Raw genomic sequence first — 72089 nt, 5'->3', positions numbered from 1 at the left:
AACTCCCTTTTCCGTTTCATTTGCTTTAGCCTATACAAATAAAAACAAGTCTTCATCTTCAACATCCTCCTCTGCTTCAACATCTAAAGCTCAAACGCCTTCATTGGCGGATATACAACGAGCTGCAGAATTGCAGCGACAATATTTATTAGAGATGATACCACCGCCAGCACCAGGACCTAGTAATAGTCGTCAGAATAATTGGAAAACATAAGTTTTTTTACGGGCAAAAAACAAACTCACACACAGCAATAGAATCCAGACGTACACACACTCACACATATATACATATAAATGAAAGGCGGTGCGCCATCATGCATGCTACGTAACTATTTGTTTTGCTTGGCAAAATATTTTTGGAAATCATTAACATTAAACTGGAACAGTTCGAGCTATACAAACAACATACAACAATTTATATAAATACCGATATAAAAGAATGATATGACTTATGTGGAACTCTTACTTTAATATACATATTTTTTATTTGATTAATTAAAGAAGACTTCTCTTTTTGAGCGCAAAAGAAAATCACACAGCTAAGCTTGCTCGATTATTTTTAATTTTTAGGACAGAATTGCATGTTTCAAATGCATGTTTATTGTTTAATACGATTTTTTTAATTTCAACAATAAAAATTGAAAATAACAAATAAAACAATTTTATTTATCATTGTGTATAGTATAAATAAAATAATTATTTTACTTTTTGCTTAGATTTTAAATATACTCTATACCACTTTGGCGACATATTAATAATAATAATTATTTTAGATATAGATATGTATAAACTACCTTTCTTTTTGCGATTCATTAGACCATTCAAATAAATTTTATAATTGAATTGTTCATCTTAATTATTTTTATTATTAATTATTATTGTGCGAAAAAATCCTATTAAGGTTTTATTAAGGACACATAAATACTATATATAAATACATGTTTTGAGTATTTTTTATTATGAAAATAAAAAAAAATGTTTGTATGATTTTTTTAATATCACATTTGAGTGGAATTTGTTCGGTTTATATATTTAATTACCTAGATTTATATTTGTAATTACCTAGAACCTTGCCCATAGGGTCATGAGCGATTCCAAAAACTGCATTAAATGGACTACTGCAAAAGCTTATTAAAAGCATATTATAATTGAGAATGTATCACGATTTGATATAAGTTCTTATGGAGTAGCAAGCAGTGCGAGGGATATTATACGGGAAATATATGTATAGTGCCGGTCACCTAATTAGCACACACTTAATGGTAAAAGTGATTAAAATCATCACAGATTGAGTATTGTGCAGATATTTTTCATAAAAATATTCTATACTTATATTTTTGTAGTCTTAGTCTCCCTTTAAATTGATAATCCAGAATAACTAATTTTTCCCCCAAAGCAAAATTTTCCGTTTTGGAACTTGATTTAAAATAAGGAAAAAATGAAAATGCGAAAAAATTCACTGTGAAATATTGTTCAGAATAAGCCGAAGGGGAAGAGCGATTAATTTCACGTGGAATCGACATCCAGATTACGACTGAAAATGTCATCACATTCACCCATTCCCTGTAATCTAGAATAACTAATTTTTCCCCAAAGCGGATTTTCTAAGCTTTGGAAATTGATTCAGAAAAAGGGGAAAGTGAAAATGCGAAAAAATCGCTGCGAGTTCTGATTCAAATTGATGTCCAGAATAAGGATGATTTCTAAATGTTTTAGTAAATTCCGTAACTACTGTCCACTTATCATTTTAGAATTTATAAAGAATTAATACATTATCTAGTTTCCAGCGGTAAAGGAACGTTGTTTTGAAGTGCAGCTCCTATGTTCCGGTCCTATAGAACCGAAACACATATCCACTCTTTAGAGGTCTTCTGAGTAGACCAGCATTGACTGGGTCAGCCATATGCAAATGAATGGATGGATAAACTACAGTCTTTACGAAATAACTCTCAGGGACAATGATGGACAAGGTACACCACTCTTTCACATGAAGAAATCCTGTTAAACCACAGCATAAAGGTCAGAGAATATCGAACTTACAATAGCAATATAGAATCACAAATAAAAATACGAAGCGGCCTTCGCAGATTTAAACTTACTGCAAAAATATAAAAATAATCTGAGGGACGACACAAACTATAATGAAGTGTATAAAATCATAACGAATTTCTCAGTAACACGGTCCTCAAATCATTTCCGGGCCACAAAGGAATTACAGGCAATGAGTAATTGCATCTACCCGTCATGAGTGCTACTGACCTAAATAAAATAATGGCAAACCAAATCGAAAGACGAAAGAGACTCACAAAATTCATTGGAATTGGAAAGTAAACCAAACTGATATAGGCAGACACAAATTATTCCCACAGGCCATATCTCATATTGCGGAAAAGATAACAATACGTTGCAAAATTTTCTATGCCACAGAGCAATGGTAAGTAAAATGAGTTGTTGAGGCTGAGGTTAACAGTCATTGGCGGCGGGTAAGTTTTTTGGATCGTATGCCCTAGAGTCGCGTAAACGAGGTGTAAAGAGTGCAACTAATTACTTCAGATGGAATGCATGAAGAATGCGAGCATGCCTCTATATATTCGTGAAAATTAAAAAAAGATGATTAATGCCATGCACCCTTGGCTTTTTATTTATTTTCCATATCTATAACTTTTTATTAATATTGAAATTAATAAAAAAAGAATGGAAACCAGTGGTATAGAGTAGTGATGTAAAAAAAGAGTTTAATGTAAAAAATACACATTACCTGTGTATTTACACTCGAACTCTTTCATGCCAAGAACCACCATTGTTCCGAAAAAAGACTTTGACTGATGGGACTGCTACACTCACTACATGTGCTTCGGCATATGTAGGTAAACATGCAAACAAACAAATTGAACGTACTTTGTTTTTATTTTTTCTTTCACGTTATTTATGAACTTGCATATATTTTTTATTTACTGATTGTCTAATAAACAAAGAAATAGAAATAAAAAAATTAAATTGAAACTAATGCCTCTAAATTGTTTAGCATTACAAATCAAACCATTTGCCGTAATCCATAAATCACTCTATACATAAATAAAACCATAATACATTTCTCCATACAATAAAAAAATAAAATAAAACAAATCCCTAATATTAATTATGAAAAAGAACAACAGCAAACACATAAATAGTTCAATAATGTTCATTATATTAATTAATTATTATATTTTAGATTTATTGTAATTCTAAACGTTAAGTGTTATGTTTTACACTTTTCCAAAAAAACTAAGCAAAAAATGCATAATAATTAAACACAATAGCAAACATTTTTCGTTAATTAATAAAAAATATATACTTGGAAAATTAATTATTTAATTCTTTCTCATATGCCAGTTATAAAAATAAATGAAAACTGAAGTTTTATGAAGGAATAGAGATATATATTTATTTTTTATCTGCTGGCCAAAACTTTCTTTTCGTAGTATAATTCATTTTTTTAATGTCTTAATTTGTAGTTCTTGTTTTTTAATATTTTTTAATTGTTTGCAATTTTTTATACGGATATTTTCTTTTGCGTATATACATATAAAACAATAACAGCCTTAGCAATAGAAAACAAATATTTATTTTTGTAGTTACATTCTAATTATTATTTTAATTTCTAATCTTAAAGTTATGACAAATAAAATATATTAAATAAAATACTTTATTGCTAATATTTCTGACAAGATTTACAGTACGTTTACATTTAACCGGATTTCAAGATTTATTTCCTTTGCATATATGTCACATTTTTATATTTTGTTTATTTCAATAGAGAGGTGGGTTTTAAGTTGAAACTATTGTCATGTGCGTGCATGCCTTCTTTTAAATCTGGACACAAAAATTAATTTAGCTCCACCTTTTTTTTTTAAAAAATCCAAAAACGGGAAAATAACCATTTTGCCTTATTCTGGACATCAATTAACCGTGAATTTGTTCGTTATTCCCTTTAAAGTTATTCTGAATCCGAACTCGCCGGGATTTTTTCTCAATTTCACTTTCTTCTTATTCTGAATCAAATTCGAAAGCGAAAAAAGCCGCATTGGGAAGAAATTAGTTATTATCGATTGCAGGGACTGGGAGAATATGGTGACATTTTGTGTGTGTATGCATATTTTTAAATAAAAAATGGAATGATTAGCCGCACAACAGTGAAAAACTCAAATACAAATTATAAAGCACAACAATAAAGCTACAAAAAAATTTTTTCTTTCAATTTGTAGTGAAATAATAAAATTGCGAATTAATTTAATCGCAAAATGTTACAAAATTAAATTACATTGGGGCAACACACATTACAACTTAAATTACAACATCGCAACACGAATCTTTTTTCAATCACCATTTTCGAGAATTCGAATCCGTATCTCGCATTTGTTGTTTCTCCCTATTCATTCAGAATAAGACGAGAATGTGAAATCGAGAAATTTTTCACAGGCGAGATCACTCCCTAACGAATATCCAGAATAATCTCTAAAGCACATTATTACATTGCTGTATATACACCTAAGTCTGTTTTTACACGGTCTTTTTTACACGGTTTAAAAATTGAGTATTTTTAATTCTTTTACAGGATTTTATTCCATTTAGCACGATTTGAAATTTTATGTACTTAATTTTTTTGTCAAATTTAATTTTTGCGAAGTATGTTCATATCACAAAAAAATATTTATGAAAGAAAAAAGTCTGGAACCATCGATAGTATCGATAGTTTGCGAACACTAGCTTAAATATTTAAGTGAATTCCACTTTAGCGCGTACAAACTTTTACTGGTCAAAGCAAATGTGAGTAGCACTAATTTAGGGGAATTCCCTTTTTTTACACGGCTTCTTCTGGAACCAATCTACCGTGTAAAAACAGACTTAGGTGTACTTCTATACTCTCCATCATTCCAATACAAAATCTTCTTCAAAATATTTGATTATTATTAAATAAATATTTAGGTTTTAAAATTACAAAATCGATTTTGAAGAAAAATCTCTGGCGTAATCTGCGTTATATGTGTCACAGCTATTGTATCCTAAAATTTTATGACAAATTATGCCTCTCTTTGGAAATTGTTTGTGATTAAGTTTAGAAATCATTAAAAATCCAAGACATTACTACTCCTAGTATGACAGGTATTAAAAACGGATTGTCTTTATTTTCAACATATTTTTAGCACTTCTCTTGAACTGGTTGGCCATGATTTTCAACAGAATTTAGATTTTCGCGAATATTTGCTTTAATCTAGAGCCTACAATTGCCTATTTTTAGATTTTCTCGTTAAATTTTTGGACAGTTTTGACTGTTTTTTACCAGAGTTAGCAAATTGTTTTATTTCTAATAGTTAAGCTGAGTGTAATTTGTAGCTACTTAACTATTCTCAGAAATTAATAATATCTCAATTTAAATTTTCACAGTAATAATAATATTTGTTTGCTGTTAAACAAAAATATTCAGTTTTGCCTTAATATTATTAAAATAATAAATAACTGTATATATTATTTATTTTATGTATATTTCTTTATTAATTTCAAGTGATTTTTTGTTTAATTTATAATCATTAGTATATAGTAAAATAAAACAAAACAAAAAATAAGTACATAAATTCTTAATTTATATAAAAATATTCATGGCTACAATAACATTTATATTATTTTTCATATTTTCATTTTTTTTTTCAATTAAAAACGCACACACAAAATAATAATTATAGTTAAATATAGCAAAATTATCATATTATTCTTCCAACAAAAAATATATAATTCAGTGTATTATTATCAATTTAATTGATGTAAATATATATAAACAAATTTCAAATTTATTAAGGTAAAGTAAATTAAACATATTTTTTTAAATTTATTTACCATGGCATAAATATACAAGGTAGTCTCATGCAGTCATATGTTACCAATTTTTCCATAAATTTGCTTTTGGCAACATTCAGCTTTCAAAATTTAAACGAAAATATTTCCTTCGAAATGTGCGCAAATCTTGTGTCCAGTGGCAACAATTTTTGAATCATTTATATTTAAGTTCCCTGCCAATAAAACCAATAAATACAAATTTCAAAATTTTTAGTTAAATCTTGAGAACGATGTGGAGCTTTAGAAAAAATATTTTCATTAATTTTTTTTGCCAATTTTTAATTTGCCAATTGCCATGCGTAACATTTTATGGAATTTATTTTTCATTTTATTTGAAATTCATATTATGAATTCCATATTAAGAATGATTGTCATTATCGATTTCTCAAATGAGAATACATTGTATAGTTATGCCATGTTTATTTACATTTTTAATTTTATAAAATAATTTTTATGCAGCTAGACACCAAAGTTGTAATGCTGAAATGTGTTATCGTGTATAAATTACTCGGTAACGAAATGTGTGGTAAACTTGTCAAATAACTTTTAATCAGTTGTAACCAGCTACATATTGAGAACTTACTCAATATTTCTTCAGTCTTATTCTTGATATTCGCTAGGGAGATATCTCGCATGTAAAAAAAATTTCGCTTTTTTTCTGGAGAGAAATTTCATTAAACTCGTCTTAAATATTCCTTATTGCCCTTTATACATTCCATGGCAATATGTAGTTTAGCAGCTTCGTTATTTATTTAAAAAAAATGCAATATGAAGCCTCAAAGGCCGATTTTAATTAAATTGCAAACCATACTACTCCATATAATAATTAAATCTTAATGACTATATAGGATAATGAACTTATAGGATAGGAATTTCAATGCTTCTGAGATAGTCTCAATTTAGATTGGGCGTTTACTTCATCTTATTTGCATTTGGGGAATTTAAAAAAAATTGCCCATACAATATTTTTGAGACCGAATTGCCTTGTATAGACGCATGAAGCAAGTTGAAAAGAGAAAGATAAGAATTGCCGAAAGTAAACTCTCCTAATCTAAATCAGGGCTTAAAATATGCATTCAAACATTTATAATAGTCATAGAATATTTATTGTGTACATATTTTTCATAAAAATATTTAATACTTATATTTTTGTAGTCAGCTGTCTTTGAATTTATTAGCGAAAAATTTCGCACAAAATGTCTTCACATTCTCCCACTCCCTGTAATCCAGAATAACTTATTTTTCCCCAAAGTGGATTTTTTCGCTTTCGAATTTGATTCAGAATAATGGAAAAGCGAAAATGAGAAAAAACTCTCTGCAAGTTCTGGTTCAGAATACATTTAAAGGGAAAAGTAAAAAAATCACGCTGAATTTCTTCCAGAATAAGGCTGATTATAGTAGCATTCGCTGTTTATGGCCAAATATGAAATTTTGTTGAAAAAAAAATTACTGAAAATTTAATATTATTACAATTCATTTAGATTTGTTTAGCCATATATACCACATCCATGTACCACATCATACAATTAAAAAACAAAAATAGAATAATTATTTTTTTTTCGAAGCAGCCTTGACAGCTATCTCAAGTGCTTTCAAATTCTTACTAGAATAATAGTCCTTTTACCATTATACCGGATTTAGTTAACCCAGTGGGTTTCAATTATCAATTCCATTGTATACATGTCAAATAAATCCTCATAGAGTAGGTTAACCCGGTAAACAGTTCTAATGTAAATGTCATTTATGTTACTCAGAAATAGTTTAAACATTTATTTTCAGTTTGATTTTGTATGCCTTAAGGGGAAGATTTTAAGAATGTGACATTATTAAATGAATATATATATATATATTTGTCTGGCCAAATATAAAGTTATTTTTTTTATACCCTCTTGATTTGTCATAACTTATTTTTTTAAATTTTTAACATAACCTAACAAAATATTTCAGTTTTGTCTCAAAAAGAAATTATTTCATAATTTATATAACACCTCCAAAATTAGACATCGAAACTTACTTAGCCCATACATCATATATATTCTATATACTACTAAAAAAATATATGTTAATATTTTAATGTATATATTTACAAAATAATAACAATAATAATAAAATATGTTTTTATAACGAAAACTTTATTTATTTAAAAATGACTGATTTAATATGAAAGAAAATATTAAGGAGAAAAAGTAAAAAAACATAATTTAATTCTTTGACGATACAAAAGTATTTTTGGCAAATTTTTAAATTAATTTATACAAATAACAACAAGAAAAAAAAACAATATTTTCAAAATTATAGTTAAAAAAAGAGAAACAAATTTAGGAAAGACAAACATATTTTTGGATACAAACACAAAATTTTGGCATAAAATCGGGGAAGAAAATTAGACAAAAAATGGAACCAGGAAAACGTAAATTTAATTCCAATATTTTTAAGATAAGCCAGTCAAAGAAATCAAATTGTGATCAAAACGGAAATTATATTTAACGTAAAAAACAAAAAAAAAAAAACTTATACATTTTAGGCAAAACATAAGTGAACAAAAAAATTAAATACAGCAACAAACAAATTGAGTTTATGTAAGTTTATATTATGTAATGTTTAATTTTTTATTTCAATATTTAATTTCAATAAATAAATGTGCTGCAAAAAATGGTAACTATTTAAATATTAGTAATAATAACAATACAAAAATAAGTAGTAATAATAACAATATACTCCAAAACAATTAAAATCTCCGTGTGCTACTTTTACTTCAGTAATATTAAAATAAAAAAACAAATATCTACACAACATAAAAATTCATTTTTAAAAGTGAAGGAAATAACCAACAATATTTATATAAACTGAAATAAAAAACATCATACACAGAAATAATAGATATTTACTAAACTAATAAAACAACCAGAACAAGATGAATAAAAATCCAATCTCTAAACTCTAAGTAAATGTTTACATTTTTTGCTAAAACTATTTCCAGACATGATCGTCATCAAAATTTGGTCATATTATAAAGCAAACAAAAAAGAAAATAGTACCATAATCATCAAACATCAATAACAACTAAAATTATTTTCATGTATGAAATAAACAGGTGACAAAAATAAATGAAAAAACATTCATGTTATTTAAATTGAATTTTATTTATTTTTTTTTTCATTTTTTAATTAATAAAAAAATAACAAAAAATACAATGATTTTGTAGTTCTTAATATTTTGAATTTATTCGCTCTTCCCTTTAAAGTTATTCTGAACCAGAACTCGCAGCGATTTTTTTCGCATTTTTACTCTGAATCAAGTTTGAAAGCGAAAAAATCCGCTTTGGGGGAAATTAGTTATTCTGGATTACAGGGAGTGGGAGAATGTGATGACATTTTGTGCGAAATTTGTCGCTAATAAATTCAAAGGCAGCTGACTACTAAAAATATAAGTATTAAATATTTTTATGAAAAATATCTACACAATACTTATTCTACGACGATTTTGAATATTATAAATGGTTGTATGCATATTTTTAACCGAAGCTTTGTTTTACATACGTGTGGATCGATTGAAATCGAATTTTAATTTATAAATTGCAATAGCCTACCTTTAAGAATTGTATCATGGTGGAGGTTATAAAATTTCGATTATCAGTTCTCTTATAGCCTCTTCAAAATAGTTTACTCTTTGTACAAACAAATTTGTGTAGTTCCAAAAACTTATTTATTTATTTATATTTAAATAAATAATTACCAGTTTTTGTGTACAGAAACATACATTTTGCATATTCCCATTAATTACTACAAATGGTAGGCCAGCGTTTAAAATAAATGTCCAATTAATAGAAAAAAAACAACTTTAAATCGTTTTATTCTAGATTTATTTTATAAAACATAATGCTACATACGTACATCCAAGCATACATCTATTCGAATATATTACATTACAAAAATAACAAGACTCTTGAAAATTAACACAAAAGAGTTCACAAAGTTTATCACAACAAAAATGAACACACATACATACATCTACTTTAAAGAAAACATAATATTGGACAATGATTTCTTTAAACCGAAAACCAATTCCATTTCTTCCCTTATGTAAAAGTTACACGCACACCCAGTCTCCAATCAGTGCCCGGACCTTAAGAGATCAAAATTATTTACGTTTCCTATAGTCATGATGTATGTGAATAGATCCCGAATAACGACTATTACCATTTTGTAAAGAATTTGAACGATGTAGAACTTTCGCCGAACCATCGATTTGTGTGCGTCCATCAGAGCTGCGATATAAATTAGCAATTGCCTCCAGGGCCAATTCCGTTTCATCTTCTTTTTCGTCGTGCTCCGCCGATAAGGTTAAATCTATTTGACGTTTTGCCCGTAAGGATCTTGTAATAGATTTATGGTGTAATGGCGTAGCATGAATCAGATATAGCATGACCGTCAGTAGTAGAAATATTTGAAAAATTGAAAATCTCGACGTGATAAGCATTTTTGTTTTTATGAATAGGCGAACGGCGAAACGATGATGTTTAATGTTTGAGTATTTTATTAAGACTAAATAAGTATTGTTGTGAACATAATATAGAAACGGTATTGTTTTTTTCATTTATGTAATACAAGGCCTATAAGACCATATTTAATATTACGTAGTTAACAACAAACCCGAGCTTATAAAAACTAATATTCATTATAAAATACTAAAATTTAAATTTTTAATTATTCTAATTATTCTTGGCTCCCCAGCCATAAAATACAAACAATAATAAGAAAAGAGATGAGATTATGTCCAGTAAACCAGTAGTAAAAAGAAGAATAATAAATTTCAAAACCACCAATCATTGCAGTAAACCAAAATATAGATGAAGTTTTCTTTTAAACACATTATTAGAATGGGAGAATATTCTTAGATCATATGGCAATAAATTCCAACATAGTGCTACCCTAACTACAAATGATCTTGCATAAATGGATTTATAAATTCTTGGTATCACCACTTGAGGGTTTCTCGAAGAATGTGAAAAAGAAAACGTGCTGGTTAATGGTTTAGGCTCGCCAGTTTTTATTATATTATAAAATGTCAGTATATTTCGATAAGAAATGAAATTAAAAAAAGAACAACCTAAAAAGCGTTTTACATATTCAGATATAGGTCTTCTGACTGGAACATTATATATAAAACGCACAACAGCATTCAAAGTCCTACGTAACCGAGCAAGATTTATACCAATACAACCTGATACAATTTCAATACCATACAGGATATTTGACAACAGTATAGCATGAGCTACTTTCTTCTTAATATTGATAGGCATATATATATATTTGATGCATAAATTTGTCTTAGTGATCCCCAAATTCTACCAGATAAAGTATCTACATGGTGCCGAAACGATAGTTCATTATCAAGAACTACGCCCAATAGTCTATGGTGGGTTACAAAGTCAATTTTATTATTACAAATTTTAATATTTGGATCAGGAAAGACGTTTTTAAACATACCAAACATCATTGCTTTCGTTTTAGACGAGTTTACTGTGAGACAATTTATAGATGCCCAACACAAAAATTGCTGAAGACATGCATTTATTGTACTCTCAAAAAATAATATATTATCATTGTACCCAGTAAATATCAGAAATATATCATCGGCAAACTGGTATGTTTTGCAAGTTTCCGACTCCACATACTCGTGTAAATCATTTACATACAGTATAAACAGTAGAGGACCTAATACGGAACCTTGTGGAATACCATTGTAAAGTGGAACCGTTTCAGACCAAAAACCTTTAACATCAACAAATTGAAATCTCCCTGTAAGATATGAGTGGATTAGTCGACATGCGGTTACTGAAAAGTTGAATTTTTCCCTTAGTTTAGTAATCATATGTTCAACATTTACTGAGTTAAAAGCTTTTGAAATGTCAAGAGATACCAATACATTTACTTTGCCCTCATTAATATTTTGCCGAATAAAATCCGTGGCCTTCAAAAGCAAATGTGTAGCACTGTGACCCTTTCTGAAAGCATATTGATTATCTGTTATTAATCTTGATGTTTGCTCTAAAATTTGATTTTTTATAACGATTTCCACTACTTTGGACAATGCTGGTAGTATTGAGATGGGACGAAGATCATCTGGGCTATTAATATTCTTCAATTTCGGAATGGGCACCACCCGAGCTATTTTCCATGCCTGAGGAAAAACTGAACTCGTCAGTATATTATTCACTAACTGTGAAATATAGTTCGATATATACGGATAGACCAACTTGATGAAATGTATCGGTATTTCGTCAACACCAACCGATTTAGACTTGATATTGGCAAGAGCCTCGAAAATCTCAACGTCTGAAACACACCGAAAAGAGAATGAAGGCATAGTGTCAGGGAACTCATTAAAATTAATTTCACCCGCGGACAAGGAATTATTATGCGCAAAAAAATTATTAATATCATTCATTCATATTAATTTCAGGCTTATCATAATCAAAACATCCGGAATTTTTTAATATTTTCCACATCCTACTGGAATCAGCATTTCCGAAAAGTCTTGAATAGTATTTCCTTTTTGCCCTGCGTGTTACCGTTCTCGCCTTATTCCGATATTTGCAGTACAAAGACCAATTTTCTTGGGATCGATTAGATTGAAAAGCGGAAAAGGCGAGGTCTCTAATCGATCTGGCAAAAACAACATTTCTAGCTTCAATCCAACGGTCAGATCTATGATGTATTTTCTTTCGAACAATAGGTACACATGAAAAAAGATCACCAAACAGATTCATAATGAGCTTACATTTTATGTTCACATCAGCTGTACAAGAATATGCATTAGCATCAAAGTTATCTAGGATAGAAAATAAATGTTCCCAATTAATTGTATTATAATCTCGATATATAAACTCAGACGGACAATGAATATTAAAGTAGAGAGAAGCAAATATAAGGGCATGGTCAGATACAGACGGACATTGAACTTGGTCGGAGAGTTTTATTAAAGAGACATCACTGACTAGCATGAAATCAATTAGTGATGTCGACCTTCTACTTAGGTCGAAATGTGTTGGTTTGCTGTTGTGTATTATGGACATATTGTATCGGGTACAGAAAGCACGGACATTATTTGCTTTTGGAACATCAAATAGATTTAGATTAAAATCCCCTAATACGACAATATTCGAATATCTGGAGAAAAGATCTCTATGATTATATTCAAAATTTAGTAAATTGCCAGATGGCAAGTAAACCACGCCAACAAGGGTCTTTACATTGTCAAAAACTAACTCTATAAATAGAGATTCACAACCGATCATAGAAATCTGAAAAATGGTTTTATATGGTACTTCATTTTTTATATACATCCCGACACCCCCACCTCTACCAGCAATTTTCCGATCATTGCGACACAATTTATATCCTGAAATAGAAACTGCGTTACTACATACATCAGATGAAAGCCATGTTTCTGATACAGCAAATATGTGAAACATGCTATCATTAATTACATGTCTTATTTCATCAATTTTAAGTTGGGGTTTTATACTACGGCAGTTTAAGTGGGCGACTTTGAAATTATTCTTATTTGAGCATAGGACAGACTTTATATAAGAGCTACTGTTTACAACTGGACCGAGGTTGTCATTAAGAGACATCATAAGATAACAATTTAGAAGAGGGGAGCCAAAATAATATATTTAATATAAAAACGCTAGAATATAAATTCATATCAAAAAATTCAAAATATAGAAAAAATATAAACAAATCATACAGCTGATCATTAGAAAAAAAGATGAAAGACTTATGTTACATACAATAATATAAAATAGCATTTAAATGACTTTAAGATGGCATAGATTCAGTTCCATTTAACAAAGAGGTGCATTTTTCGACATCAGCGTAAATATCTGCCCCACTGGGTAACAATAGTTTTGCCTTTGGTTTATTCGAGTTCAAGATTTTAAATTTGACAATAATATTTTGTCTTCGCAGTTTCTTACATAAGGAATTGAGTTGAGCTGCACCAGGAGAAAAATGTTCATTCAGATAAACTCGGTTAGACAAGTCATCACCTGTTCCCACGATCAGGTCACTAATTTTGAGAGCCCTCGTCTTGTAATACTCCTTCATTATCGAATCTCTTATCGATACATTATTAAATTTAACAAGTATTTGTGTTTTTCTACTTATGTATGAAACATGGTTAATGTCGGGGCTTGATAGAGGCACATTAAAAAATGTACCTAACGCCAGAACAGGTGCAATCAAATCAGGTAATCCCGCTGGTAGTCCACCAATCAGGATGTCGGCACGATTGAGTCTTCGGTGCAGGACATTAATCTCTGTTTCAAGTTCGGTTATTTTTGATGAAGTACTAGCTTCCACATTTTTTATTTGTTCCTTGCAGCTGCCAATTTCAGCCTTAAGCTCTGAAAAGCATGAGCACATTTCATTCTTAATATCATTTAATGCTGATTTTATTGAGTTTTGCTCAGTTTGATTATTTAAAATAAAGCCATCAAACTTTGTATTCAGATTTCGTATCTCATCAGCTACTCCACTATTGTGATTGGTTTGAAGACCCGTGTCGCATTTTGTACAAATGTAATGAGCGTATTTCATTGCTCGCAATGCAGACAAATCCTTCTCAGAAATGTTGGCACAGGAAGCATGTAACCAATTAGAGCATAGTCGACACATTATGCATCCTTGTGTCTTGGTAATTGAGTCGCTACAAATACCACACTTTAGTACTTTCGGCATTTTTGGTACAATAAATCACAGCCGCAGAAAAAAAACAATCAGCATGCAACAACAGAATAACAAAACAACAATTCAGCATGCAGCAACAGTTATCCAACAATAAATCAAAAGCAACAATTATGCAATAACTTCAGATTCGATGATAATTTTATGGCGAGATATAATGAGTCGATCTATAATATTCCACGCAATTCTTCACAAATTTTAATAAAGTATCAAAATGCAATCAACATATTCACTGCATGTATGCAAGTAGAAGTAGAAATTGTATTTTTTTCAACGATCAGCTGCGATGATTAAAAACCACGACTACTCAGGCATAGCGTTGCCAGATCCTCTTATATACAGATGGTAAATACGCGAGCGAATCTCATTTTAATTAGAATAGTGTTTGTAAATTGAGATTTAAAATTTCCTCCTATGGACAGATGGCAACTCCGTCTACGCGACTGTATCTCCTTTTAATTTGAATAGTGTTTGTGTAATCAGAACTTCAAACGCATTAAAATGATACCCATATTGCCATAGTAAACGGAAGTTTGGAAGCACATATCTCCGGAAATGCCGATAAGTATATATAGTAGATATCGGATATAAGCACATCTCATATAAGAAAAAATCGCATATAAGAAAGATTATCAAAAACACCGAGCCTTTTTGCATCTTCTCAGTGTAAAAATTGCTTCATATAAGAAAAACGGGGACAAATGTATTTGAAAACGTTTCATATAAGAAAATATTTTATGCGTATGATACGCCTATAAGAAACAACTTATATGCGTATGTACGCCTATAAAAAACAACTTCCCTATATCCGATAATTCCATATATGAAAAGAAAGCTTATAAGAAAGAAATCTCTGGCTTTTTGAGTTTCCTATATCCGATATATATTGTATCGTTGTAATCAGGGGGGCTACTCTGTATTGCGATGCGTGAGAAAAATTGTAACGCATCGCGTAATTGGTACTCTCTAATTCGTTTTCGTATCTCCTTTCGCATCTACTTTACGCAAATGTAGCATCACCGCACTCTGTAATACGAAAACGCATGTCAAACTCGTTCGTTAAGCGCAAATATCTTGCGTTAACAAAATAGCAAACGCAAAGGAAGCGAAACATAAATTATTTTAAGTAAAAGGCAAAAAAGTCACAGTTACAGGCTCAGCAACGTCAGTTCCTAACTTCAGTAGATTTTATGGGGCAACACAGTGATTTGGCAAAGGGACAGTTGCAGAGTTCAAATACGAAACAACGCGCCAACAATTTGTGGACACAACTGTCTGATGACCTCAATTCAAATTGACCTCCTGTAAAAGATGTCGGTGGTTGGAAAAAGTAATATATTATTTTTTTTATATAAAATGTGAAACTATGTGTGCATATTTATAGGTTGGTGTTGATAACCACCTTGTCCAAGCAATTTCAAAGCAGCGGCCCCTTTTATTGGAGTTGGAATTGTTATGGATATATTTGAAACGATGAGCGTTTAAAAAATACATAAACGAATCTTTATTGAGACATTTTATATAAATCTATAAAAATTAAATATTTGAAAACATTTGTCACATAATAAATTCGTACTTATATTTTCATACCCGTGGTCACTTAGGGAGAGTATATTTGATAGATCTCATAAAATTCTTTTTTTTTAATTCGTTCATCATTTTTGTTTAAAAAAACACTCGTACCACACAAAAATATGTTTTCATTTACAATTTTTTGACGTTTCCTTTTGTCATTCTTCGTTATTGTTTACTTTGTGGCGACAGTGTTGCCCTATTTTCAATTTAGTTTGCGAATGCGTTTGCGTGAACGTTACAGAGTACCAAATTGTACTCTTAACGCATTTAGCTTTCGCATCGCACTTGCTTTCGCAACGCAATACAGAGTAACCCCCCAGGACGCCAAGGACAACATGTGGTAAAATTTTCAAAAAAAAAAACCCGCGAGTACTCAAAAAGTGGTAAAACTTTTGAAATTGTTAAAATGGAAAATCAAATATACCTACTTCCCCTTTAAATTTTTACGTCACTTTAGAGGATATAAGAATAAATTTTGTTTGTAAATAAACGGTATTTATTAGTTCATCATACGGATATCTCAGATCGACAAATCTGTCATTATGCTGTTCAAAATTAACATTATTCTTGGGAGAAAATATTTCAATTAACAAATTCTTACAAATGTACTTTCGTTATGAATTGCATTCACAAAACAAATTCCACTATTTTTATTTGTTTAAAGTTTTGGTTCACTAATTTGAGCTGGTGGCCAATCCCATTGTTTGGCTGGTGCAGGTTGTACCAGCTTTTCCCATGGTTTCCAGCCCAACATTTTACGTGCCAATACCAATTCGTTTTCGGCTTGGACAATCAATTCTTCAACTTGACCACAGCCAATGGCCTTTTCCAAAGAGGGAATATCCTTATGCTGCAAAGAATTAACACAAATTAAAAGAAAAACAACAACGGATAATATAACAAACACTTACAGCTTCTACGGCTTTCGAACGTTGTTGAACGATTTGTTCGGTATATTTACGATAGGCAGCATCTTGTGGCATTTTGGCGACAGCTCTCAAAATTTTGCCATACAAAGCCGACAGTGTGTGATGGGGATTGGTGGAAACAGCCAATCCAGTTAAACCGGTGCTCTGTAAATAGAAATGCCATGTTTAATATCCACATTAGGTTAGAATCTTAGACCCTTATACGATATCTAGAAATCAAAAAGATCTGCATTGTATCTGCCTCTGCCCTCCAGGTATGACATAACAATAACAAATGAAACTTGTTCAGCTGGGCATAAGACGTTCACGTATCATTGTTTCCAATTGTCGTATAACGGCCATTGATTAATGTCTAATAAAACTTACGGCTTTGAATAATTTCGACATTTTTATTTAATTTTTTGCACGTCAAAATAATGCAGGGCAATGCAGAGTGATTTTTTTTACCAACTGCAGAAATATTGAAAAACGTTCCACCTGTTACGAATGGGATAGACAGCTGATAATGCCTGCAGACTGCTGAGTAGTTGGTACAACCACATATTTAGTAATCATTAAGCTATTCACATGCATAAGTATGTCAAATAACAAGTGTTCAGATAGTGTGATATATTTTTTCATACATTTTAGGAGAAGTAGATGTATTCCCGTACTTTAATGGCCAAACATTTTAAATTTTACAGAGGATATATTTGTGAAGTAAAATTATTGTAAAATTATATAATTTACAGATGATTGAATTGAAAATTAATATGGAATGAAGAAATGCCAGACGTTTACATTAAATACATTTGTATAAATTTTGCCTTTGTATAGTGAACATTTTGCCTTAAAATAGAAGAGCAAGAGTACGGGATACAAAAATATGCGGCTACATTTTGCAAAGTATTCCCTTATAAAGGCACGGTATATACATGTGTGAAACACTACATCATTTAAATTACCTCCAGGCGAACTGTTAATTCTTTTCAGCTTATTTTCGACCTCTTTTTGGCACAAATTGGGGGGTATCTCAGCCATACTTGACGAATTTTGGGTTTTGATTGCGACCACGAAGTGTCTCTGGCAATAAAGTCATATTTGCTCGATTTGTGTTTTTCCATGTAGGACCGCCTTGTTGAAACCACATGTTTTTTGAATAATTACATCAGCACCTCAAATACGGCAATTTGGTTTATTTATACAATTTTATATTTGGAAGATAGTCAACTGAATATAAAAAATGGAAGTCCTATACTTTTGAAACCACGAAATGGTTAACAGTTTATGTGCACTAAGCCGAAACTTTTTATCGGTATTTCAGACGGTTATTCTGATCTGAGTAGCTTCATTTTTAAGTAAATTATAGTTCTAAATTGTTATAAATAGTAAGTGTTGAAGTAAAAAAACAAATTTAATATATTTCGCTCATTTGCTGCAAGACAGGCATAACTCAAAAAACATAATTTTGCAGAAAATGCGTTTTAAGTTTTCAATTTACTCACACTTTAAATTAGAGTGTGTAAGAGATATTCCTATTATTTTTTTTACACAACATAAGGGGGGTTACTCTGTATTGCGATGCGTAAGTGTGGTTTTATATTTGTCGGGATCGGGATCGTTGTTGAGAGTTTCTCTCTCTTGAGAGAGTAATTAGAGTTGCGCTATTTTTAATTTTGTAACAAGCGTACTTTTTGTTCACAAAAAGTACGAATTGACATAAACGTACCAAAGCAAAAATTAGATTTTTTATTATTCGTGAATACATTTACGCTTAAATTATAACATATATTATTTATGCAAATAGCTGGTATAAATATTGGCCAATATTTCTCGATAATTATGATTTATTATCATTTGAAGTAGAATTTTAGGTACCTTTTCGCACTTTTTTGTTCCTACCTGTGGTAATGTTTTCCAACACAATTCACAATTTACCACTGAGAGAGAGAAACTCTCAACACCGATCCCGATCCCGACAAATATAAAACCACACTAAGAAAAATTGTATCGCATCGCGTAATTGGTACTCTCTAATTCGTTTTCGTATCTCCTTTCGCATCTACTTTACGCAAATGTGGCATCACCGCAATCTGTAATACGAAAACGCATGTCAAACTCGTTCGTTAAACGCAAATATCTTGCGTTAACAAAATAGCAAACGCAAATGAAGCGAAACATGTAAATAAGCACAATTAAAGTTTTTATTTATATCTAAATTGATAATTATTTTGGGTGAAAGCCAAAAAAGTTACAGTTGACGACTCAGCACCGTCAGTTCCAAACTTTAGTAGATTTTATGGTGCAACACAGCGATTTGGAAAGGGGCCAGTTGCAGAGTTCAAATGCGAAACGACGCGCCAAAAAATTGTAGAGAAAACAGGATGATGACCTTAATTCAGATGGACCTCCTGGAAGAGATGTCGCTGGTTGGAAAAAAGTAATGTTTTATATTTTATATATAAAATGTGAAACTATGTGTGCATATTTACAGGTTGGTGTTGATAACCACCTTGTCCAAGCAATTTCAAAGCAGCGGCCACTTTTATTGGAGTTGGAATTGCTGTGGATCCATTTGGAACGACGAGGTCATTTTTAATAGCGTTTATTAAAAACATAAACGCATCTTTATTGAGACGAACATTTTGTACAAATTTATAAAAATTAAATATTTGAAAACGTTTGTCACATTATTCGTACTTCTATTTTCATACCCGTGTTCACTTAGGTAGAGTATATTTGATCGATCTCTTAAAATTCTTTTTTTAGTTGGTTCATCATTTTTGTTTAAAAAAAAAACACTCGTACCACATAAAAATATGTTTTTATTAACAATTTTTTGACGTTTCCTTTTGTCATTCTTCGTTATTGTTTACGTTGTGGTGCTAGTGTTGCCCTATTTTCGATTTATTTTGCGAATGCGTTTGCGTGAGCGATACAGAGTACCAAATTGCACTCTTAACGCATTTAGCTTTCGCATCGCACTGGCTTTCGCAACGCAATACAGAGTAACCCCCAAGGTCTATTATAGAGAACACTTGTGAAGCATTAACTAGAAAATCACGTTATTTGAGTTATGCCTCTCTTGCAGCAAATAAGCGGTATGTACTTCTTTTTGTTCCCGTGCTACAAAAATCTACTATTTTTTACTATGATAACAAATTTTCCTTTATGATATCGAACAAAATAGTAGATTCTTGTAGTACGGGAACAGAACAATTATTAAAGCCTTCAAGGACAAATACTCTAATGTGAACATCCTTTAACTAACAACTTCAAATATCTGTCACAAACCATTTAACTAATCTATCAAATAATCCACTTTCAATAGGTCGTACTGAGAGAGAGAATTTGTATGTTTAAACGGGGGGAGAATACCACCATGCTCTCAAAGAACATTTATGCATGTTTCTTTCGTGTTTTGATAATAATTTTGTAAAATTCGTGTCAAGTGTTTTCAAAAACTATATACTTTTCGAATTAGATGATTAAATAGAATGCACTCCAAGCACTGAAGATGGTATTGTATAAAAACACGTTATCAGTCAATGATTAAACACTGGGAAAACAAATGTAAACATATGATTGCGCGAGTGCATGATTGTGTGTGCCGCCTGATTTGAGATAATAACTGAGAGTGGTGGCGATAGCAGAACCCCAAAGTAAGAACATACAAATAAAAAGCTATAGGCAGAGCAAGTGGACTCCCAGTCCGAAAGAAACATCGGTTGGCGGTCGTGTTGTGCTGTATTGCGGCGGAACTTCTATACCTGTGAGTAGTGAGAGTGAGCTGTGTGTGTGATTTAGTGCTTTATGGCAAAAAAGCTAAGAAAGTTTTTTCCGTTGTTGTTGGAGGGGGAAAACAAGTGAAATTGTTGTTAATGAACTCTACTGCGAATTCTTGGCATATTGATGAGTGTTGTGTGTGCGTATGTGATTAATAACAGTAGCGAAATGAAAACGTTATGAAAAAGGGCGTTAAGATTTGGCCATTTTAAATTCCCAAGCCAAATTCTATTATTAACAGAGGTCAGCATCTATAATTTACAACCACTTGAAGCGAATAACTAAATGAATGAGTGGATGAGTTTGTGTGGTGTCGACGACGACGACGTTGTTGTTGTTTTTTTTTCTTAATTTTTGAATTAAAATGACGATGACTGACAAGCAGCTGCTCATCTTCCTCATATTCTACTCACCTTGCTGCTTGCTGGTGCGTTTAGTACACAAACAAACTACCAGCTCTCATGCCTTCTTGTGGTTGGGAGGGGGCGAGATTTGTTGTCTGACCGGTAGAAGAGTACAATCACATCTCCACCTTAATGATCATCAAAGAGCCACAGTTTCCAAACATTAGTCTTCGTTTATAACGTTTTGACAACGTGTTTGTTTACACATCAGAATACCAGCGGAGGAAGTATTTGGGTAAACGATCTTGTGGGAACATTGGCAACAACGGAAATAACGGCAAGAACTTATGTAAAAAAAATATTCAAATTATATATTACTAGACCAAGAAGCTCATCAGTTAGCAAAGGGCAAACAAAAACAACAATAAAATAATTGCTAGCTCATCAATTCCCATTATTGTTGGTAATTGTTGAAATATATTATTGATATAGTTTGGTTTTTTATACATTTTGCTGACGTCAGTTGCTGTTCAAAATAAATCATGCCTATCGCTATATTTATTATATAAAAAAATGTGAAATTTTATCTACTTACACTTTCGTTTACCTTCACTGTTCCAGTTAAAAACAATAATTACAAATAACAACATTTCATAATGGCTCCCCCAACTGTTCTGGTAACCGGAGGAGCTGGTTATATTGGCTCGCACACTGTTTTGGAGATGCTCAATGCTGGCTATAATGTCGTCTGTGTTGACAATCTTTGTAATGCCTACAGTTCCGGTACAGCTAAATTACCCGAAGCCTTGAATCGTGTCCAAGAGATAACCGGAAAGAAGGTTCACTTCTATCGTGTCGATATAACAGATCGTGAACAAGTGCGTTCTGTTTTTCAAGAGGTATGTTAATTCAATATATTTTTTAAATTTATGTATTTCTAAGTGGTGAAGTACCAGGTCCCTCGCCTAATTTGCCAATTAATATTTAGACTGCGTTTGCGCATGTGTGTTTTTTAAGATGTTAATGAAAAATGATGTTTGTACAGTAACGTACGTTCGTGTGTATGTATGTGGTTCATTGACCGATATTTAACCTAATTTTGATGAATTACTTTGTAAATCAAGTTTTTTTTATATTTTTTTAAGAGCGGGGTATACATTTTGTAAGTTGTAGATGTGAATTACAACTAAATTAAAAATTCCATATACCTATTTAAATAAAAATTAGATTTTTTTCCACAACAAAACTTCGTAAGATCCTAAATATGTCGATTATATATCTTGGGATAAGATTAAGTAAAAATGTAACGTTATACAGCCGGCGAGGCGGTTGTATTCGGACTGTGGACTAAAAATTAAAAATAAAACAATGGAATTATGTCGATGAGTTTGAAATGGAATGTAAAAATCAATTTATCCTGCATATATAGTTAGAAGATGCCAGTTTGTGGTCTTGTTAGTAATAGTATTAAAATTCGGCTACAATCACTTTATAGGTTAAAAAGGTTTGAGATAAAAACCATGTTAACTATTGTGGTTTGAACAAATAATTACTGAAAAATGCTTATTTTTCACCCATATGTCGACTATAGGAAAACACCGACTTATTTTACCGCATCAAAATTATTAAAATATTTTCTGAAAATTGGAATTTTTTACAATTATAGGACAAGGCAGGGTAATAATCATATATTTTATTTTTGTATACTTTCGAGACCTTAAAACATGCCCTCTAATGTTTATACCCACAGCCAATTGTGCCTCATCGAAAAATTGGTTTTTGGTTCCAATTTTGGTTTGGACCAAAAAGACAATTTTTGGCTCAACATTTTCTATTTGTATGAATCTAATATTAAGCGAATGTAATGTTCCAAGATGGGGAATGACCCTAACTTATTAACATCTGAAAATTAATTTTTTACCAATGCAAGATCATTTTAATCGAGACTGTATATTGTTGTAAGGTGGGACTTATCGGCACAGTTTCTGGTACACCCCACAAACGTTTTGAAAATTTGTTAATTCAATATCAAGCTAATTGTATGTGTCTGATTTGATCCAAACTTTGCAAATCCTAATACTTTTTCCAATCCCGGAGATGGGACTCATCGATCCACTCCTTCTGCTACCTCCCCCACAAACATTCAAACATTAATTTCCATAGACCTCTTCTGGTGTCTCTCCAAAGATAGTCAACTATTTGATGAAAACATATACCTTATATTAAGCGAATAATAAAACCAGTGTGTAGTATTTCCGTAGACCTCCGTAAACCCTAGGCCGGGGGTATACATATCGCTCATTTGCTGCAAGACAGGAATAACTCCAAAAACGTGATTTTCGAGTTAATGATGCACGATTGTTCGCTATAATAGTTGTGTAAAAAAATTCATATGAATATTTTTTACATACTCTGATTGAGAAACTATAGAATTTCCTCTGTTCTATATAATGTAAATTGAAAACTTAAGACACATTTCTGTAAAATCGTTATTTTTTAGTTATGCCTGTCTCGCAAAAAATGAGCGATATGTCGACAATACTGACTGATTCTTTTTTACATATTTACCTAATGAATGATCTAAGTTTTATGTCCATTTACACAGAGGTATCTATCTTAAAAAGAACATTTTTGAATATTTTCAAGGTAATTTTCATATTTAGTGACAGGATTGTTTAGTTATTTGAGTTTTAACACAATAGATGCCGACTACTGGCACATGCCGACATTAGGAACACTTACCCCATATACTGTATGGTGCCTCCGACGAATATTTTCTATTTTGTTAGAGGGCATAAAAAACGTATTACGCTTTTTTGGTTACCAATAATTTTTAAATAGAATTTATGATCTATTATAATGCATATATTTTTATTTTGGCATAAATGAAAAGTGCATGTGTGTGTGGTAGTAACTACGAAAGCAAAGTACTACACTATTTAAAAAAATTATAAATAAAGTACACTTGGGTAACCACTCAAGTTCTAGCTGTAGATATTGCGTACGTGATTGTAATGTCGAATGTATTGACCTTAGTATAGAACATCATATTTATAGGTGATGTACAAACAATAAAAATAAACTTTATAGTATGTATATAAATAACAATAACTAAATATGATATTTGCACAAGTGTTTATTATTATAATTGTAAAAGGGGAACAAACAGATTATATGCCTATTGTTTGGTATTTACAATTAACATTTTCACGATGCCATTTTACAAAATGATATATATATATATATATATATATATCATTTTGTTGATGACATAAAAATGCTGAGCACGATTTTAAGACGTTCCTTATTTTCAATCAAATACTGGTGGAATGTAATACTCAATTCAATTTATTTTCTTATACTCTGGAGTGGTCAATTCAATATGTAACAATATACTATCTGATCAGGAATGAATTGATAACAATAACAAATTACGTTGTTGCCATAAATTTAGTGTGCAAAATAAACTGCACCACCCATGCGTTGTGATTTATTTGTGCTTATATTCAGTCTAATGTTTGATTAATATAACAAAGTTTCCCAGACCTATTATTATACTTTTAATTTTTCAATTCGTTCTTGAATCATAAATCAAAAAATAAGTGATCTTTATTCAAAGGAAAATTAAATTTCAGACATTTTTAAATGACGTAAAAATGTACATATATAAAATATTTCCACAATTCCAATCAGACTCTTCTTATCTTCTGTTTTCGTGTGTGTTTTTTTAAATACATTTTCCTGGAAATATGTTTATTTGTGTTTTATGTTCACATCTACTATCTGCAGTAATAAATTCACCTAATTGTTAATGAAAAGAAAACTATATTTATTCCATAAAACGATGATTCACAATTTAAAATAAAATTGAAAATAAATGTATGAAATTAGGCAATGTTAAAAAAAAATGTTCTGCCCATTTTAGATTCTTTTAATTCATTTTTTTATAATACTCTTCAGTTTGAGACTTGTTGTTTTGTTTTATTGAATAATTAAATAAAAAATGTTCTCTTCAATTTTGTTTTTAATGCATAACCATTGATAAATAAATATATGTATAGCTAATGATAAGAGATTCCCATGTACAGCTGTTGTTAAAGTTTTTAAGAAATTAAAAAAAATGTTTCTTATCACAGTTTTTCGATATACACAGCAATTAGGTTTCTTTGCTTTGCTTTCAACACGTATGCAGTATAAATAAATGTAGATATTATAAGCGACGTTATGGCATTTTTTGCTTATAACTCAATTTCATGAATCAAAAACAAAAAAAGTGCCAGCACCAAAAATATACTTTTGTATACATTATCAAGAATATGTTAACACAGCAAATATTTAATATGTCTGCTTCTTCTTGCCTTCTTAAGTTGATGAAGTTTCAAAACATAAAAGTCGATAATATTGATACGAGTGTTACTTTATTTTTAGTAAAATAACATAAAGTAGGGTAAAAGATAAAAATGATTGTTTAAAAAATTCACAACAATGTTGGATCATTACTTTGTTACTTTATTTTTAGTAAAATAACATAAAATAGGGTAAAAGATAACAATTAATGTTTCAAAACTTTATAACAATGTTGGATCATTACTATCATATTTTTAAATAGTTTGACCCAGACCACCATTTACGACCATAAGTATCGAAAAATTATTAAAGAATTTTTAAAGCATTATAATTTTTTTCAGGGCATGTAATTTTAGATAATATTTTTTAATGCTTATTGCAGCTAGGATTTGTTCAAAAGAATATTTTTTAAGAATTTTTAAAGCGTGGATCATTAAGGCGTGGTTATTTAAAAAATATATATTTTTTTCTAGGCTTATTAAGGCATGGATTTTTTTAAAGATTATATATAGGCTCATTAAGGTGTGGTTATTTAAAAAAAATATTTGTATTTCAAAAATATTTTTATTTAAAGAATATTTTTTGAAGGTTTAGATTTTTTAATTATATTTTTTGAATGTGTCGATTTTTTAAAGAATGTTTTTGAACGTGTCGATTTTTATAAAAAACATTTTTTCAGTGTGTTGATTTTTTAAATAATATTTCTCTCTATTCTTGGGTATTTTTTATATATTTTATAGAATACCGGCAAATCCTCTTTTTCATTTATTGAATACCTATTTGAGTCAGTTTTTCGCCAGATTTCATACTTTTATATGTAGGCTTGCTCTGTATGGCCTTACTCGGGCTGTATGGCCCGTTTTGTAATATTTATTTGTAATACTCTCTTCACGAAGTTCTGAAGTGACACACACTGATATACATATATATTTTTCTATCAACTACTTTTACTTGCATCCTCAACTAATTCCAACTAATAAACATTGTTTTGTTTTTTATTTTTTTTAGCATAAAATTGATATGGTTGCACATTTTGCTGCCCTCAAGGCGGTCGGTGAATCATGTCGTATTCCATTGCAATATTATCACAACAATATGACGGGGACAAATGTTCTACTTGAAGCAATGGCTGATAACAATGTCTTCAAATTTGTTTATAGTTCCAGTGCTACTGTCTATGGTGAGCCACAATTTTTGCCCGTCACCGAAGAACATCCTGTGGGCAATTGTACAAGTCCATATGGTAAAACCAAATACTTTACCGAAGAAATTCTAAAAGATTTGTGTAAATCTGACAAGGTATGATTAACAAAATTGGGAGAGAATGGAACTTTTATTTTAATTCAATTTTTTCGTATCATTTTTAGCGTTGGGCTGTCGTCTCCTTGCGTTACTTCAATCCCGTTGGTGCTCATCCCAGTGGACGCATTGGCGAGGATCCTAATGGTGAACCCAATAACTTAATGCCATACATTGCCCAAGTTGCTGTTGGTAGACGTGATTGTTTGCAGGTATACGGCTCAGATTTCCCAACCAAAGATGGTACTGGTGTACGTGATTACATTCACATAGTTGATTTGGCCGAAGGTCATGTCAAGGCATTAGATAAATTGCGCAACTTAGCCGAAACTGGTTTCTTTGCCTATAATTTGGGCACCGGTGTTGGCTATTCCGTCTTGGAAATGGTCCATGCATTCCAAAAAGCCTCAGGAAGAAATATAAATTATAAATTAGTTGATCGTCGTTCGGGTGATGTGGCAACATGTTATGCTGATGCCAGCCTGGCTGAAAAGGCCTTGGGTTGGAAAGCGACTCGCGGTGTAGATGAAATGTGTGTCGACACATGGCGTTGGCAAAGCAATAACCCCAATGGATATGCCGTCAAATGATTTAGAACTACAACATACTGCATTTGCTTATATGCATTTTCTGCTATATGATAAATTTTAACGAAACATTCTTTAAAACAAAAATGTATTACTTTATGTTTTCTGTTGTATGTATGATTTTTATTTGTTTATTTGTTTGTGTTATATTGTGAGTGCTTCTTGCCTGATATGGAAATAATTGTGCAAATGATGATATTTGGAAAAGAGTTTAAATATAGTTTTTCCAAAATCATCTATAAAATATAATTTTTGTTTTTTTCTTTAGTATGTCGCAAATATATACAACACATAGTCATTGTTTTAAAGTAAACATATTGTCTATAGTATAACATTCTTGAACTATTTCATTAATCGTTTTCCTCTCCCAAAAATATACTGTTTTAGTTATTAGCAAATTATGTTTTAGTTAAATTTTAATAAACAAAAGAAAAAAATCAAGAATGCATTTAAGCATTTAACTATTATTAAAAAAATATAAATATATATGTCCATAAATGTGTATTTAATAATAAGAAGTGTATTTATGAAAAAACCGATACTTTTGCAAAATATATATATTTTTGTATATAAAGTACAAATTGTATGCTATATTATTTTGAAATTATGTACGGGTAATGATATTTTTACAAAATAATAGTGATTTAAAAAACTCCATTCTTGATTAGGGTAAGACATTTTTTTAATTGTGTTCCCAGTTAATGATACATATTTGTTGTCTGCAACACCGACTGACACTTTTTTGCTTTTTTCTTTAGAATTGTATTCAACTGCCTGCAACTTTTTAGCTAATTGCTCTATTAATACATACAAGGTGTCGTAGTAAAGGTCAACATTTTGTCTTTATTATAGTAAAAACTAATTTGAGGTTGTAATTTTTTAACGCATATTTTAAAACAATTTTTCGTACATAGCATTTCATATTTTTACATTCATGAGCAATTTTATTACTATACTCCAAGTATTTCAAAAGTTATTGCACATTGAAGAAACCATAAATATTCCTATTCGATATACTGCATCAATAGATTGCATCACAGTCTCAAAATTTTCAGGTCGTAACGAAATTAAGGTATTGGTAAAATTGAAATAACTTTGAAATGCGTTGAGATATTTCGAAAAAATTGGTTTGTCTACGAAAATTACATAGAAAGCTTTCTAATAATTGAATAACAACATATAGCTTTTGTACAACGAATAATAGAATCCGTGTATAATTTTACGGACCTCAGCTAACCATAGGATGAGGGTATATATCTGTCGACAACATCGACTGACAATTTTGAAATTATTAGTAGTTCCTTTATTCGACTTCGTTCCTTGTACCCAAGGGGTTTTAAAATCTTATATGTCTACTTTCTTCATAAGATGTCACCATTTTAAGCCATTGGAAGTACTTAAACCACCTCCATCCTTTGATAATGCTATTACTGTGGTTATAGAATATTCATTATTAATGTTTGTATTGGAATCATATCAACATGTCTGTGACCCGCTTTTCGATTTCCAACAAAGTATTCACACGCGAAATGTATTCCTTAAATTATTCCATTTATGAAAAATATACATTTATATTCTAATTTATTAAAAAAAATATTAACTAAATAATAAAATTTACATGTTACATACAACTTATAATTACAATTAGGATATATTTCTTTCTAAATATTCATCCTTATGATAATAAATACTTTCTGCCATATAATTGAGCTTTTTTCTCAAATGTTGGCGATTTAATTGGAGTATTGATTTTATAAAAGGAATTCATTGAGTACTTCACATACGTTTCATACATTTCATTAAAGAAGTTCTTAATGCCCTCGTCATTTTTCTGATCATGGACAATGATGAAACGAATTTGGCTAGCTGTTACAAATGCCGAAACAAACCACTGATTAAAACGATCTATGGACTTTAAATACATATTGGGCGTCTTCCATTTGTGTTCGTCTACTAAATCTAAGGCGGCATGAGCTATAAATTGACTTAGATGGCGGTGGTCCTCTTTCTGAAAAAAGGCAAAATAAAAGCAATTATGTATGGTTCCAAAATATAGACTTAAGAATTAGTTGGATTCAGATGGAACTGAAATTATTACTCAAGGTCTTGGAAAGCTGCGATGCGATAATATATAATATTCGACAAGTCAATACTCTGGGAGTATGTTCTCAGAAATATCTGAAACTTGCTTTGATGGCTTAAATGTTGTCGGAATCCACGGAATCCAACACAACTTCTTACAGACTGCTAATAGACATCACATACCCTCATTTCTTTACTAACTGCTGGAAATTCCATTTCAAATATGGGATTATCCTGATGACCCACAATAACAAAATAAAATGTGGGCATTGTTGAATATTATTCTGGTACTAGGGCGTTAAAATGTATCCTGGATTGGCTCTAATTCTTGGATTGGCTCACTCTTCGCTCGGAAATATTGCAGAAATATTGAAAAACGTTCCACCTTTTACGAATGGGAGGGGACATGGCCTATAAATAAGGTCACCAAGATAGCAATCGAAATCGGAAAACAGCTGTTTTTTCTCAAGTCTAATGTCAAAAATTTCAGCTTTGTTTACGTTTTCATAATGGACGTCAATTCACAATAATGCATTTTGACAGCAAACTTGAGAGGTATCGATAATCAGCTGGTCTCCCTTGGTGACCTTATTTATAGGCCATGGGAGGGGATAAGAGAAAATAAATAATCGATACCTCTCAAGTTTGCTGTCAAAATGAATTATTGTGAATTGATTCCATTATGAAAACGTAAACAAAAAACAGCTGTTTTCCGATTACGATTGCTATTGGTGATGACTATAATAGGGATACATAGATCGACTGTGAACATTTCGATCAATCGATTATTTACATAAAGGAAAATTATTGTATTTGGGTCGGTCTGTTTTTTTATTCTAGTAATTTTTTCACAGTGTAATTCAATTTTCCAGCAACAGTGCATCAAAAAAATAACAGTCAATTGGAAAATGTGGGAATTATACTGTTTTTTATAATATTTTATAATTTATCCAATTAGCATTGAGCTGCCCAATACCATTTGGCAAAATATTTTCCAAATAATCTCTAAACTGAAAGATATAATATATTGAAACATAGTTTTCGAACTACTCCGTTCCCGAACTTGCATAAACCCAACCCATTATCCATCTATATGAAATGTTTTAAAAAAACAGTATGATATTTAAAGAAAACAACATATAGATATATTTTAATATTTGTATTACATTTGTTTTACAATAAAAAAGGCAAGTATGATTAATGACCATGGCCCAATAAACAGACCGTGTAATGAGCGAAATGATTTCACTCGAACTGTCAAAATTTGACTTAATCGTGTGAAAATGTTAGCAAAAATAGTTTAGGTATTTTCTACCAAAATGACCGATAATATTCGCTTCTTACACGACCTGTTTATTGGGCCATGATTAGAGACTAATTATGATTTCTTGAATAACATTTAATTAAAATAAAAATAAACATGCATAAAAATATATATTTAAATAAATACTTGTTTTGTACATATACATAGAGAGAGATTGCAAAAATTATTACAATTACAACACATTATTGCCTAAAAATTAAAATGTTGAAATTTCACTTTGATGTTGAACTTGGGGGTTCATATTCGCCATTATTGGGAGAGGATAAGCCAACTTTTTCCATTAGTTCTGTTAACTTTTGTGCTTTACGATCTTCATTGTGGGCTATAACAGTACACAAATGTTCTGTTAACAGTTCCTTTTTCTCTGAAGCATTGTGTAAATCCATTTTGGCTTTCAGGAATTGTGCCTCAATTTTTAAATAATTTTTTCTACAATGAAATATTAGTTAATAGTTGTTAGTTACGAAATTTCTTTAGATGTGACTTACTCGACATTTGAGAAATGTATACAGGCTGCTTCAATTTGTTTCCTCAGTACGGCTACATCGACTGCTAAATCGTTGTCCAATTTGGAAAGCTCAGCTTTGATTTCTTCAATTTTTCGCGCTTCTGCGGCAGTTTTTTGAGAACTAAGATTATGAAAAGGATATTTGTAATTACCATTGTTTTATAATATGGATTCTTATAAAAGGGAAACATTTTTTGTTAAGTCATACAGAGATAAATGTTTAAAAAATTCCTAGGGAAAAAATTCCCAAAAAGTCCGTCTCTTATTTTATTGGGATACAATGTCAAAGTGTTTATTTTTCAGAGTATACAATACTCAACATAAGTAAACATCCCGGAATTAACAATTAACACACTATATAACCAAGCGTCTCTCCTAGTAACTTCGATAAAAAAGGCGCCTGGTGTAATTGGTGTAATTAGTCCAAGGTCTATTAATGAGGTCATCCAGGGAGACAAGTTGTATATCAGCTGCTTCTTAAGTTTGCTATCAAAACCCATTATTGTCAATTGATTTCCATTATGAAAAAATAAACAAAGTCCAAATTTTTGACATTAGACATGAGAATTAACATTTGACTTTCGCTAGCTGCGTTAGATTGGCGTCTTGGTTGGCATAACCTGAATCCCTTTGAATATGTTATCAAAGACCACTCCAAGATTTTTGGATTCTCTTGGATTTTATATAAAATATTTTTATGAGTCGGATATATTTATATAAAAAATATCGAAATCTTCTTTATATAAACTTTATACACCATAAACTTGAAACGAAAAACATTATACTTGTATTAACTTAATTGTGTTTTAAAATAAAAATGTGTAGGTGTCTCATCGACCTTAAAAACCAGCTCTACTATTTTTATTCTCATTTCGTTGTTATGAATTTAATTTCCTATCGAATTAATAGTGAAATGGGGATTAAAACCCAAAGTTGGAATTCTCAAACTGATAACAGAACATTTTCTTTATCAACAAAATTAAACTCAGGGACTTTTTTGTTTAAATTACTTACTGCTGTTCAATAACTTTATAGAGTAGATCTTTTTTCTGACGATTTTGTTCTTCAATCATTTTTCGATGCGATTCAAAATCTTTCAATGATATTCCACGGAATGGTGATTGTACATTTAATGAACTTGGCGGGACAAAGGCATCGGTAGGTTTTCCATTTGTAGATGATGATGGTAAAATAGACGAATCATCAACATCTTCCATGCTATTGCCATTGGAACTTGTTGAAGATATTTTGCTTTCATCTTCCAAATTTAATTTCAATATGGAAGAAGTATTGCTTGATGTTTGCTGTGTTTGTTGTTGTTGCTGTGATTCTAATTCTTTGTGAGTATATGGCTGACCAGCAGCAATATTTGGACGTGACGTTGTCAATGTTGGTGTTCTTGCTGTTGTATTGGTAGTTGGTGTTTTGGATTCGTTCGACTGTTGTTGTTGTGATTTCACAGGCGGTTTATAGAATAAAGCTTCTTCTATTGACTTGGACAGACTGCCATCCAAATTGATCTCTTCCATGGAATCATTGGTGTCCATCTGTTGAATTTTATCTGTTAGATTTCTTTTATTTGCTGCCATGTTATTTTGCATTTTCTGGAGGCGATTGATTTCACTTTTGTCTGGCATTCGTCTGATGCCACCGTGTCCACGAAATGTTGCTGGTTTAACTAGAATCAGAAAAAAACACACACAAATCAAAGCAACCATAAAAAGAGATTCAACTTAGAACTTGAAAGAACTGCTTGTGTGGTGTCAACATTTATCTCGGCAACATCATGTAAATTCGTCTGTCTGTTTGCCTTCGGATGGATACTCACTGCCATTATCGATTGGAAGTTTTTTGTTCTTTTGGCCCGAAACACGATTTATTTCGTCTTGACTGAATCCATTGAACTTATCAGACATTTTGACTAATTTTACCACTAATATTTAAGAAATTATGTTTAGTTAAATATGTTTAAGTTTAAAAAATATTTAAAAATGAACGTGTATACTCATGAATTTCATTAAAAATACAAACAAACTGATCGCAGCGAGAGTTGTTGGTGAGAGCAGAGTTCCGATTGTAAATGTCAATTGTGCATTATCAATTAGTGTTGCCAACCTGTAATGGACGATCAGTTGTGTAGAGATGGCATGCTTAATTTCGATAATTTTCGTTATTTTCCGATTTCAATAAAAAATGTAAATTGTAATAAAAATTAAATTCAAATTTTGTATTAAAATTTAATAGAGAATAAATAAATAGAGAAAAATATTGTAATTTGCACAAAATGTTACTAAATATATTGTTTAAAAACTTCAGTAAAAGAGTGTATATATGATATATGTATATTATTGTCATCTCATATATTTTACAATAAAATTTCATTGCAAACTAATTTTGTAAAAAATGTTTGAAAGAATCTCTCTTGCTCTTAGAAAATAAATTACTGAGTAATTATTATTGGAATAGTACTTACACCAATCTATTTTTACACTCCGCCTCATAAATCTCAAAAGAAAAATTAAAAACATTCACAATTTTTTATTTTTATGATTTTAAATGGGCTGGTAAATGAATACCAATGCTTGTTAAGGTTTGTAACTTGCACATAAATATTTGAAGATTTAAAAAGGAAGAAAAATAATTTACAAAAAAAAAATTGTTGTTGTTTTTTTGTGATCAAAGAAAAGTCCTTATTTTTGATGGCGGCCATGATAACTCCTCACTGGAACATCGGAATCCGAAAATTCCAACGGTATTAGAAAGAGTACATGTCTGACTTCGCACATAAACTTTGATTTTTGTAATATCACCTATTTTTGTCCACAAACTAAGTTCAAAAATAAGGAAGATATTGACCAGATGGCTTCATCCTAGTTCATACGATAGCTATACACTCACAGAGAAACGTCCCAAAATTTGAAATCGATCGGATTATTAGTTTTTGAGTTATCGCGTCCGCCATTCGCAAAAACGCTGCTTGGAGAAAAATGCGTTTTAAGTTTTAGAATCCCTCTTGCCGTCACTTGATGCTAGCACAATAAGTCGGCTATATCTTCAAAAAGTGTTGAAATTTTCACATGAAAATTTATAGGAACATTCTTGAATTGGTGTACGTTCGGACACATTAAGGTGTCCTGTAAAAATTACATTTGTGCAAATTTACATGTTATTATAATATTGTTCATTCCTTATTGGAGTGGTACCAAAAAGGGAGTGTACCAATAAACTTCATAACCTTCATATTTTGACATGATGGTTAAAAACTTATAATGTGAAAATAAAATCGTATCCACTACATTATTAGCTAAATATTATATTTATAATTTATACTATTTTGAAATTTAGCTTTCAATGAATATTACGATTTGCAATGTTGAGGCGAAATTAATCGAGCCGCCAAGTGGACAGACTGACATTTATGAATTGACTTCAAATTGAATAAAATGGATTTGATACAAGGCGCTTGAAGTTTACAACGGATATATAGATGAAATCTTTATCGAATCAGCCTGTACATAGACTGATGTGTATATAGCAAATATCATTTAAAACCGGCTCATAACTCTATTTGATCCATTGCTAATGAAAAGCATTGTAATATAACATTAAAAAGAATTTGTTTCTAGTAGATCAATTACTCTCATGTCTATTATTGCTATATATTACAAATAAAATATAGATTTTTTATTTACATCGATAACAAGCATTTACATTTATAATAAACACATTTTGAAATTAAGTTCATTTATTGATTTTTGCGAGTGTTGTAATATGCAGTTCTTTGCGCAATTCATCGACATCTTGTTCCCAACGTTCCTCCCAGAAAACTGACATTAATGGTTTGGCTTCTTTGCCATTCTTAATGGCCCAGGGTAAGTATGTTGATGTGTAGAGTTTTCTTTGTCTGTAATGGAAAGGAAAATATTTTCAAACATATATCTAAACCCAAAAAATATTACGTACTTTGGTCTTAACCGCATAGCTCCAAAAACAGCACCGCCATAACACATTGGTAGACCTGTATTTAATGCTTCCACCCATTTAACAGCAACTTCGCCCAACATATTTGTTGGCATATCAAGTATGGCATGAACCAAATCGTGACATTCACGATATCTGGTCATAATGTAAGCTAATTCGGGATCGTCCATGAAACGAACCTCCATGCGAGAATCTGGAGTTACTTGCTATAGCAATAGAATGGTTATTTGACGTATTTTAAAAACAACATTTAATTGTTTGATACTTACATTGTCATCCAAAAACTGTACATATGACCTCCCAAATGTGTTTTGTGGTAACTGACGCAATTTCTCAAGATTAACTGTACGAGTGTTGATACGTGGCTTCTGTTGTAGTATGCGCTGACCTTCATCACTGGCTCTCATAGTATGCAAAATTTGTTGCAATGCATGTTCACCGGTAGTTTCGCCCAAGCTAGCAATCATATCATGCCTAATGCCAAAACAAACATAGATGAAATTATATTTCTGCATAATAGAGCGGGTATGAGTATGAATTTTGTTATTGCATATTTTCAATTAATTTGGTATCCAAAAACGGATGTAAAATTAAAAAAAAAATCTATTGTAAAAAGTATTAAAAAACTTCGCATTTTTGGTGCGATGATCATTGAAAAACAATTTTTTAAATGTAGATTTATGGAAAAACATTTTTTTTAAATGTAGTTTTATGGATGTAAGGACGGTGAATGTATTTGAAAAATATTTTTAAAAATCCTCGCATCTAAATATGTTTAGAAAAATATTGTTTTAAAAAGCCAACATCGTAAATGTTTTTGAAAAAATATATGTATATTTGTTAAAAAAGTCATATTTTTTTGTATTTGAATAAATGCTTTAAACCACACTTTTCAAAATAATTATAGATATGAATTTATCTATAACCATCATACAAACCTTCGTGGATCCACTAATGCTGCAATGGATGAACCAGCACCCAGAAATATTTTCTGAAATTTATTCATTTCGATGCGATTCTGTAAAAATTCTTTTGTAAACTCATCCAATTGTTGTTCAGATGCTCTGTCGTGTTCAACATTTTGTTCGGCATTGGCCAATGATGATGTAATTGTTCGAAAGAGTTTTGGATTCTTTGTCCGGAGATTTTTCAACAATGATGCGGTGTAGACTCGTTGAAACATGTTGACCGAAAATAAAAATAGTTACTGGAAATATATAAAAGTATTAATTAATTTTAGCAACGTTTAAATATTTGCCATAAAGACCATGGTATTATAAAAAGGATATAACAAAGCCAATAGCGGAGGAGAAAAATAATTTGTAAAGTTGTTATTTCTGAAAATCATTTTTAAATAAAACTGTTTTTAAATAAATAATTTAAACCGGAATGAAAATAAATCAATCTTCGAGACTTCTTATTTATAAATCCCCCAAGAGAGAAAGACTTGTATACCCTTAGGACATTTCAAAAAAAAAAAAAAAAAAAAAAACTAAGCATAACACAACCATCATTCCAATGACTGACCGACCATGTTGATGTTCCAAACATTGGGCAAAGAATTTCCTCTACATAGCTACGTAAGTGTCTATGTGCTGAAGTGCCAATACTTGTATTTCTTTGCAATGTATGTAGGTATGTCTGTATGGTATGACTATTGATTGAAACACCAATTAACTTATCTTAGCGGTAAAAAAAAAAACTATAAAAATAACTTCTACCTTGAAGGGGCATTGTTTTTATTTGTCTTCTAAGAATGTTCATTGTTGTTTTTTTTTTCTTTTTTTTAATTTGAATGATGAGCATTATGACGAAATACCCACCAATCAACCGGTTGTACTTATGGTTAAAATAAACAAAATTTCTGTACATATGTCAACACTTAATAAAGTTGGTATGTATATATAAATGACCTCAGTACTTTTGCACAAATTTTTAATAATTCGTCAAATTATATACATGAAGTGGAAGACCGGCAGGGTTATTATTAATAAAAGATATGGGGATTGATAGTCATGGAGGGACACCTTACCAGCTAAGGAGGAAGTGGAATTGGAAGTGGAATTGAAAGTGCGTTTGAAATTATCTTTGACTACTGTTGGAAAATTAACATCGAATTGGGGACAAAGAACGGCCTATGACAGGCAGTCTATTTATGCAACAATCCAATTGGAAACAGTAAGGAAAGAATAAAAAATGTATATAGGTGGGGCAAACTCAAAACTATACTATTTTGGTTGTAGGTGCAAAATTCCATGCCAAGCAGTCACATGAAGGGACTTGGGTTCACAATGAATGAAATATTTAATTAAACATCTAAGGGAAAAAACGTACAATATTCCCTTTAGCAACGATGTATTTACTTTTTTGACCACAACATCTAAACGGATACTGGGGCGTACACCAGATAAACACTGTTAGATAGGTCGCAATTTTATCACACGCTTTTTTCTCAGTTTAGTGGTCTATCAACCATATTTTGGACATTAACTCACCGTGATGTTTTTTTTGCTCTTCACTTTAAAGTTATTCTGATCCAGAACTAGCAGGGATTTTTTCTATTTTCACTTTCCACTTATTCTGAATTAGGTTTGAAAGTAAAAAAAATCCGCTATGGGGAAAAATAAGTTATTCTGGATTACAGGGAGTGGGAGAATGAGATGACATTTTGTGTGAAATTTTTCGTTAATAAAAAAATTAAATGTAGCTGACTACAAAAACATAAGTAATAAATATTTTTATGAAAAATATCTACACAATATTATTTCTATGACGATTTAGAATATTTGGTCTGTTCCCGTACTGCAAGAATCTACGAGTTTTTACTATTTTTTCCGATATCATAAAGGAAAAAAGTGTTATCGTAGTAAAAAATAGTAGATTCTTGCAGTACGGGAAAAGACCAATTATAAATGATTGTATGCACATTTTTAACTCGAAAACAACAAATAAAATGACATTGGAAATGCAATTCATAACGATGCATGCTCAACCAAATATTGCCACGGAATGTATAAAGGTAATAAGGAATATTTAAGTTGAGTTTGATGCATTTTGGAGGCGAAATACAGACATTTTGGGTGAGGACCTGTCTCTCAAGAAAAAATATTAATAATTATGGAAAAAACCAAATTTGCCTGATGAGCAGCTTAACAGTTAAAAACTCAAATAAAAATTATGAAAGAACAATGAAGAAAGAAATATAGGAGTAGGATCAAATCATAAAATAACTGGTCACTTAAAGAATTTGGGAAGATAAAATATCGAAATTAAGTAAAAAGGCACACAATTATGAAATGAAATAATAAACTGTGAATTAATTAATTCAATCGCAGATTTCTTCCCATTATTTGTTGTGTCTTTGACATCGTTCAATGCGTTCTTTTACATATTTGTTATCTGTTGTAGTTGTTGCAGCAAATTGCATCAAAACAATAAACAGATGTTTCACATGCCGTTGTATGTTGCCATATATCAAACCTTATTATTTTCAAAGTTTAAATAACAATAAAAAGTAAATTTTTTTTTAATACAAAAATTAATTTTGTTTTTGCAAAATAGTCAGGCTCTCGAGTTTTAACCATGGTTGTTATATCTATAATTTTTAGAGGCAGGGAACTTCAAAATATTTATAAATATAAATTATTTAGCAATTTTTGCCACTGAACACATGATATGCAAACATTTCGAAGGGAAATATTTTCATTTAAATTTTGAAAGTTGAATACTGTTAAAGGCAATTTTTTTGAAAAAATTGGAAACACATGACTGCATGTGACTCGGACGAGTTAGTCTCAATGTAGATTAGGCAAGTCTTTGTTTGCTGGAGAGAGGGGCCAGGGGAAATTGAAAAAAATTGCTCGTACCGACAATTTTCTGGCAATTCGTTTTGTGTATTTTGTTTGTAGTGTCAGTAATTTGAAATACCAATCAAGAATATTGTCGAAAAAGAAATATTTTTGAAACCGAATTCCCTTGTATAGACGCATGAAGTAAGTTCAAAATAGAACGATAATAATAGCCGCAAGTAAACACGCCAAATATAAATTAGGACTTAGCTTTGCTCTCATTTGTATAATTATGCCATGATCCGAACCATAATTCTAGACATAATTTGGTAGTTTATGAAACATTTCATATCGATTGGATACGTGTTTTCTTCCGATTTCATGCAAATGTTACACAAAATTATCTACGTCTTTCCAATTGATACTACCAAATTATGTCTACAATTATTCGTCCTATTTTACGATTGTCTGGTATAACGGCAGAGGCTCGAAAGTACAAAAGATCTGTGTAAATTCGAAAATGAGTAGAGGACTGATTTGCTCAGAAAAATATTCTTAATATAAAATTTTGGATTCAGATGGCTAGTTGTGGAAGGTGGCTCAGAGATACAGAGTCGTGATAATTCTCCCATTTTGAGTATGTGGCATCGAGATTTATATAAATTTATATAAAATCCGTTCAAGAAATTCCTAAAAAATTAAAAAACGAAAAACAAACACCTTAATCCACTGTGAAATATACATTCTTTAAATACGTTGATTTGGATTTTCCCGGAATTCCTCCTAGGTGTATAAGTCGTCGATTGTGTATGTCACCTTACGCCAACAGTTTCTTTGTTGGTGTGGTGAAGTACATAAAAAAATAAACAACAAATACATAAAATGGGGTTATTATTGTTTTACTGCTCTATTCAGTTAAGATTTGTTTGCTCTCATTGTTTTTAATTAAACAACAACAACAACAGTGATTTTATTTGGCCTAAAAAGACCAACGACTTGCTTTTTTTTCTTTCGTAAGGTGTGAATAGCGTATTTTGTGTATGGGTGAAAAATTAGCCGCAATAAGTTCTTATATATACAATTGTGTGTAGTGGCGAATAGTTTTTGAGTTGTATACCCAATGTTTCAAAACGATTTCAAATAGTGATTTTTTTAACAATTTAATGGAAAAAACAGAACAGAATTGGATTCAAATTTAATTAAAAAAACGTAATTCTACGATTCATCATATCATCAGACATAAGTGTATCATAGATTGAAGAATTGTATATATTCTACTTCAGAACGTAGTGCAACTACAACACTTAAATAGGCTTAAATTTATTGTAAAAAATAAAAAAATTAATACAATTAGAAGGAAAACTATGACATCAGATTCATTTCGAGAGTCACTTCAAAATAGTTATCTGAAATAACCTGCAATACTTTTATACCAATAAGGAACATTTTGAAAATACATATGGCTGTTCTATTAACAGTAAATAGAACGCTTAACAAATGTGACATTTAGAAATATGTTCTGTATAGAATAACAGAAAGTGTTGTCTACTAAAAATCATAAATATGGACTTTAAAAGCAATTAAAAATTTTACAAATATATATACGACCATATACTACTTCAAATCGGAAGAAAGTCCTGATTTATATTAGGCGAGTTTACTTGCGGCAATTTTTATCGTTCTCTTTTGAACTTGCTCCATGCGTCTACACAAGGCAATTCGGTTTCCAAAATATTTTTTTATTTGTTGTTTTTTCACATTTAAATATATATAAAATGTCAACAAATACGAAATACACAAAACGAATTGCCAGAAAATTGTCGGTACGAGCAATTTTTTTTCATTTCTATACCCCTTGCCCCTCTCTCCTACAAACAAAGTCTTGCCGCAAGTAAACTCGCCTAATCTAAATCAAGACAAAGTTTCAAATTAGCTTCGCACTCATTTGTCCGAGAGTATGAAAAATTTCCTTAATGTTTTTGTTTTTTTTATGTTATTATTCTTGTTGCTCCTATATGATATTTTGTAGATAAGAATGAATAACATAATAACTGCATTTTATAAATTAAACATTCCAAGCATCTAGATTTTAGATATACATACAGTAGAATCTCGATACAGCGATTTACACATTGCCAGCCCTCATCGTTAAATCGAAAATAACGTTATAGGAAAAATCAAGAGCAAAAATCAATATATAATAATATAATCAATATATAAAATATTTTTATTTATATTTTATACAGATATAAATTTCAGTTTTTTATTTCATTGCGAACAATATTTTTTATTAATTTTCTTTATGTGGAACTTCAAAGATTTGGCGTATAGCTTCATCTTGAAACGATCGATTCAATATTAAATTTTAATAGAATCCGAATGCTTTACTTTCGAGTATATTTCTTCCAGTTCATTATTTTGGGCACTTTCGTTATCAGTACCATGAATTTCATTGCCATATTTTGGGTAATCTTTTTACCCAACTTTAAAATAGTCTTTGTAGTCGCTAGGCAATGTAATAGAATTGATACATCGTTAAATCCGGAGTTCTACTGTACATACATGTGTTCTTTGCTCGCATATTTGTAATTCTTTGATAAAACTAAAAGTCTGTCTTCAATGTATTGAAACTTTCCAGGCATGAAGTGAACGAACATGTATTCATATTGTATATTTGTTATCAATATAGATGTTGAAAACATATATTTTTATAATTTTTAGAATAAAAAACAAAAATTAAAATAAAATTGAATTTCATATACATGTATGTACATATGTATATATACATGTGTTTCTTTTTTTTTTCTTTTTTGTTTTTTTTTTTTTTTTGCTAGCTTCAGTTGTTATGAATGTCAAAAATTACTATCAGCACTTGAAATAGAAAACTACTATTAATGTTATACAAAAATGTAATATTAGAATTATTTCCTTTCGTTGAAATTATCATGCTATATACATAAGTATACATAGATTGAATAAAATAGACTGAACTATACTTTAAATTATATTAATTAAAGTTTTGTGATGTAATATATATTTAATTTATCCGAAACATATAAAAGTTTCGGCATATTGTGTATAGACGATGTCGAATAATGCAAAGGTAAATTGTAAATTAATTTTAAAAGCTTGTTTTGGCAGATTTTTAATGTGACATTTTGATGCTGTGTATGATAATTATAAGTTTATTATTTATATTTAATTTCGATTTTCTATTCATTAGTGGATACAAGATCCTAATTGTCATATTAATTTTATGTAAGATGTAGCTGATGTGTTGTTTGAAAATTAACTTTTTGTCTAATAAAACTAAAAGATATTTAACTTTATCTTCCCAAGGTATTTGGGTATTTCCTATAAAAATATTGGATTGAGGAATGAAACATATTTTTCTTTTTCTTGTAAAGAGAATAGCCTACGTTTTCGATGCTTTAATCATAATTTTCCACCTCGTGAAATATTCTACAACAGTCTCTATTGTTGTGTTTAATGAATTTATAACATCTGACTGATAACCGGAGCATAAAATTGTTGTGTTATCTGCAAAAATGGATGATTCACAATCGGTTAATGTGGGGAAATCATAGGTGAATATATTATAAAGTATTGGCGAAAGACATGAACCCTGTGGACATCCTGCAGTGATATCGTACGACTGTTCTATCCGCCAAAAAACATGTTATAATTTTTATGATTGAAAAATCGGAATTAAGTAATAATAATTTATGAATAAGCCCATCATGGCACCCTGCAGTTGACTTTCCTATCAAAGTTGGTTTTTACATTTCTTATTTCTTATTCTGATAAGTTGTTGAATAGTATTGTGTTCGGATCGAAACCCAAATTGTTGTGAAGGTAAGATATCGCGATCTCCAAAAATTCAAGAATTTTTCAAATATTTTGCTCATCGTAATAAGCAAGCAATCAGTACAATTTCATTTGAAATATTCTTCCATTTAGCTTAGATCCGCTGCCAAAGTTCGTCTAAATTGGTACTGTCCCATCCGTCAGTTCACGATTATTCATACATTATGATTCGAATTGAGGTCGGGGCTTTGTGCTGGCCTCCCCTTTAATTGAAAATTTTGCTCACCAATATATTCTCTCACAATTTTGGAGGTATGTCTTGGATCACCGATCCAGTTCAAAAATGTCACAGCAAAAACCTGTTTATATAACTCTGCAAAGCACTCAATAGAATTCTTTCAAATTTTTCGGCAACGAAGCATATTTTGCTTTTGAAACTTATAAATTTATATTTCCCTTATTATTCGATTTGGATCCCGCATTACTTACAAGCGTTTTACGATCGCTTTTGTACCATTATGGCCTCTAATAGAAACCATTTAAGTCCTTTTGCAATTTCTAGGGTAGAATTGATTCTTTCACTCAAGTCCCATTGGTTATTAAACATTTCATTATGATTTATTATTAGTTATTTACTTGATTTTTGTTTAATGTTTTTACAAACATAGCTGAATCATGAGATTATGTGCCTAGGTAATTTTATCTTAAAAAAAGATAAATAATCTTTAAAAAGTTTTTATTTGGTATAATTCGGCTTAAGGTCGGTACAAATGTAATTTTTGATTTAAATCTCATTTAAATCAAGCAACAAGAGGTCAACAATATACAACAATTTTTAAACGCTTACAATTTCTTGGTCAGGACAAAAGGACTCTATCAAAATTTGTGGACTCTATAAAGTCATATCTCTATGCAAGTGTGCCTTTTGGTTAAAGCTATTTTGTTGTTTAAATTTTTTATTAGAACAATTTTATTATTGGAAACTTTTTTACCTGAAAACAATTGATAGTCCATTATTTCTTTCTTATCGATATTTATTTGGTCATTTCATAATATTTCCTAATTTGCATTACAAATTTTTACAGATGTTTTTGTTCGAATAATATTCGAATTTTTGTTATTATTCGAAATTATTCATTTTTTTTCGAAATTTCGTCTTAAAATGCTATTTTTACAAATGAGTGTAATTATATTGTAAATGGATATTAAACGTAAAGTGGTAATAACTATTGGCACATGAACAATATGACAAACAAGTAAATTTAATTTGTTAAACATAAACAAAATCGTTGATTCATCTGTTTTTCTCTACTCAATAACATACATACATTAAAAATTCATTTTCAGTACAGCCTACTATACACATAACATAATCATATATAATATAAATAATTATAATACAAACAGAAGAGGAAGATGATGGTGGTGATGATGATGAAGACATCATTAAAAGCAAAATTAATTTATAACTAATTCTAATCATGACGTACAATTGCCGCATTGGAGTTGACGTCTGTTGTGTGAGTTGTTAGAAGGGTAGGCACACAACAACAGCGGCAAGTCGGGAAAAATAGGTTTTGTATTCTTTTGCGATCACAGCCGCACATGATTGTGCGATACTCTAGTTTAACGTCTAGCAACAAAAACACGACAAATGGAAAAAACACCAGCAGACGGCAGGCAATGTACATACATACATATGTGTGTTCTCATTATTTTGTGGACCACCACTCACAACAAAAATGCCAACGGCTATTGCCTAGCCCTCACAACAATAGGGACAAGAAAGTTGTAGTGCGTCTCTAAACCGCTTCACCTTTTGTTGTTGTGGGCAATAGTAATTCCTTATCGGGTGACTGTTTCCGCCGGAACGTGACGTATGTATAGAGAAGACTAGCAAATACACTGATGTTGATACCGATGCAGTTGAGCCAAGAGAAAACATAATCGCCACCGATAAACATGCCCAAATATGTGACACATATGTTTTTGAGGCAGCCCACTATTGTCGTTGTCAAGGCCGAATTGTATTGCGTACACAAGATGGTGCTGTAGGATAGGATGAAGCCCATAAAACAGCTCATTAGGAACTGTATCACAAAGTAGGGATTATGCCACTGGCCAAAGGCAATGGATGCATCCCAATCGCCCGTTGCATAGGTTATCAGCATGGCGGGTAGAAACATGAACAGGGAATTGTAGAACATCAGTCCGTATTTCCCTATTTCCGAGGTATCCAATTTCTTTTTGACAAAAACGCCATTGGCCGCTGTCATGGCGTTTGTTATCATTACGTAGGTGTAACCTTGCATATTGAAGGACAGATCATCGGAGGCTGCCAACAGGGCACCGCCAATCATACCATAAACACTGACTTGGACCGCAGTGGATGGTCGTATGCCCAAAATCTTCAATTCCAGGAGCATAGTCATCAATATGGAAAATCTGCGTAGAGCTGCGAACATTGGTAGGCTCAGCGCCTGAGTACCACCCAAGCCGAACATCATGTTCCCCAGGAATATCAGCGGCAGTGGAAATATTTTTCTGAAAGTGTTGCGCTGCAGAGGGGCAAATGATACGATTTTGAGACGTTTCCCCAGACCAAGTACCACAATACTGGCAGCCAGCTGCCCCAAACTTAAAAATAGGAATGATGGGAATTTGTAGGAGGTCAATACGGTTTTGTTGACCACGGTTATCATAAAGGAGGCCATGCCATAGAATAAGGCACTGGCAATCTTCTTAAAATACAGTGTGACATCTTCCTTCTGTTGTCTAGCCTCTTTGGAATTTAAGCTGGATGTACTGCCTCCGATATTGTTGCTGCTATTGATGCTGCCCAGCTCTAACGTGGTCCGGTGGTTATCCATTGTGGAGTCACTGCGTCATACACAAATCGTTGTCGTCTCCCTCTCCCTGTTCTGTCCGGTGAAGGCGGCACGCACCCAGCTCTTTTGTTAACGTTAATTAACCCGTCCACTTGATTTGCGTTTCTTTTGGTTCGTTCGCTGGGTCTGCCACCCAAGTAAGCCGCTCCAATTGAATTGATGTTATTGTTACTGTGTGTGGTGCACTTGACTACGTAATAATACTTTTTTGCTCTCTTCTTTTTTTGTTTGGTTGTCAGCGAGCGTTTTTAGTTTATCATCGTTTTTTCATTGGCTTCAATCACTTCTGTGGCAAAGTTATTTTGAATTTTCTGTAACATCATTTATCAGTTTTTTCTCTATTCTTTTGATATTCTAGTATCTAATCGCTTATCATTTGTATGAACAACAAAAATATTTATTTCTCAATTAACAAAGTTTCCGGCTTTCGTACAAAATAATGTACATCGCGCACGTACACAACACAATTACGCGAGCACTAAAATGAAACGAAATGAACGCGAATGGGCCATCATTGTGACTGGGGAGGGAGATACTTTTGAGATTGATTGTGTGTTCTCTCTGTTGGCTCCTACATGTGTGAGCATTATGTCAGTTTTGTTTGTTTATGTTTTGCTAACCTAGTTTTGTTTTTGCATAACGCGTAAATTTAATTCACCTACCTTTTAATAATTCGTTATTGATTGTTGTCCAATGGAATTTAATTAATCGATTTAATTAATATTCAATTTTGTTGCAATAAATTTGCTAATGTTTAACAAAATTGAGTAAACTTTTGCCAGCTGTTTTAACAAACAGGGTTGTGTTCTTCTACTTGTCAAAGCAATGAAAAGTGAGCTGGCCACACATCAAAACCATACAGTACAATAATACAAATATTTGACGAAAAGTGTTAAACATTTCTTTGCATTAATCTGACCACAAAATATTTTCAATGTCAAACACAAATACAGCTGATTTTGGGCAAACAAAATTATTTGACAGCAAACAAAATTCTGCGTGATTTGCCCACAATGTGAGCGCCGACTAGCAAACATGTGCCTTATTTTTGGGGCAAACATAAGGAAATCAGCTGTTTGAATGAAACACATTGTTGGAAGAAAATATTTCAATTGCAAGTCAAAGAAAAGGATGAAAAGGCAACAATTACAAATTATTATTTCGTTTGTAGGTGTTTAATAAAAATAAATGATGTTGATTTAAGAAAAAGTAAAAGTGTTTTTTTGTTACTGTAATTTTAAATTATAAATATTAAAGAATTTTTATTATTATTATTATTTTTTAATATTAATTCATTGATTAAAGAAATACATTAAATTTATTTTCTTTTTGCAGAACCTGAATGAATCTTCTATTAATCGATATTTTATCTTTATATGTTTGAAAAATTCTACAACTTTCGATTTGTTTGACAATGAATTTTACAATATTTGTAAGAAGAAATCTATAATTTGTGAATTATATCCCCTTCTCGATTTTGAAAAGAAAACCTGACTTTCCATTCATTTTTCGCGTTTTTGGTAAAATTTTAAAAACGTAGCAAATGAACAGTACGACTTGTTGCATTTGTTTTCATTTTTTCTGACATTATTGCCCAGAAGGTAGAGGTGTATTTTCTCCTTCCTGACAAAAGCTAACCTACCTTGTATAATTGTACCATGGTTACAATTATCAAATTTCAAATGATACTACTTTCCATAACTATGATTGTATCGTAATACTCGTGTCAAGTTCGATATGAAATTCTTGATTTATGTAGAACTAACCAGCAGGAACATTTTGTACACATCATACTTGAAATAAAAATACTACAATACAATTTGAGCTTAAAAATATATAGAAAACAATAAAAATTTTGCTATATTCCGAAATATGCAGATTTTAGAACCATCAATTGACGTGAGAATTTCAATTATATTAATTTAAAAGAGCACTAAAGTAGTAATTACATATTTTCAATTCAAAGAAATCTCAACTGAAGGAAATTGGAGGAAAGATCTAGAAGCGATATACATATATCTTGAAAATAAATCGAATTTATTTGATTTTTTACATTTTTCGACATATCAAACTGACACTATTGTTACATACAATAACAATTTTCTTTGTGGTTGTTGAATTGTATATGTTGTAGTTTTTCAGTTACCTTGTATAATTGTACCATGTAAGACGGTATATATTTTTAAAATATTTCTACTTTGCAAAAATACATTTTTTATTAGACAATAATATAGTCTAGTCTAAACGCTCATTTATTAGTCATTCTCCTTTTCTAGCCTGTGGAACGTTTTTAGTTTCGATCGGTTCAGAAACGACGCAACTTTTCATTCCCTTGTTGTTGCAGCAAACTTACGGTTTCTTACTACGCTGGTAATATAAAGGAAATATAATATATTATATTTTACGATGGACAACTTTAATTTTGGGGGATCACAATTGTCACGCAATGAAATTTTCCAAATGCTTATTCGGGCTTCTATAGCCTCGGTGATTACGTTCTATTCGATCAAATGGATGATGAATCAAATAGATCCTACCAGCAAGAACAAGAAAAAAGCTAAACTAAAGGCAGAACAACAACTGAAGAGGTTATGTGAACAGGGCAATTTCGAAATTAACACTCAAAAATTCAATGATTATGAGCTAATGATTGCTTCGCACATTGTTGTCCCTGACGATATACCAGTCAGCTGGAGTGACATTGCAGGTTTGGATTCCGTAATTCAAGAGCTGCGGGAATCCGTTGTGTTGCCTGTACGGCACAGATATCTCTTCAGTCAGTCGAAATTGTGGCAAGCACCAAAAGGCGTTCTTCTGCATGGACCACCTGGTTGTGGCAAAACTCTAATTGCCAAAGCAACTGCAAAGGAAGCTGGTATGCGCTTTATAAATTTGGATGTTGCTATTCTAACCGACAAGTGGTATGGCGAGTCACAAAAACTTGCGTCTGCTGTCTTCTCGCTTGCTTTAAAAATTCAACCATGTATCATATTTATTGATGAGATTGACTCGTTTTTACGAAGCCGAAACTCCAATGATCACGAGGCGACCGCTATGATGAAGACACAATTTATGATGCTTTGGGATGGTCTAAACACCAACAGTAGTGCTACGGTAATTGTTATGGGAGCCACAAACCGACCACAAGATCTTGATAAGGCCATATTAAGGAGAATGCCAGCACAGTTCCACATTGGATTACCAAATATCGAACAAAGGTTACAGATATTGAAGCTAATACTGGAAACTGAAAATGTTAATCCAAATGTCGATTTCAATCGCCTTGCTGAAATTTCCAGTGGATTTTCTGGATCGGATCTTAGAGAAATGTGCCGTAATGCTTCGGTTTTCAGAATGAGGGAGTATATGAAGTCGAACGCTGATGAGTTTTCAAACATAACTGATGGATCGTGGGAACCAACTGAAGCATCATCGACATCATCATCAAATGTCAACTCTTCCATTGCAATAACAATGGATGACCTCATAAGATCATTTGATAAGATTCAAGAGTCTAAAGTACATACCGGACAGTTTGTTATGGAAAATCGAATTGATTTGGATTAATTGTATTGTATATAGATAGGTAGGTATGTATTTCAAGGGCAGAAATTTATATGTGTATGAGAATAATTGAATATGTAACGCCGCTTTTAAAATAGTTATAAAACACTGTTTCAGATGTTATTAGCATGTACACATTTAAGAAATAAAATAAAAAAGGGCACTTGCCCCACACCGTATGGCGAATGTCTAGTGGTGAACGAATATTTATGACTTGTGAAATAAAATATTTTCGATGATTAGAAAGGTAAGGCGGTAGAAAGCAGCAGATCAATTTTGTTGTTAAATGAAGTCTAACTACAGCAGCTTACTCAGATGATTACAGGAAGTATTGTTCAATGTGTTACATAAACCCCTTAAAGTGTATGACAATTTATCTATGTCATTACAAAATTGATAATCGAATGGTATTATTAGATCTACGACTTGACTTGGACCGGAACTGTCTAACGTGTTTTTGTCTGCATATACTCCGAAGGCAGATTTAATTGTGTATATTTTGTTAAAAAAAACGAAAACAAAGATATTCCCTACCGTTTTCCGATTAACTCTGAATAATCTACACATATTCTAAAATAAATTTTTGATTTTTGGCTTCTGTTCATTTGCTGCCAAGCAGTTAAATGATAAAAGTTCTTTGAAATTGAAAAAATAATTAAAATTAAAAAAACGCAACAGTTTATTTATATAGAAATATAAGCCCCCATCCCAAAGAAGTAACAGACGATTTTATGGAAAAATAAGTGCTTATACATATTTATTTATATTAATAGAAGAATGAAATTATTAAGAAACAAATATATATATGTATATATATAGGGGGAGGGGGCACCTTTTTTTTTCCTATTTAAGTAATTGGCCCGCCTCCCGATTATCGAGTATAATAGCGCCACCACAGATTATGTAGACTTTGTCTACGAGCCTTCAAAATACATTCAATTTTAACACTGCTTTCCTTGGTTAATTGACCAAATCGTTAGGATAATTCCAATGATAATGAAATCCTCAACCGTTTGGATTCCATTGAACGGCTCGAACTTTATAGGTTATCCGTATTCGAAAAAAACACGTGTTAGTTAAGCGAACGCTTAACAACCGCCATTTTGTAAAAATCTATTTTTAAGCCCGTGGGCGTATAATGCTTTTTTAAACTTTTTAGATCACGTCCTTCTTGTGAGCCGTCCGAAGACGAACTGAGGGGGCACCTTTGAACACTTTTTTCTTTAAAACCTCATAAAATTTTTAATGTTATAATTTTTGGTTTTAACTAATAGGTACATATGTAACCTTTAATATGAATATACATATGACATACTTTAAGCTTGATATACATATTTTATTACTGTTTTAATGGACGAAGTCAAAGTGTTCAAAACTGCCCCCAGGGGGCACCTTTGAACAAAGCTTGGTATTTTTGAACGGCATGTTTTTTACAGTGTTTATGTTCAAATATATATGTATTGTATTCATATATATCAGAAATACATTTATTTATTAAAAAATATATACAAAAATATTCGAAAATTTAAAAATTCTAATCAAAATTTATTAAAAAATAAAATTACTTAAAAACAAAAATTTTTATGGTGAAAAATATAGCTAATTTCGTAATCTTATTAGCCCATTTGAAATTTTTGAGAAATCGAAGCCAAAAGTTAAAAACTCCGTTTTTTACTGGAGATTACTGGGTATGTTCAAAGGTGCCCCACCTGTGGTATTTTACGGAAATTTATAACAACATTTTTTGTAGTAAATATATTTTTATTTATTTTATTTATATATTTCATATTGCCCAGTCTTTCGACCTTAAGGCTGTAAGCTACATTTCACAAATAAATATAAATTATATCATATTAAGCGGCTTAAATGTAAAAGGGAGGGATATTGAACTACTAAAGAATATTATATCGATTAAATTACAAAAAAAGTTTTTGATTATTATTATAGGTTATGATCATGGTATAATAATAGAAGGTAACAGCAAGTGTTGTTGTACAAAAAACGATACAACAACCACATGGAATTTTGTTGTTGTAAGTTCTACTAGTGTCAACTCATTTGACAGAAAAATGTAAACAAACAAATTATCATCAAATTATTTTTATTTTGAAAATGAAATATTTTCGAATCCTCAAAATAAAAATTGAAAAACATGAATGAAAATCTTTCAAATTTATGTTTCTATCGCTTCCACATATTTCCTATAATTGAGCCATTGCCATATATATGTGTAACACATATGAAAATGCTGGGAATACCGATTTATTCCTTGAAGAAAGATTTGCTTCCTCAAACTTTCCCAGCAGGCAGATTGAGTAAATTGTATACAGGAGCACATTTAATAAAGAACAATTTCAAATTGTATGCGTTCCCAATTTTCCTGTTGGGTGATTTTTAAAAACATAATTTGTCAAATTATTGACACTAGTATTACGTTGGAATCAAATCAGCTGGGATTTGCTGTTACCTTTTATAATTGTACCATGGGTTATGATTTAAAAATTTGATTAATTGGATTATCCAGTAGGAATGGAATGGAAAATTATTATATATAAAAATGAGTTGTATTTTTATCTAAATAAATTGTATCACAAATATAAAAAATTAAACATACATACATATATTTGAAATGTTTGTTGGAATGCAAAAAAATTGTTTATCGAAAGAAAACTATCACTGAATTCTTCCTGCGCCCTTAGAACCATAAAATTAAAAGTTTACAATTGCAGTGCGAAAACATAGTCACTCATTGTAATGTTGTCGACAACTGACAAAGCTGGCCAAAATGGTTTACGCAGATAAAGAACAAGATTGGCACATAAAAAAATTTGATTGCTGGTCGAAAAATTTTAAACCGAGATTTTATGGGCGCTGTTCAAAGGTGCCCCACGTTCAAAGGTGAGGGGGGCACCTATATATTATGCATACAAACATTTGTTCAAAAATTTTATAGAAAAATAAGTGTTTATACATACTTATTTATATTAATAGAATAATAAAATTATTAAGAAACAAATATATATATATATATATACATATATATACAAACATTTTTTTCGAAAATGTGTATATTTTTTTAAAATTCGATTGCCAAATTTTGTTATACAATTTTCGAATAAAATGTTCGAAAGTATTCTGAGTTTTTTTCGATTTTCTGATCAAATACCCGATATTTTTCGGAATTTTTGATCAAACATTCGACAAATTTCCGAAAATCGAATTAATAATTCCGCTTAACCTAAAATACGATAATTTTTTCGAATTTTAGATTAAGCGGACGATGTATTTTATAACTTCTAAAAAAGTGTCCGAAAAATTCCTATTACCTGTCAATTTTTGAATGTCCCTCATTCCCTTACAATATCCCCTGTTTCACTCTATGTTCCTTCGTATTTTTCTCCGACAAAATTATCCGAATTCGTGGGCACCTTCACACAATTGTCTTCCGATTCCGGTACAAATTTGGCGTCAGAATATGAAGCTTGTGCAGAGTATCGTTCCAAATTAGGAAAAAACTGTTAGCTGGGTGATTATTAAATAAATAATAATAAATATTAAATTAATTGTTTACTAATGTTTTTGGAAACTATACTAACAAGTATGTTGCCTTGGTGGTGGTCGTAATATTGCTGGTTTAAATAAAAAATTCTACGAACTTTCAAGCACATATTTCAGGAAGTATGGACTTTCCCACATAAATTGTGTTTCGCTGTAATCTGCACAACAAGGACTATATGCCTTAAAATTATAGGCTTACATATTGTTTTTAAGAATTTTTAAAGGGTCATTACCTAATTTTTGGAGGGAAGTATGGACTTCTATGATAAGAATATTACATTTTTGTGATAAGAACTACAAAGATATTAAAATGATAAACATGTTCCCTTAATTCCCATATCTCCAGAAATACAGATTTACATTGCAATGAGGGATCCAAGGTCTAAAGACTGGATGTATGTAGTTCCGATTTAGCTGATTGACATTCCTCCGGGTTTTACACTATTGGTTTTTGGTATTGGTCATGAGAGTTTTTTCTCTCTCTCTCATTATTAAATTGGGAATAGAGTTGGAAAATATTGCGCCAGGTAGGAACAAAAAAGTACGAAAAGCAGTTCGTCTTCGGACGGCTCACAAGAAGGACGTGATCTAAAAAGTTTAAGAAAGCATTATACGCCCACGGGCTTAAAAATAGATTTTTTACAAAATGGCGGTTGTTAAGCGTTCGCTTAACTAACACGTTTTTTTCGAATACGGATAACCTATAAAGTCCGAGTAGTTCAATGGAATCCGAACGGTTGAGGATTTCATTATCATTGGAATTATCCTAACGATTTGGTCATTTCACCAATGAAATCAGTGTTTAAATTAAATGTATTTTGAAGGCTCGTAGACAAAGTCTACATAATCTGTGGTGGCGCTATTAATACTCGATAATCAGGAGGCGGGCCAATAACTTAAATAGGAAAAAAAGTACGAAAAGGTACCTAAAATTTGTCATCAAATGATAATAAATCATAATTATCCAGAAATGTTAGGAAATATTAATACCGCTTTATATAGTACGCTTGTTACAAAATTAAAAATAGCGCAACTCTAATTACTCTCAATTTACCAGAGAGAGAGAGAGAGAGAAAACAAACGCCCATGACCAATGCCCATAACCAACAGTGTAAAACCCCACAACGCGATATCTCGGCGTTATGCTTTACACTCATACGTAAACATTACGGGCCTTCATCCATTTCGTTTTATCAGTCATTCTCTGCTAACTCCCTCTATTCGTAGCGTGTGGAACGTTTTTAAATTTTGTTGGTTCATTAGGTTAACGACTTCACTGAACGCTTTGTTGGATTGATTTGGTTGGAATTAATAGAGATTATTAAGGTAAATATTTAAATAACAATTGATTATTTACTTAATTTTCACTTTGTGTTGTTTGAGACGGACATAATCAATGAACCGAAGGAAACTTAATATTAGGGAAAATGTGGGGACGTCTTCATATGGAGTCAATTGTTCCACTTCTGGTGGTATCTTCCCAAACAATAAGCGAATGTAGTAAATGGTATGTCGTTGGAATGATGGTTACCAATACGTTGTTCCATAGCTTCTGTATGCCTTCGTTTTGAACCTGTGTACTATAATCTTTGCCACGACCATTGTGGAGTTGTTCGCCAACACCTTTATTCACTGTAGTCGCTAATTTCCAAGCTTATATTCATACACCGAGATGTTGTTCCCTGCGGCTTAATATAGTGAATTGTTCTGTTAATTGGTACTTGATCAATTATTAAATACATTTCAAAACTCTTGCTGGGAGCAGTATTCTCCACACATGACCACCTCTGACGTTCTTTATAAAAATGATTACGGTGCATGATATGCAAGAATATTCCAATCTTTGGAATCTAGTTAACATTAATTATTTTATATTTCCAGTTTCTGGAACAGCCAAAAGTTTAAAACTTAAATACTAAACAAAATCCAAACAAGTAAAAACATGCATAAAACCAAAAAGAAAACTGCAAAATTACCCAAACCAATCAAAATCAAAAAAGAGAAGAACGATGAAGATCGAATGCCCCAATCAATGGTACACTATATCGATGATCGATTGGAATTGGTTAAACAAATCTTTGGATCGCTTAAACCTAAAACTATTATGAATTTGGCACCGGAATTTTTAAAGGTATGTTTTTTTTATATTGGCTACCAAGGAAGATTACATTTGTTTCTATTTTTTATTTATTTATTGTAGACCCAAAGTTTGGAAGAAATTGAAGAGGCATGCCTAAATGAGTTGTTGTGCATATCAACAAAACGTTTAAAATCTATAATACAAGCTACTAAGTGTCCCACAGACACCGAATCGTCTGAGGATGATGATGTGCAACATAAGGAAGGTGAGTATTTGAATATGTTGACGTTGGATGAGTTGATATTTTATGGAAATGATTTTTTTGTATAATTTCAGAACATGTTTCCCTGGAAGAAATATCATCGGATAGTGAAATTGAAGGCGGTACATCGAAGAAGAGTAAGTTTTATTATTTAAATTTTTTGTTCATTGTAGAAGATCAACTTTTTGAACTGCCTAATTTTGAGTGTTCAAAGAATTATACAAAATCTAAAATATTTTTTTTTCAAATTTGTAAGGCAGTGATAATATTCTTTATACTTAAATGTAAACCCATGGTGTACTCAGACATTATTTTCTCCAGATCTGGTCCTAGTGAATTGTTATTTTCCTAAAAAGAATATAACGGTTCATCAAATAATGAAATGATCACCGACAATTGTTTTACACATTTGTTATTTTTACATCATTTGTTTACAAATTATGAATTTTACAATTATATCATTAACATATTAATTTCTCACCCACACTCTTTGGAGGAACATAATAGGCACGAACAATTACAACGTCTTCATCAACACCTAATTGAATGGAATCTTCACCGCCATATTTATCCATATCTATTGTTATTATAAAATCACCCACTTCAATGCTTCCGTTGTTTCGGGCATATTCAATACCATAATCAATGGGTTTATATTCACAAACATTCATGGCCTTACTATAAATGATTGTGCGTATATTTCGCTTTAAATTTAACATTTTCAACAATTCTCTCTCATCTTTATTTAGGCTATCATCATCATCTTCAATGGGAATTACCACAAACACCGGACAATATATTTCAAGACACCCCAAGGCGGCTGCCGTCTTTTGACATTTTGTATGCAAAAATATGGCTTGACATTCGATTGTGCTAATAGTTCGTATAACAAAATTCATTGCTGATTGATATGAAGACATTGTGTCTCGTAGTGGTGTTGCCGATTGCATTACTCCTCTTCGATATTCCTTGATGGGTAATAGTTTTTTAACTATCAGTGGATATTTATTACACCATTCACTTTTCTCTATAGCAATACAATCGGTTTTCAAAAGGAAATCATGATTTTCGAAAACACGAAAATCACTGCATCGTTTCAGGGGCACTGTTCCAATTAAGGGTTTTTTCCAACACTTGGCCATGGGTATAACATCTTGACAAATATATGTATGAAGTTCTGGGGTGATATTAAACAAATTATTTAACCATATGAAATCCAATAACTTTATAATTGCCAAAATATCCAACATTTTACGACTGACATATTCCAAATCAATAATGCCAATTATTCGAAAATCAAAATTATCTTTGATGTGATAACGTAAAATTTTCAAAATACTTTTGCAGCGTATTTGGGGTATTACTACATAATCAGCTTTTAATCTGGCGGCCAATTGAAGATCCTGGGAGAATACATTTGTTGCTTTTTGTAAGTTCAATAATTTGCACTGTTGTGGAAGTTCTAGATAATCATAAGAATTGATAATACCAGCATTGTCTATCAATATGGAAATGGAATTTTTCAATATTTTGCCAATACGGCCCATTACTTCGTTACCAATTTTTATATCATCATTTAATTTCAAACTTGGCAAATAATGTTGTAGATTTAGGCAGTGGCAAATTTCTTTAAAGCCACAATATTTATAGGAATTGTCACATGTAAGGGTTAGGGTGCAGCCAATTTCCACAAATATCGAACAGTTGTTACGTAGACGACCAATTCGGCAACAATCTCCACTAATTTCAATGGCTAAGCCCACCACCAAAATATTATTGGCATCTTGTGTTTGCACCTCTTCAACTGTGGTGTTTATTAAATTTGCCATACTTTCAATATCTTCGACACGATTTTGAACAGCATCCAACAAAAACGTTCTTGTACCATTTTGTATTAGATTTTTTATTTCATCCGCTGTTGTATTGCAGGCAATTTTTGCCATAAGAGCCAAATTGTAATAACGACGTTTACATCGTTTCCGATAATGTTTATCATAGCTACTGCAAGTTTTCTTAAACTCCTGCAATTGTTCCTCCAAATCGCCTTGTCCATTGACGGGGACGGTGAATTTACTATGCTCCTCTGCAATAGATTCCATATTATTTTCAATCACTAAATTTGTAATGCAATTTTTTGTGTATTTTTGATATTTCTTTTAGGTAAAAAGAAAAAACTATCCAAGCCGGATGATAAAAATAAACCAGGAACTAAAACTGATACACAAAAACCAACAGAAAACAATGAAGGTAATTTATACAAACAAAATACATTTATTTTTTGTTAAAAGGAATTCTGAAAAAAAAAAATGATTTCAAAACAAAGTAGGGGCACTTTGATGTACATGTTACATATATTTGTAATTCTTATTATGAAAACTAGGTGGAATCAGTTGGCCAATTTGCCTCCATAGACAATTTTCTGCCAAGAATTTTTTATTAATTTTTTCTCTTTCAGAGGAAGGTCAAATTAGCGTCTTGGAGCTACTCGAATTACAGGCCCGTGCGAGGGCTATACGTTCTCAACTGGCCCTGGAACCTGTTACAAAAATTGAAGTAGATTCCGATGGTGATGATGAGCGCGAACGTGAAGAACAAAGTTCATCGAAAAAGAATAAAAAGTCTCACAAAAGTGATAAAAATGAACGGAAGCGTACCTCCAGCACAAGAGAATCACAAGATTCCTCGAATAATATTTCCAGAACATCCGACAAAGAAACTGAAGCACGCAAAACTAAAAAAGTGAAACTAAAGCGTAACTATAGAAATTCTTCAAATCTTTCGGCAGAAAATGATGTTGGCGAAAAGGCAAGTAACAAAGAAAGAACGTCAAGTGAAACGGGAAATCACAAGAATGACAATTCAAACGAAACACGTAATCAAGAGAAGCAATCCTCGACATCTCAACAAGATGATAATATTGAAAAAATTAAAAAAGAAAAATCCAGTCGTTCACCATCACCGGATGTTATACCCATTGTTGCCGAACCTGAAACGTTATTAATTGATGATTCAACCGATGATGAGAAGGAAAAGGATGGCAAAGATAAGCAATCGCATGAAAATACATCTCAAAGTGAAACTCAATTACCGCCAAAGGATGGTGCGAAAGATCGCAAAATATCCGAAATGGAAGATGGTGAAGTTAAGGAACATGATGATAATGATGGCAGGGCTAAAACATCCACAGAGCAATCGGAAAAAGCCAGCGAATCAAATAATGCCACAGAAGTCGTCCTTGCAAATGATAATGATAAAACTAAAAACCTCGCACCAAACAATGACACCACAATGACGCAATCAGATTCGAACACTGAACCCCCTCAAAAACCTACAAATGTTACATCACCCACTGAAGAGGAATACGAGGATCATAATGATGATGTTATATCACTGGGCGAAGATTTGGAGGATGAAATGGACGAACAATTGGAAAATATAACAAAAGCTGATAATATTGAGAAAGATGCCGCCGAGGAGACATCTTCGAAATCTAAAAAGAAAAAATATGGTGAAGAAGAAAATCAGGTGGGTACTATTTCCTCATTGTTTGTATTCTCTTTAATTTACATTTTATACCATTTCAGTCATGGCATGAACGTTATATGAAAAGCTCCAAGGTGAGCAAAGTTTTGGCCGCATCACGTCTGGGCAAGAAGGTACGAGACAAAATTAAAAAATCCAAAGAAGCTCCACGTGAATCTAGCGACAAGACTGATGAAAAAGAAGAGGTCTTTACATCTAAACATGAGGAAGGCTCGCTGGAACAATATAAGGAATTGTTAGAGTTACGTCAACGCAAGTCCAAATGAATTTGCGAAAATAATTTAAACAATGCATTTGAATAAGAAAGATTAATTAAATAAATATGTATATGTAGTTTTTAAATTATTTTATCTACATTAAGTTTATAATGTATATTTAAATAAATAAATCCATTTACGTCAATCCTTCAAACACACAAAATGTAAAGCAATTTAGAAGCTTGTCATTCCGCCCCAGGGTAATTAATATATCATAATGCTGCGTATATTTAATAGATGAATTTAAAACAACCAATCAAATTGAAATGTTGTTAAATCGAATAGAATCACATTCAAAGTGTTATAGTAAGAGCAATGATTATGTTGAATTTTATTGTGCTCGGAATATGTGTACTTGTTTCTGTTATGGAATTTGGTAAGACTTAGTTTGGTAACCGACATTTAAAAAAATAATTCTATTACCTTTCGAAAACTAAAATTATATCCAAATATTCTTTAAGACCCTGCGTTCAATAAATTCCATGCCTATTTCTCTGATGGTTCTAGGAAAATATTTTTTAAATAATGGTTGAAGAAAAAGGTTAATGAAATTTGAATATATTAAAAACGCAATTAAAAAATAAAAGAAAATTTATGCTTTGATAGTCCTTTAAAACATACAAATTGTAAATAGGTTGACTGAACTGTTGAAATATGTTTAAAACTACTTTTTACTGCGGTAGTTCTTCAAAACATCTACGCTTGTATTCATATTACATTTTATAATAACGCAATGTTTAATTTTCAGTTTTTACATCAAGTTCCAGTTGTCCTGGAAAATATTACATCCCCTTCGATGATAAAAATACGGACTTTTTAATTCGATCATTTAACGAAATGGAGCTAAATAACTTCGTCACATATCCAATTGACGGCACAGTGGAAAATAATGGTCAAAGGATTATTATTAGATATAGATACAAGGAGAATGAGATTCCCACTATTTCGGATGGTCCCCTGGGCAATGAAACATATCGTTTGGAATTTATGTATCTTCATTGGTTAAACAAAAGTTTGGCAGATTATATCTATGATCCAGAGCTGTTGGGAGACAAAGGTATTCATGTCCAAGTTGAGCTACACTTGGTCTTTGTACACGTCAATTGTAGAGGAAATGTAGAATTGGCTACGAGAACAAATTTTGGCATCACCATTATGGTTTTTAGGCATGAGGTAGGTGGTATTATGTCAAGTGTTTATTTATTATGTCAAATAATACAAATACATGTGTATATATTTTTTATTTTATTTACAAGTATGATTTGGATCCCAAGATGGACACTCCAATTTACAGGGTTATGTCAAATATAGTCAAGCCGAAGAAAACGTGGACTTGGAAGCCGGGTTCTCTAATATCCGATATTGCACCTATATCACATAACTTTATTGTTTATAAAGGAAAGAGTGTTTTGACGAAGGCGGACGTTTGCAGCGGTGACGTCATTTGGATTGAGACGGATTATCACGTTTACGTATATCCCAAAACAGTAAGAAATCGTTATGGTTTCGAATTAAAACAATTATAAAATTTGAAAAAAATGTTCGTTTTAGATTAAAACGTTCCGTGAAATGATGTCAGCCGATGGTAAACCGTACATAGATATAGCCACGAACAATAAAAGACAGCCGGATTCGAATATTTATAAAACAGCCTCATTGATGGTCGAAGACGAATTTGAAACATTTGAAGGATTTCCAATCGATGTAAAGTTGTCTGAAGGTATTCTGAATTTGAAAATGTGCAAGTGGTTATATGTTATTCAAATAATTTTCATGTTAGCATTCAAATGAAATAGTAAGAAAAATATCAAATTCAGCCGGTGTTGATTATGTTATTGATACCCTGCACTGTCAGATAATAAAATGAAAATTATTAAATGAAATTAGTATCATAAATTCATTGCTGAAGATGTGTACACATATTGTGTTTCAAAAAAAAATATATATATGTATATTATTAAAAAATCCAAGCATATAGCTCTGATGGTTCTATAAAAAAAAATATGCGTAAAAATCCACGCTTGTGGCTCTGATGGTCATTAATCCGAACAGTGCTGTAATTATTTTTTTCGAATTGTGGGACGCAACTTTCAGCGTCTCTAGATTGTGGGCCACTGAATTCAAAAATTTGATTTGTATCCTTTTTTTTTCTTATCAGGATAATCGACAGGATCAATTTTTGGGCTGTGGCCGTATGTTCACACTAGCACTGCTCGGGTACAGGTTTTTTAGATGATTTATTGGTCGTATTATGACTGTGACAATATGGTTACGCTAGCACAACTCGGGTTAACAATATTCTTAAAAAAACAACGCCTATAGCTTTGATGGAGCTTGAAAAAAATATTATTTAAAAAATCAAAGCTTATAGCTTAGAGGGCGCGGGAAAATATCATTAAAAAACCTGCTTATAGCTTTAATGGTTTTTAAGAAATTCACGTTCTGATTATGTTTAAACAAATATTTTTAAAAATCCACGCTTATATCTCCGATGGAGCTTGACATAATATTGATAAAAAAATCAAGTTTATAGTTTTGATTTATTAAAAATCCACGTTTAATATTATTAAAAAATCACGCTTATTGATCGAATAGTTCTTAACAAAATATTATTTGAGAAATCTACAATTATCGCTCGAATATTCCCCGAAAAAAAATAATATATTTAAAAAATCACGTTAATTGTCCGGTTTGGAAGTAATTAAAAAACTTAATCTTAAAAAAAATATCCAAGCTTATTCTTCGGATACTCCTTTGGATACTTCCTTATCTTATGACTTATATTTGTGACTCAGACAGTGCTTTAAAAAAGATTCCTTTGAATATCTTCGCTGTTTGCTCTAATTTATTAATTATTTATTTTTCTTCCCATCAAGAGGCACATCATCGGCTTTCAAAACTTGAGAAAAATCACAAACTTTTCTCTTTTTATCTATAAACTGTCCAAAGAATGCAACAATCCTTTCGGTAGCATATACGGGGAGGGTACTGTAATAAACAAAAGTAAAACAAAAAAACACAAAACATATTTTGGAAAAAATAAAATAAAAATCAGTATAAACATACCCCATTATACGAGGAATCCAAATTAAACAGCGTGGTACGGTCAGTTCATCATCACCTCTCAGCATTGCCTCGATGACATACTGGGCCACAATATCTCCATCCAAATTTAACATCAAACCATCTACTTTTAGCATTTTCAATAAACTATTGACACGTTCATTGGTGGTCAGGAAAGAGGGGCAAACGGCAGTGGCTTTTACAGCGCTTTTCGATTCCATTAATTGAATTCGCAGCGAAGCGGTAAGGTGACGCAGGGCAGCCTTTGATGCTCCATAAACATTGAAAAGATGATGTGGAAACATGGCCGACAGTGAGGAGATATTGACAATATGACCACGATTGAGTTCTTTCATTTTGGGTAGAAATAGTTGAGTGGTCTGAATGGGGAGAAAAATATATATATGTACATATGTATATTAAATATGTCTGGATTTGGGTTACCAAAATTCGTGCTTACCAAAATCGGTGCCTTAAAATTGACATCAATCATCCGTTGTATTTCGTGGACGGGTGGTTCTTCTATTGAAGATAGTGTTAAAATTCCGGCATTGTTAACTAGGATTGTAACATCACCCAAGTCATTTGTGATCCGTTCCTTTAAAAGCAAGAGCTGCTCATAATCGCTGATATCAACCTGTACCGATAGGGAAAGAGAGAGAGAGAGAGTGACACACACGATTATGTCATAGTCATTGCAAAAATATTATTTAAAAATTTACGCTTATTGTTGGGACATGGCTTGAAGAGATATTCTTAAAAAGTTTACGTTTTTCGGATAGTCCCTGAAGATTTGTCTTTCTAAATATTTGCAAACATACCTTATAAGCCTTCGTTTTAACTGGATACTTTTCGGCAATATATTTTGCTGTTTCCTTCGCCAAATTTTCCTGTATATCCACAATGGCTACGTGGCAGCCAAGTTTGGCCAATGCCAGGGCTATGTCACGACCCAAACCACGACCAGATCCAGTGATCTAAAAACAGCCAATTCAAATTACATTATCTTATTTTTATTCAAAATTGAATTAAAAAAAAATATGTATATTCTCACCAAAGCCACTTGACCCGAAAAAGAGGTTGCCTTGTCGCAGTTCTTGTTTTTAAACCATTTCCATAATTTATTCACTGCGACAATGAAAATTTGCCATGGATAACCGAATATTTGTATTAGCACATAAATGCTATAAAACAATTCGATTAAAATGATGCGTTTATCCATTCCGCTGGAAGGTCGTTGCAAACTGAAGTCAACTTTCGATTTTAAAATTGTTTCACTGAGTCCATTTTAAATGGCCTGGGTGTTCGGAAGTTCAATATGTTTGTTGATAAGCGTTTAATTTAATGTTGCTACAACAATATAGAAATTCTTAGATTAGACATTACCGGCTGCATTCCCATATGATAATGACGGTCTGACTGATAATCAACACCCAAAAATATAAAAAATCATGAACATTTTCACGATGTTCTCTTATCATTAGTTATCACTAAATGATACTAAAGAAGTCCGTTAAGTTCGGCCATGTCGAACTTTTTATACCCTCCACCATGAGATCGATATTGAAAATATATAAAATCGATTGGAACTTTTCATATGGTAAATTGGTGACAGGAAAAAACAAAATACCCAAACAACAGACATTGGAAAATTCGATTGGATTGTCGTTGGAAACATTTTATTTTAAAAATAACGGTTATGCATGATTTTAGCTCGGATAGTTTTTGAAAAAAAAAAGAAACAGTTTAAAAATCACCGCTAACTGTGCAGAACGTCATTGAAAATATTGTATTAAAAAATCCACGATTTTTGTTCGGATAACCCTAAAAAATTATTGAAAAATATAAATATAAACAAGTGGAAAAGCGTTAAGTTCGGCCGGGCCGAAATTTGGATACCCTCCACCATAGATATACTGACAGGTACTTGAAATGAAAATATAGGGAACATACCAAAAAAAAAAAAAATATGTAAACAATAATTTTTAATAGAAAATTATACCCTCAGCCTTATGGCTAATTAGTGTGTATACACTTTCACACGGTGAAAATGTGCCTCATCGAAATATTGGTTCTAGACCCCATGTTTCTTGGGGCTAAATCCGTTTCGGAAAAAATTGAGTTCATTAGTTCAAGTCCGAATTTGGGAAATATCGGTCCATGCCTTCTGGTACCTCCCACACAGGTGTTAATGGGGTTATATGGGGACTACGCCTAAAAGGGGTTGACTATTAATAATTTTTTGTAGGGAGATTAGTTACCAAATTTCAGTGATTTAAGTTGAAAAACGCGCTCAAGAACCTCAAAATGGCGAAAACTAAAAAACTAATTTTTAGTAGAGATATTTGGTACCCAATTAGAACCCAATGTACCTTTCACAAATTTAATCCACAATTATTGGGGGTCGGATAGTCCTTGAAAAAAAGGATTACATTTATAAAATTTTTAAATACTAACTGTACCAAATTTCAGCGAATTCGGAAAAACGCGCTCAAGAACCCCAAAATACCGAAAATTGGGGGTACTGTTATATGGGAGCTATGCCTAAATTGTATATCCTCTTCATTATGACAACCCTATGCAAAATTTCAGCACCCTATCTAAATTCCTTCGGAAAAATTACAACAGACGGACATGGCTTTTTATATTTATATATAAAAAATCTGATTATGCGGTTAATTGTCATGTCATGGTTAATTGCACGTTTACATTTAAGCGGATTTTGTTAACCCAGTGGGTATCAATTGTCAATTCCTTTGCATAAACATATGTCAAATAAATCCTCATAAAGTAGGTTAACCCAGTAAGAAATACCTAATAAAGGTGGCAAAAAATCCTTGATTATGGCTCGGAAAATCCGGAAATAAAACTGTTCGTCGGAAAGACCTTGAGAATCAAATCATGAGCGTCGTTAAGTTTGGCCGTACGGAAATTTTATATTCTCCATTCTGAATTGGACATTCAAGCTACCTTAAAAATACTGAACGGTTGTTCCATAAGCCGAACATAAAAATAGATTTCCAAGCGTGTCGATCTTGTGCGCCTCTCATCCAATTCGAAAGACCCTGTTCCGAAAAGTTGTCTTCTACTTGATCTTTCCATCGGATTCGTGGCCTTCTCCTTCTGCGTGAACCATCACATGTCGATGTCCGCGAATATATTGTAAAGGTCGTGGTTCATTTGGCGCCGATATTCACTGTCGACGCAGATCAGCCCGTACATCTTTCGGATAATTTTTCTCTCAAACACACCAAGAGCTGCCTCATCTGCTTGCGCAATTACCCATGTTTCAGATCCATAGAGTGTGAGTTTGGTCTGGCGAGAGGTGGCCTCGCTTTTAAGTTGCTTACTCAGACCATAGTAGCATCTGTTAGGCCAACACTATTCTCCACTCAGGAGAAGTCCCACTTTGGCAGACTCCTTTTCAATTCGTTCCAAGGTGGCTGTTACCGCTCGCAATGTATGACCTTTTCCAGCTGGATGTTAAACACATCGCACGACAAACTGTCACCTTGACTGAATCCTCGTTCGGACCTTGAGTCAGATAAAGTTATCCTGTATAGCCGTATTAATTTTGCAGGAATGCCGAACTCAGACATGACTTTAAACGTCCTGAACGGATAGGGCTGACAAATGCGGCTTTATAATCGTCGAATAGATGGAATGTGTCCATGTGTTTTTCTTTGGTCTTTTTCGGGATTTGGCGCAGAGTGAAAATCTGGTCAATGGTGGATTTGGCAGGTCTGAAGCCGCATTGGTAATGTCCAATAATTTTTTTGTGCACGGATGCGCATTCCTCTAGCCAACTAATCAGTATCTGAACACCAGTCTTGAATAGTTTGGCTGGTAACCCATCGGCTCCTGTTCCTTATTGTTCTTCAGCCGATTGATTGCTACTATGACCTCAGGCCTTTTCAGTTTCCACATCGAGTACCAGTTGTCCCGGAAAAATACTACATGCCCTTCGATGATAAAAATAAACACTTCTTAATTCGAACATTCAAGCAAATGGATTTGAATGAATTCAGTAAATATCCGATTGATGGTACAATGGAGAATAATGGCCAAAGGGTTATTGTCCGATTCAGATACAAAGAGACCTATACCTATACCGACATTTCTAAAAACGGATTATGTAAACCATAATACAAATTTTAGAAATTTTTAAAGGATAATTATACCCTCAGCCTTATGGCTAATGAGGGTGTATACACTTTAACACGGTGAAAATGTGCCTCATCGAAATATTGGTTCTAGACCCCATGTTTCTTTGGACCAAATCCGTTTCAGAAAATTTCGATTTCATCCGAAATTTGCCCATCTTATTATTTCTTCAAAGCTTAGTTCAAATTCTGGAACTTCCAATCAGGGGTTAGGTCTAAATGCGGCTATAGTTCATTATCGAACCTTACGTTCTAATTTTTTATATCTCTATCCTCCGCAGGTGAAATGATTACAAAAGAGTCTTAGAACCAAACTCAAAACGCGGAACAAATCAGAAAATTATTTTAATATAAAAAAGGAGGTTATATGGGGACTATCCCAAAAATGGGGTCGAATATTAATAATTTTTGGTAGGGAGATTTGTTACCATATACGACTACAAATACTAAATTCAAATTCGGTTAAAAAACGCGCTCAAGAACCCCAAAATACCGAAAATTGGGGGTACCCTTATATGGGGGCTATCCGAAAAAATGGACCTATATTCATATTTTTTTGTGGAGAGATTTGGAACCTATTAAGAACCCAATGTACCAAATTTCAGCGTATTCAATTGAAAAACGCGCTCAAGAACCCCAAAATACCGAAAATTGGGGGGGGTACTGTTATATGAGAGCTATGCCTAGACGTGGACCGATATATCCCATCTTCGAACTTGACCTGCCTACAGGCAAAAGACAACCCTATGCAAAATTTCAGCACCCTATCTCAATTCCTTCAGAAGATAGCGTGATTACGACAGACTGACGGACGGACGGACATGGCTAGATCGTCTTAGAATTTTACTCTGATCAAGAATATATATACTTTATAGGGTCGGAAATTAATATTTCGATGAGTTACAAACGGGATGACAAAATTAATATACCCTCCATACTATGGTGGAGGGTATAAAAACACCTTTATTGCAAAAATGTTACTTGATATATTTTAGCTCAGACATACTGACAAGGTCTTAGCAAAAATATCGCTTGGAAAAATATACTTTGGAAATTTAAAATTCTTAAAATTATAAAAAAATAGAATATCATATCAAGCATAAACCTTCCCATTTGTCTTCACATCAAGGGGCACATCATCGGCTTTTAAAATTTGGGTAAATTCATTAGCTTTTATCTTTTTATCTAATAACGGCCCAACGAATGCAAAAATCCTTTCGGTGGCATATACGGGGAGGGTACTGTAATAAACAAAATAGAAAACCGCAAACTATATTTTGAAACAATACATAAGAAATAAAATAATTGTAGTAAACGTACCCCATTATACGAGGAATCCATATTGCACATCTTGGTATTGTAACTTCATCATCACCTCTTAGCATTGCCTCGATAACATACTGGGCCACAATATCTCCATTCAAATTGGACATAAAACAATCCAAGTTTAGTATTTTTACTATTTTGTTGACACGTTGATTGGTGGTCAGAAAGGAGGGACAGATGGCAGTGGCCTTTACAGCGCTATTCGATTCCATTAATTGAATTCGAAGCGAAGCGGTGAGGTGACGCAGGGCAGCCTTTGATGCTCCATAAATATTGAAAAGATGATGCGGAAACATGGCCGACAGCGAGGAGATATTGACAATATGACCACGATTGAGTTCTTTCATTTTGGGTAGAAATATTTGTGTGGTCTGAATGGGGAGAAAAATATACATATGTATGTATATTAAATACCTCTGGAGTTGGGATTACCAAAATTCCTGCTTACCAAAATTGGTGCCTTAAAATTGACATCAATCATCCGTTGTATTTCATGAACGGGAGGTTCATCTATCGACGATAGTGTTATGATTCCGGCATTGTTAACTAAGATTGTGACATCGCCCAAGTCATTTGTGATCCGTTCCTTTAAATCTAAGAGTTGATCGTAATCTATGATATCAGCCTATATGGGTAGAATAAAAAGTAATTAAAAAACCAGTGAGCGGAGCAGTATAGTCGGACGGGGCCGACCATATGATACCCCACACAACTTCCACGAAAATCTAACTTTCTGTGGTACTATATTCAGAGCTTAGGCAATATTTGGCGATATATGCACCCTCTTAACCGACTAATATTCAGAACAGCTCTTACAATTACTTGTCCAGATTCCCTTCACCGTGGGTTGTGTTTTGATGTTCGGCTTTCAATTGTGGCCTATAAACCAACTCGAAAAAAAAACACAAAAAATTAAGTTTTCGGTCCACTTTATCCCAATATTATCAGATTATCACCGAAAATTCCAGAAGTTGTCTTGACCATATCTGAGTCTTAATATTTTTTATATTTCAAAGCGATTTCAAAGCGCTATATTTCCGCCCTCAAGTTTGGTAATGGGTTACTAAATAATATCTAAATACGTAAGCATCTGTACATATTTATATCTCCCACATCCGAGTACATATGACAATATAATTGGATATACTATCAACTTCTCGGGTCCACATTCCTCGCTAAACATTGACAGATCTTTATCAAAACAGGCATGCTTATTCTTTGGCCCGATCCCCTTCTTCATGTAAAAATGTTTATCCATGCGGCCTCTGGAGCGACCAGAAAACCCGACAAATGTTAAATATTTGGTCCATTTCATCCGCTAAATATTAGCCGATCTTTACCAAAAATAAAACGGGTCTTCATTTGAGTAGAGCCCATCCTACACGCATGCATTTCATGAAGATTGGTTCATAACTGTGGTCTGTATCGTGTTTACAAATTATAATGGACAGAGGGACGGAAGGACACACATGTTCAGAGCAATTCAGCTAGTTGAGATATATATCGGTATACTTAAAGGTGGGTCTAGGATCAATATTTCGCGGCATTACAAACTCTTAGGGCTGTAAAAAGCTCTAATAACCTGACAATATAGTTATGTAGGGTATAAATATTATTTAAAAAAGAAAAAAAAAATCCACGCCTATTGCTGGGATAGCCCCCTTAAAAATATTATTAAAAAAATCCACGCCTATTGCTGGGATAGCCCCTCAAAAATATTATTTAAAAAATCCACGCCTATTGCTGGGATAGCCCCTCAAAAGTATTATTTAAAAAATCCACGCCTATTGCTGGGATAGCCCCTCAAAAATATTATTTAAAAAATCCACGCCTATTGCTGGGATAGCCCCTCAAAAATATTATTAAAAAAATCCACGCCTATTGCTGGGATAGCCGCCTTAAAAATATTATTAAAAAAATCCACGCCTATTGCTGGGATAGCCCCCTTAAAAATATTATTAAAAAAATCCACGCCTATTGCTGGGATAGCCCCCTCAAAAATATTATTAAAAAATCAACGCCTATTGCTGGGATAGCCCCTCAAAAATATTATTTAAAAAATCCACGCCTATTGCTGGGATAGCCCCTCAAAAATATTATTTAAGAAATCAACGCATATTGCTGGGATAGCCCCCTCAAAAATATTATTTAAAAAATCCACGCCTATTGCTGGGATAGCCCCCTCAAAAATATTATTTAAAAAATCACGCCTATTGCTGGGATAGCCCCCTCAAAAATATTATTTAAAAAATCCACGCCTATTGCTGGGATAGCCCCTCAAAAATATTATTTAAGAAATCAACGCATATTGCTGGGATAGCCCCCTCAAAAATATTATTTAAAAAATCCACGCCTATTGCTGGGATAGCCCCCTCAAAAATATTATTTAAAAAATCACGCCTATTGCTGGGATAGCCCCCTCAAAAATATTATTAAAAAAATCCACGCCTATTGCTGGGATAGCCCCCTTAAAAATATTATTAAAAAAATCCGCGCCTATTGCTGGGATAGCCCCCTTAAAAATATTATTAAAAAAATCCACGCCTATTGCTGGGATAGCCCCCTCAAAAATATTATTAAAAAAATCCACCCCTATTGTAGGGATAGCCCCCTCAAAAATATTATTAAAAAAATCCACGCCTATTGCAGGGATAGCCCCCTCAAAAATATTATTAAAAAAATCCACGCCTATTGCAGGGATAGCCTCCTCAAAAATATTATTTAAAAAATCCACGCCTATCTATGAGATTGTTCTTCGAAAATACTAGTTTGGGGAAAAAAGAAATCCATTATTTTTATATGAACTATAAGACTTTATTTAACATGCTTCGGATTTTCCGATTTTGGGCCAAAAATGTACCGTTTTATTATATGATTTGTTGCCATTTTATAGGCATTTTTCGATCATTTCTCCGATTCGATTGACATTTTTGATGACCGGCCTACCTGTTTGAGGTACATCTTTAACATCACATATCCTGAACGGAATCTACGACACCAAAATTGCACATAATTGGCTGTTATAGTATCGGAACCATAATCACCATTCACAATTTTAGCCGCTTGGCTTGCATTTTCGACTTTGTCAAAGAAATACTGTAAAATTTACCGAATTTTCTCCTTGTTCGTTGCCGAAAAATTAATGGATTTCATTTTCCCCAAACCTAATACTATTTAAAAAATCTCCGACCTATGATCCGAAAGTCCTTTAACAATTGTCCTCATATTTGTAACATACCTTATAAGCCTTCGTTTTAACTGGATATTTTTCGGCAATATATTTTGCTGTTTCCTCTGCCAAATTTTCCTGTATATCCACAATGGCTACGTGGCAGTCAAGTTTGGCCAATGCGAAGGCTATTTCACGACCCAAACCACGACCAGATCCAGTGATCTAATAAAACGTTATGTTTTTTTTTTTTGAATAATTTTTTAAATGAAAAAATCGAATTATTCTCACCAAAGCCACTTGACCACGAATCGAAGCCGCATTATCGTTCTTTACATTTTTAAACCATTTCGATAATTGATTCACTACCACAAGGATAACTTGCAAAGGATATGCCAATATTTGTACGAGCACATAAATGCTGTAAAATGCTTCGATTAAAATTATGCGTTTATTCATTTCGTTCGGAGATTGATAGAAACTAAGTCAATGTTAAATTTTACATGTGTTATTGAGTCCATTTATGGATCACGGTGTACGGAAGCCTAATACATTTGTTGATAAGCTTTTAACCTCAATTTGCTACAATATAGCTAAATTGATATATTACATACTGGTATTACCTGCTGCATTGTTACACACAAACTTATATATAAGTTGCATTATTGTGACTGATAAGCAGCAACACATCATCGAATCGGCTGCATAAGGAAATTTAAAATGTTGCACCTAGGTCAGTATAGCGGGGGTTAGTTGAGTGTTAAGGTAGATTTTATACAAATCGCATATGCCGGTCTAGAATTCTGAAATTTGAAGTGAGGTCCACAGTTCGAACTCAAAATACTTCAATATACGTAAGGGTTGTGCGGAATCTAAAGTCTTGAAATCTGGTATACAATAAAATTGATAATTTGTATATTAATTCGTATTGACATTTAGCATTTACATCGAAATAATTTGGAAGATACATATGAGAATTTTGTAACACCAATGAAGAGGTCGATCAGATTGTCTGAAATAAAGACAGAAATGGCGCAACGGAAACAGTAGTCAAATACAGTAGTCAAATATTTGCAAAAATAACAAACAGCAAGTTAGGGGGCAGGCGGAGAACGATAGCAAAACAAAACACAGCCGAACAATAACTAGAGCTTGAGGTGTTTTTTTGGTAGGAATAAATTTTGTATTGCGAAAAGAGAGAGAGAGAGAGAGAAGAAAAATTAGCGCAGATAGTCTTAAAGAAGAGCGAAGTA

At 32.0% G+C, this 72089-nt stretch overlaps 9 protein-coding genes across 9 annotated transcripts in view; 4 read left to right on the top strand and 5 right to left on the bottom strand.

Annotated features, from left to right (window-relative positions):
* Positions 1-214, top strand: part of LOC133322814 (transcriptional repressor p66-beta) — a 6090-nt gene extending 5876 nt beyond the window's left edge. The window contains exon 9 of the mRNA XM_061531769.1: positions 30-214. Within this exon, the coding sequence (XP_061387753.1) occupies positions 30-214 (185 nt within the window). The remainder of the gene's footprint in view (positions 1-29) is intronic.
* A 9730-nt stretch (positions 215-9944) lies between these two features.
* LOC133322819 (uncharacterized) lies at positions 9945-10299 on the bottom strand. Its single transcript, XM_061531774.1, has 2 exons — positions 10074-10299; positions 9945-9999 (listed from the first exon to the last, which is right to left on the bottom strand). Exons 1-2 carry the CDS (start codon positions 10297-10299, stop codon positions 9953-9955), a joined length of 273 nt encoding a protein of 90 aa, XP_061387758.1. The 3' UTR covers positions 9945-9952.
* Positions 10300-16850: 6551 nt separating this feature from the next.
* Positions 16851-17287, bottom strand: LOC133322818 (NADH dehydrogenase [ubiquinone] 1 alpha subcomplex subunit 5; the record flags this gene model as incomplete). The annotated part of the gene is made up of 2 exons (XM_061531772.1): positions 16851-17052; positions 17114-17287. Coding segments are annotated over 2 exons (366 nt in total), but the record flags the coding sequence as incomplete, so codon positions are not given.
* Positions 17288-21866: 4579 nt separating this feature from the next.
* LOC133322823 (UDP-glucose 4-epimerase) lies at positions 21867-27477 on the top strand. The gene is made up of 3 exons (XM_061531778.1): positions 21867-22139; positions 26596-26886; positions 26955-27477. The coding sequence occupies exons 1-3, from the start codon at positions 21897-21899 to the stop codon at positions 27474-27476; spliced, it is 1056 nt and encodes a 351-aa protein (XP_061387762.1). The 5' UTR covers positions 21867-21896; the 3' UTR covers position 27477.
* Positions 27478-29148: 1671 nt separating this feature from the next.
* Positions 29149-29825, bottom strand: LOC133322820 (probable trafficking protein particle complex subunit 2). The gene is made up of 2 exons (XM_061531775.1): positions 29739-29825; positions 29149-29481 (listed from the first exon to the last, which is right to left on the bottom strand). Exons 1-2 carry the CDS (start codon positions 29823-29825, stop codon positions 29149-29151), a joined length of 420 nt encoding a protein of 139 aa, XP_061387759.1.
* Positions 29826-31091: 1266 nt separating this feature from the next.
* LOC133322821 (RAB6-interacting golgin) lies at positions 31092-33303 on the bottom strand. The gene is made up of 4 exons (XM_061531776.1): positions 33216-33303; positions 32402-33065; positions 31368-31508; positions 31092-31308 (listed from the first exon to the last, which is right to left on the bottom strand). Exons 1-4 carry the CDS (start codon positions 33301-33303, stop codon positions 31092-31094), a joined length of 1110 nt encoding a protein of 369 aa, XP_061387760.1.
* Positions 33304-35128: 1825 nt separating this feature from the next.
* Positions 35129-45833, bottom strand: LOC133322817 (UDP-sugar transporter UST74c-like). The gene is made up of 5 exons (XM_061531771.1): positions 44768-45833; positions 36307-36538; positions 35638-35842; positions 35351-35574; positions 35129-35291 (listed from the first exon to the last, which is right to left on the bottom strand). Exons 1-5 carry the CDS (start codon positions 45831-45833, stop codon positions 35129-35131), a joined length of 1890 nt encoding a protein of 629 aa, XP_061387755.1.
* Positions 45834-48257: 2424 nt separating this feature from the next.
* Positions 48258-49418, top strand: LOC133322822 (outer mitochondrial transmembrane helix translocase). Its single transcript, XM_061531777.1, has one exon. The coding sequence runs from the start codon at positions 48258-48260 to the stop codon at positions 49416-49418; it is 1161 nt and encodes a 386-aa protein (XP_061387761.1).
* Positions 49419-54912: 5494 nt separating this feature from the next.
* Positions 54913-59124, top strand: LOC133322816 (uncharacterized protein DDB_G0284459). The gene is made up of 7 exons (XM_061531770.1): positions 54913-55104; positions 55174-55318; positions 55390-55521; positions 57476-57562; positions 57771-58187; positions 58251-58840; positions 58900-59124. Exons 1-7 carry the CDS (start codon positions 54916-54918, stop codon positions 59122-59124), a joined length of 1785 nt encoding a protein of 594 aa, XP_061387754.1. The 5' UTR covers positions 54913-54915.
* The last annotated feature ends 12965 nt before the right edge of the window (positions 59125-72089 follow it).

This window comes from Musca vetustissima, unplaced genomic scaffold (genome assembly GCF_032173495.1).
Source record: "Musca vetustissima isolate MV318-11 ecotype Yass unplaced genomic scaffold, APGP_CSIRO_Mvet_v1 utg4342, whole genome shotgun sequence".
NCBI lineage: Eukaryota > Metazoa > Arthropoda > Insecta > Diptera > Muscidae > Musca > Musca vetustissima.
This window is presented reverse-complemented; position numbering and strand designations above follow the sequence as displayed.

Bases quoted from the DNA above. Each gene is read 5' to 3' on its own strand.
- LOC133322819 (XM_061531774.1), bottom strand. From the start codon at position 10,299: ATGCTATATCTGATTCATGCTACGCCATTACACCATAAATCTATTACA. The intron at 10,000-10,073 runs GTAATAGTCGTT...TGATCTCTTAAG, and splicing joins TTCAAATTCTTTACAAAATG to GTCCGGGCACTGATTGGAGA.
- LOC133322823 (XM_061531778.1), top strand. From the start codon at position 21,897: ATGGCTCCCCCAACTGTTCTGGTAACCGGAGGAGCTGGTTATATTGGC. The intron at 22,140-26,595 runs GTATGTTAATTC...TATTTTTTTTAG, and splicing joins TGCGTTCTGTTTTTCAAGAG to CATAAAATTGATATGGTTGC. The intron at 26,887-26,954 runs GTATGATTAACA...TATCATTTTTAG, and splicing joins ATTTGTGTAAATCTGACAAG to CGTTGGGCTGTCGTCTCCTT.
- LOC133322820 (XM_061531775.1), bottom strand. From the start codon at position 29,825: ATGCCCACATTTTATTTTGTTATTGTGGGTCATCAGGATAATCCCATA. The intron at 29,482-29,738 runs GTATGTGATGTC...GCCTTTTTTCAG, and splicing joins CAGTTAGTAAAGAAATGAGG to AAAGAGGACCACCGCCATCT.
- LOC133322821 (XM_061531776.1), bottom strand. From the start codon at position 33,303: ATGTCTGATAAGTTCAATGGATTCAGTCAAGACGAAATAAATCGTGTT. The intron at 33,066-33,215 runs GTGAGTATCCAT...TTCTGATTCTAG, and splicing joins ACTTCCAATCGATAATGGCA to TTAAACCAGCAACATTTCGT. The intron at 31,509-32,401 runs GTAAGTAATTTA...TCATAATCTTAG, and splicing joins TATAAAGTTATTGAACAGCA to TTCTCAAAAAACTGCCGCAG.
- LOC133322817 (XM_061531771.1), bottom strand. From the start codon at position 45,833: ATGGATAACCACCGGACCACGTTAGAGCTGGGCAGCATCAATAGCAGC. The intron at 36,539-44,767 runs AGAGACGCACTA...TGTTTCAACGAG, and splicing joins AACAAAAGGTGAAGCGGTTT to TCTACACCGCATCATTGTTG. The intron at 35,292-35,350 runs GTACGTAATATT...TTTCCATTACAG, and splicing joins GCTATGCGGTTAAGACCAAA to ACAAAGAAAACTCTACACAT.
- LOC133322822 (XM_061531777.1), top strand. From the start codon at position 48,258: ATGGACAACTTTAATTTTGGGGGATCACAATTGTCACGCAATGAAATT.
- LOC133322816 (XM_061531770.1), top strand. From the start codon at position 54,916: ATGCATAAAACCAAAAAGAAAACTGCAAAATTACCCAAACCAATCAAA. The intron at 55,319-55,389 runs GTGAGTATTTGA...GTATAATTTCAG, and splicing joins TGATGTGCAACATAAGGAAG to AACATGTTTCCCTGGAAGAA. The intron at 58,841-58,899 runs GTGGGTACTATT...ATACCATTTCAG, and splicing joins ATGGTGAAGAAGAAAATCAG to TCATGGCATGAACGTTATAT.